General features: G+C 37.2%; 3 protein-coding genes and 1 long non-coding RNA gene across 5 annotated transcripts in view; 3 read left to right on the top strand and 1 right to left on the bottom strand.

The window, feature by feature from the left end:
• Window positions 1-9751: 9751 nt before the first annotated feature.
• LOC118763515 lies at window positions 9752-16189 on the top strand. The gene is made up of 3 exons (XR_004999275.1): window positions 9752-9762; window positions 14619-14624; window positions 15890-16189. It is a non-coding gene; the product is annotated as an uncharacterized LOC118763515 (long non-coding RNA).
• Window positions 16190-25453: 9264 nt separating this feature from the next.
• On the top strand, window positions 25454-49742 carry LOC115211789 (eEF1A lysine and N-terminal methyltransferase). 2 transcript variants are annotated; one of them, XM_036502761.1, is made up of 15 exons: window positions 25490-25574; window positions 26360-26580; window positions 27610-27747; window positions 28552-28780; window positions 33517-33725; window positions 34804-34927; window positions 36227-36345; window positions 38291-38425; window positions 39415-39601; window positions 40670-40856; window positions 42519-42647; window positions 43767-43843; window positions 46892-47027; window positions 48621-48755; window positions 49419-49742. In XM_036502761.1, the coding sequence occupies exons 3-15, from the start codon at window positions 27656-27658 to the stop codon at window positions 49688-49690; spliced, it is 2031 nt and encodes a 676-aa protein (XP_036358654.1). In that variant the 5' UTR covers window positions 25490-25574; window positions 26360-26580; window positions 27610-27655; the 3' UTR covers window positions 49691-49742. The 2 variants fall into 2 exon arrangements, with proteins under 2 accessions (XP_029636338.1, XP_036358654.1); XM_029780478.2 differs by lacking the exon at window positions 26360-26580 and having other exon boundaries at window positions 25454-25574.
• Window positions 49743-52186: 2444 nt separating this feature from the next.
• Window positions 52187-58467, bottom strand: LOC115211673 (DNA-directed RNA polymerase I subunit RPA43). Its single transcript, XM_029780313.2, has 3 exons — window positions 58253-58467; window positions 53494-53985; window positions 52187-52429 (listed from the first exon to the last, which is right to left on the bottom strand). The coding sequence occupies exons 1-3, from the start codon at window positions 58429-58431 to the stop codon at window positions 52375-52377; spliced, it is 726 nt and encodes a 241-aa protein (XP_029636173.1). The 5' UTR covers window positions 58432-58467; the 3' UTR covers window positions 52187-52374.
• A 627-nt stretch (window positions 58468-59094) lies between these two features.
• Window positions 59095-70178, top strand: part of LOC115211672 (GDH/6PGL endoplasmic bifunctional protein-like) — a 13394-nt gene continuing 2310 nt past the window's right edge. Inside the window, exons 1-2 of the mRNA XM_029780312.2 lie at window positions 59095-60636; window positions 65211-65302. Of these exons, the coding sequence (XP_029636172.1) occupies window positions 59969-60636; window positions 65211-65302 (760 nt within the window). The 5' untranslated portion in view covers window positions 59095-59968. The remainder of the gene's footprint in view (window positions 60637-65210; window positions 65303-70178) is intronic.

The following is a 70178-nucleotide window of genomic DNA, read 5'->3' as shown; positions in this document are numbered from 1 at the left end:
TGGGTGTGGTTTGTGGAGTTTGTGGAGTTGTTAGTTAATTCCTCCTACGTCGTTTTATCGATTTTAATGAAACTTGACATGTGAGTAGAACTCCTATCTAGAAACCTCATGGCATACTCTGATTGTTGATAATAGGGTCCTTGGAAGGGATCCTTATAAATAGCCTAGGGGAAAAACCCATTCATTTTCCTAAATTGTTTGGTGAAAATGAAATTGAGCATGCTTATTTCTTAGTATTTGAACTGTTACACATATTTTCACAATTTATCCAGTACAACCCTTAAACAAGTAAATAGTATTTTCCTAAACAATAGAGCCACTTATTTCGGTTAGCGACTTATTCGCGAATATTCCAGCACTAGCGCCTCTGAGGGTAATATTCTCTGGGAACGCACAAAACCCATTTTCAGAGTTTGTTTCCCAATCACATGGTTCCAGGTTCAGTCCCACTGTATGGCACCTTGGGCAAAACCCTTCTACTATCGCCTTGGGTCGAAAGAAGCCTACTGTATACATACATACATACATACATACATACATACATGCATACATACATACATACATACATACATACTTACATACATACATAATACATGCAAATATATATGCATACATATATACATACATGCGCGTGTGCATGTATGTGTATATACATACCTATTACGTAACTTGCTTCACTTATTAGTATTTCTCCTATGTTCTATATACTCTGGGAACGCATTAAAGCCCTTTTCAGGGCTACTTTATTTGAATTCTTACTATTGGGTAACTAATTTCCTGTTATTACGTAACTGACTTCACAATTTGGGTTTTCATAACTTATTGGGAATTCCTAGAAACAAGATTCCGTGTAAGACAGTTCCGTATTTTCTGTAAATGCACAAAAACCGTTTTAAGGGCTACATAATTTGTATTGTTGTTATTGGATTAGTGAAACAATTATGAGAACGGAACCAAGGGAAAGCCCGCTTTTCCGAGAATTACCGGGTACATCAGCTAATATGTATACATATATATATATATATATATATATATATATATATATATATATATATATATATATATATACATAAATATATATGTATGTATATATATACATATATATGTATGTATGCATATATGTATATATGTATGTATATATGTATATACATATATATGTATATATGTATGTATATATGTATGTATATACATATATATATGTAAGTATATATATATACATATATACATATGTATGTATGCATATATATGTATGTATGTATATATATGTGTGTATGCATATATATATGTACGTATGTATATATACGTATGTATGTATACATATATATATATATATGTATATATGTATATACATATATATATATATATATATATATAATATATATATATATATTATATATAACGGGAAGCTTTATGAAAATAGACAAAAGACGAAGGCAGGTGGAAAACAAACAAACAATTGTATTAGTATGGTGCTCAGGAAATATAAATAAAACAAGTCTTTAACGTTTCGAGCCTACGCTCTTCAACAGAAAGATACACAGAGAGAAAAAAACAGAGAAAGAAGGAGAGAAAAAAAATGCGTGCAGTAACTTAACGAATCAACATGGCGATCTGATTTCGGCCAGAGGTCAAAGATCAAACATGAGACGCGAGAGCGAAATAAGGGGAGATAATAGGGTTGATAATAGGGTTGAATGACCCTAGGATAGGTCTGGACAGGCATATGTATGGGGTTGGTGTATGTGTTAGTATGTATTAGTATGTATTAGTATGTATTAGTACGTATTAGTATGTATAAGTGTGTGTGTGTGTGTGTGTATGAGAGAGTATAAGTGCGTATGAGGGGTCTGGACGTGTGTATGTATAGGGTTGGTGTATGTATTAGTATGTATTAGTATGTATTAGTATGGCACATCATATATGATGTGATGTGTAAAGTCATGTGGTGTAGTGAGGAGAAGAGGGGGAGGGGAGAAGAGGGGGAAGGGGGGAGGAGAGGGGGAGATGTGGGAAGAGGAGAGGAGGGGGAGAAGGAAGGGGAGGATGAGGGGGGGAAAGAGGGGAGGGGGAGAGAGAAGGGGAGTGAGGGAGCAGAGGGAAGGAGGGAGGGAGAAAGAGGGAAGAAGGGAAGGGGAGTAGGGGTGAAAGGATGAAGGACTGAAGAAGTAGGGGTCGAGGGGGAAGGATAGGTGAGGAGGGGGGAGAGGGTGGTTAGATGAGGAGGGGGGAGAGTTGAGACCAAATGGCGTATAAGAGCGAAGAGAGATGGTTTAGATCATCAGTGAACTAACATATTTGTATATATACATACATGCATACATACATACATATATATATATATATATATTATATATATATATATATATATATATATGTATATATGTATGTATGCATGTATGTATATATATACAAATATGTTTAGTTCACTGATGATCTAAACCAATAGGCACGCAGCATAAGTCCTATAACTTGTCATCCGTTAGGTTCCATGCTCGCATATGAGGCTGGAGCTAGGGATCCGTAGTAGGTTTCCGAGTCAGCAGGTATATAGTAAAAGAAAGGGAAAACAAAACCAAGGAAGGACAAGCATCTAAGGTCCTTTAGAATATTTGATTAGAGTAAGGTGAATCAAAAAATGAAAAGTAGAAGTAATTAATGTCTTGCAGCTGTTTCTGGGGTATCCCAGGTAATGGGTCAACGACCCCAAACACTGAGTATTCTGTTATCAAAGACAAGGTGTGTATGCAAGAAAGTTCTAGACTGAGAATTCACAGTATATTGAAGAATAAAACAGTAGAAAGAAGAATAAGACAGAAGATAAAATCCACGGTTCATCTTGTTCCGAAGGATATGGAGGCCTATCCATATTTCCGTGAAGGTATAGCCCCTTAAGTATCATCCCAGATAAATTCAGGCAGTATTTTGAGTGAAGGAATAGAATGAAGGAATAGATCAAGTAGTTAGCGTGTAAGAAAAATTATTTGCATGAGTGTATAATATGAGAGAGACAGTTGGATAGACCAAGGCGTCGTGTATTGTTCTATCTACTGTTTCATTCTTCTATATAATGTGAATTCTTTGGAACTTTCCTGCATACGCACCTTGTCTCTGATAACGGAATACCCAAAGTATGGGATAGGTGTTGACCCATTCCCTAGGATACCCTAGAAACAGCTGTAAGACATCAATTACTTTTACTTCTTTTTTTATTCAACTTACTCTAATTAAATATTCTAAATGACCTGAGATACTCGTCTTGCCTTGGTTTTGTTTTCTTTTCCCTATAATATGTGTGTGTTTTCCTCGCCTCTTGACAACCGCTGTTGATGTATTTAGGTCTCCGTAACTTAGCGATTCGGTGAAAGAGACCGAAAGAGTAAGTACTAGGCTTTAAAAATAAGTCCTGGGATCGATTTATTCGACTAAAAACACTTCGAGGTGTATTCCAGCATGGCTGCAGTCAAATAAATGAAACAAGTAAAAGAGTAAAAGAGTACATTCCATCCGAGAAGTTCCCGCACATTTTTCGTTGAGTCAATTTCACTTACATGACATAGGTCGACGCGAGTCTGTAAGAAACGACGCTTACCAAAAAGCCTCACTGTCGAACAGAAACCGAGATTATGTGGCTGCGAGGCGAATTTCTTGTCAACGGAGCCATACCCGCGCCTATAAATCCTAGGCTGTCATTGTTTCTGCCGTATCTCAAAGAATTCGTTTACCAGCTGGCAGAATTTGAACTTGGAACGTACAGAGCCGTAACAAATACCGCAAGGCATCTTCTTCAATGCTATAACATACATCAAATCCTTCACCTTTGGCTGTTGCTTTAATTATAGACCCTAAAGGAAGTTTAGTGTGTCACTTGAGTTGTTAAATAATTATTGATGAATATTTCACAGACTGTCTGTTACATTAGTAATGACCACACTAATATTAATTTCAAATTTTGGCGCAAGGCTAGTAACTTTGGAGCAGGAAGTAAGTTGATTACAGCGACCTCAGTGTTCAACTGGTACCTATTTTATCGACCCCTAAAGGATAATAAAAGTCAAAGTTAACGTCGGCGGAAATGGAACTCAAAACGTAAAGACGAGTGAAATACCCACAAGGGGTTAAACACAGAGAGGACAAACGGATTCAGTCGATTATATCGACCCCAGTGCGTAACTGGTACTTATTAAAACGACCCCCAAAGGATGAAAGGCAAAGTCGACCTCGGCGGAATTTGAACTCAGAACGTAAAGACAGGCGAAATACCGCTAAGCATTTTGCCCGGCGTGCTAAAGATTTTGCTCATTAATCCTAATATTGGTGTTAGTTCACATACATTTTTATTTACCTGCTATTAACATTTACCTTTACATATATACAACTATTGAATAAATAAAACAGCATTCAAATATGTCAAATGGAGTAAATACAAATTTTCACTGTATAATATGTTAAATAGTAATACGAATTGATAAGAAATTAAGTAGAACGAATGAGAATGCTTTATCACGAAGTTGACTCAGGTCGTTCAGTAAGGAAACATAGGTGTTGAGATGAGAGATCATATCACGTAGCAGAGCGACAAAAGATCCTTGTGAACTTCTGATTGGCTCTGCCTAGGCTTCAATTCACTGAATTTTTAAAACCCCACAACGGAATTTCTAGAATGTTCGACAAGGATATTTAGTGGGAGGATTCACCGACATCCTTCGCAGTTTACCACTTCAATTGTCATAAGTCAGCCAATGTCAACCATGTTCACGTAGGCATTTATTCCTTATTTAGAAATACACTTATGCTGAGATTCTAAGCTAGAATTTGAATCTCGATAGAAGCCTCATTACGGACAAAAGCAAAGTTGTCCAAGGTGGAATTTGAACTCAGAGCGCAAAGAAACTGAACCGTGGCTGTGCGGTAAAAAGCTTACTTCTTAACCCCACGGTTCAGGGTTCAGTCCCACTGCGTCACACTTTGGGCAAGTGTCTGCTACTGTTGCCTCAGGTCGACCAAACCTTGTAAGTGGATTTAGTAAATGGAAACTGTATTTGTATCTATGTGTGTGTGTCGGTATTTGTTCACCATCACCGCCTGACAACTGGTATTGGTGTGTTTACATTCCCGTAACTTAGCGGTTCAACGAAAGAAACTGATAGAATAAGTACCAGGCTTAACAAAAAATTAAGTCCTGGGATCGAATCATTCGACTAAAAATTATTCAAGGCGGTGCTCCAGTATGGTCGCAGGCTAATGACTGAAACAAAGAAAAGATAAAAAGATAAATACTGCGAGGCGTTTAATCCGATGTTCTATCGTCTCTGCCAATTCATGTAGTTTACTCAGAAATATTTTTCTAATTCAGCTCCGTAATCCAACAAAACATTTGTTAGGTACACGCTGCTCTTGTTTATCTGAAAGCAATAAGCAATACAACTTCTTGGTGCATATATTTACATCAAACTAACTTACACCAGTGAGACTAAATGTTATTGACATAACTGGCACTCCGTCGGTTACAACGACGTGGGTTCCAGTTGATCCGATCAACGGAACTGCCTGCTCGTAAAATTAACGTACAAGTGGCTGAGCACTCCACAGACAAGCGTAGTTTAACGTAGTTCTCAGAGAGATTCAGCGTGACACATACTGTGATAAGGCTGACCCTTTGAAATACAGGTATAACTCATTTTTTCCAGCTAAGTGGACTGGAGCAACGTGAAATAAAGTGTTTTGCTCAAGGACACAACGCGCAGCCGGGAATCGAATTCACGACCTTACGATCGTTAGCCAAATACCCCTAACCACTAAGCCGCGCACCTTCACCTCGTTGACATAAACACGATGGAATCTCGTAGCAGATATGAAAGTTCCCTGTGAGGGTGAAAACGTCGATCGAACGAGCCATTACATTAACAAACAACCATCCATAAGATCCATGGTTCGTACACATCATTGACCAACATACATATATTATCAATGGTCAAGTTAATGTACCACAAGGAAGATAAGCCACAGTTGGAGTAGCACAATAGAAATAAGTGTTTCTTTAATATTCACAACTGAATTCCATGAATGGGATATGTGATATGTAATAGTGTCCCTAGTGACGAAGACTAAAGATACGTGGTTAGCTTCGGTTGCATGCGTTTCTCTTCAGTTACATCCATCCCTAAAACTCTTGTGAAAGACGTAATTGTCACATTTACCATTCCACAGCTTGCTAAATATAGAGATTTTATCTAAAATAAAATATAAAATGAAATCTATCTGTTTAGCAAGTTACTTATTCTTGAAGGAAATCCATCATAGAACAGCCAATTAACAACACAACACACACATACAAAGGTAGCAAGCTGGTAAAATCATGAGCATGTCGATCAAAAGGTTTTGCGACGTTTATTCCGGATCTTTACGTTCTGAGCTCAAATTCCGCCGAGGTCGACCACGCCTTTCATCTCTTTCAGGATCAATAAAATAAGTACCAGTTGAGCACTGAAGACGATGTAATCGGCTAACCCCTCTCAAATTTGAAGATCATTTAATATCACACAAGCTGTTAAATGAATTTTAGATTAAAATGTATTTCATAAGATGTCAAACTTTTTCATTGCATAACAGCCACATAGTCATTGAGACAGTTCCCTCTCCATAAGAGTTGTAGTGGAAACAGTTGCAGTGAGACTATGTCAGTGAGCAGGTCACAGTTATGCGACAAAAATTTTGACACCTCATGAAACATATTTTAATTTAAAGTGAATTTAACAGCTTTCACATGTTATTAAATGGCTAGAATGGCTCTTCTATGAAGTACATACAAATATGAACCTATGAAGTTTAGTATATACAAGATGTATGATTATGGGCATTAAACAACCACAGATCCATATGCCAGCATATTAACTCTGTAACTGGTGTTTCAATTTTGTTTTGAGTGGTGCAACATTTAACTTTATATCCTCCATTTCTGCATACTGTCGGGAACAAAAACCAGATCTTGAATCTTTATATTATGTCAGTATGCCCTTTACTATTTATTTTCCACGCAGCAGGCACTCTAAGATATATTCTCATCAGCTGCTCTTTTAAGTTATCATATTCAGTAGTTGTTCAGTATTATTCCATTTATCTTTCAAACTATCTTAAACCTGGCAGTAACTGCTCGGTTATATTTCACTAAAAAGGTTTAATAAACTGATATATGTCCAAAATTATACCCATAAACCAATCATCACTCATTCTCTACTGCACTCTATTTTTACTTCACTTTACTTCATATAAATTCATATAAACTCTGTGGTTTTCTTCCGTCTTTTGATTAGTTTGGTGCGGCAGACACTCTTTCTTTAGTTACTATATATAGGTGTGTGTGTGTGTTTTATTTTTCTATATTTCTCCTCGTGGGAAGATCACATTATATTGCCTCTGGGGAGAATCAGTCAAGAGTTCAAACTAGTCGGGTAGATCTGCATTTTCTTCCTCAGAGACAGAAAAAGACGTTTGGCTGCAATGAGCGACGACTGCAGTGTATTGCGAGAAAAGATTTATCTCATATCACACAACAGAGCAGAACAAAAATGGAGTTTAGTAAACATTTATATCCATACGCACATAATTACATACAGACACACACACACACACACACACACAGGTATAATACGTACACATATTAACGTGTGTACATATATGTGCGTCTCTACATATGCGTTTATTAGAATCGTTAATACGCTGGGCAAAATGCTTGTCGGCATTTCGTCCCTCTACGTTCTGAGTTCAAATTCCGCTGATGTCGACTTTGACTTTCATTCTTTCGAGGTCGATTAAATTTGTCTCACAACCCAAATTTCAGGTCTTGTGCCTGTAGTAGAAAAGTTTATTGCTGATGATTTGATTCGGGTTCGTTCTTAGCCCTGGTAGAATTTACATGGGTAGCGGGTTACTACCTGTAATCTTAGTTATCCACAAGCTTTCAATAGTCTTTCAAATGCTTAAGACCCTTCTGATAATCTTTCCTCTCCCTAAGAGGCAAACTTTCTGTAGGAGCTCTACAAAACATTGTATTTCAATCTCCTTCAACTATTTGTCTATAACTTTACTTAGAGATCCCAATGCTCCAATTATTACAAGCACAACCTTTACAGTTTTCATACTTCAAATACTTGCAATTTCAAAATTTAAGGGATTGTATTTTTGTTTGTTTTTTCATCCTCTCGCTTTATAATACTGGAATCAAACGGACATGATAGATCAATTTGTAAGCAACTTCGCTTTTCCTTGTCTATTATTATTTTGTCTGGTTTATTATTTTCTAGCTTCTTATCCGTTTGAATAGGAGAATCCCATAAAATTTTACATTTCTCCGACTCCAGCATTCTTTTGACCCGTACCATGTAGCTCCAGCTTCAAATCCCCATTTCTGACAAAGCATCCAGTGTAAAACTTTTACAACTTGGTCATGCCTCTATTTCTTATATTCTTCCTGTGCCATCTAAGGACATTTTGCAACAGTGTGTACCACTGTCTCATTCCAAATACCACACACTCTACATTTTATGATACCTTCTCCCCATACAAATATTTTTTCAAGTTGTTTGTTTTTATCGCTTGATCTTGAGCTGCTGTAAGTGGGCTCTTTGTTTCTCTTTTTTTAAATGCCTCTTTTTTAACCAAGCCCAGGAGTTTGATCCACAAACATCTTCGGGACTTTCCAAAACTGACCATACAAAATTTTCTCTTCAATCTGTTTAACATGCACTCTGAATTTCAGTCTTATCCTTCTCTCCTATTCTACACTTGATCACCTGATAATTTTTCACTAGTAATTTCTCCGTGCTGTTCAGTAAATATTGTAGTAGGCTTTTTCTTTCCATATGTCCACACTCTTCCACAGCAATTGAGTCGCTTCCACCCTGTTCTGTCTTCATGTACCACCGGTTCATATCAGCTTTATCATTATTATTATTATTATTATTATTATTATTATTATTATTTTATTATTATTATTATTATTATATTATTATTATTATTATTATTATTATTATTATTATTATTCAGTAGTTTTATTTTTATAGCGTGCTTTCACTTCACTACCGAGCGCAGCTCTGTGTGCCTTAGGTATGTGCTGTGATTTGTTGTGATGCTCTGATGGTTATTGTATGGAAAGTGTTCTGCGTAGGATGTGTGCAGTGCCTAGTAGTGCAATTTTCTGTATGTTATATGTGTTTGTAAGTCCTGGTGTTTTTGTTATGTATTTGTCTGAATATTTTTTTATCATGCCTAATGCACCTACTATAATAGGAATTGTTTCTGTTTTTAGATTCCACATTCTGGTTACCTCTATTTCCAGGTCTTTGTATTTTGAGAGTTTCTCCATTTCTTTTAGAGACACGTTGTCATATGCCGGTATTGATACATCAATTAGAAAACATTTTTTTCTTCATGATCTCTGACAACTATATCTGGTCTGTTGGCCTTAATTTCTCTATCTGTGTGTCTCGGCATATCCCAGAGTATGGTTGCTTTCTCGTTTTCTGTGACCTTTTCTGTGACCTTTTCTGGTGTGTGCCTATACCATCTTTTTCTGTTGTCATTCCATAATGTTGGCATAGCTTCCAGTGTATGTAGGTTCCAACTCTGTCATGTCTGTGAATATATTCCTTCTTAGCCAGGACTGGGCAGCCAGAGATAATATGATTTATTGTTTCTTGTCCATCTCCACATATTCTGCAGTTACTTGTTATATTTCTTTTCATTACATGCTTTTGGTAATTTCTGGTGGGGAGGCTTTGGTCTTGTGCTGCAATTAAAAATCCCTCTGTCTCTGCTCTGAGTCCTGAGCTTCTCAACCATTGCGGGGATTTTTCGTTGTCTATTTCTTTTGCATTTAGTTTAGTCCAGTATTTACCATGAAGGGGCTTTTCTTGCCATCGTTTTATCATGGTTCTTTGCTGTTCTAGTTTTAGTTTGGATTTCATTTGTTTTATAGCTTTTGTTGTTTCTTCATCTTCTTCTTCATATTTATTAGGTGGTATGATTTCTTGTTTGTATTTGTCAGCTTCCTTAAATACTGAGAACAGTTTTTTGTTTTGCTCGTGTTTTGACGCTATTTGTATCAGTTTTCCTTCCTTCTGAAGTAGATATTTTTGCAGTCCTATGGTGGTTATTTCATAGTAGTTTTCCAGCTGTATATTATTATTATTATTATTACTTTTTTTTTTCTTCTTTCAAATTTGCTTCCATTTCTTGCCGAGTGTCTTCCCGACTCCTAGGGCAAAGAAACTCATAGTATACATTGGTAGGCCATTAAACCAAACTCAGTAGATCGTTCATTTTTTTTTTTTTTTTTTAAGTTAAATTAAAATACATGAGCAGCAACAGTTCTCACATCGACAATGCTCTTCTCAATACGTGTGATGTACCAGTTAAGACAATCTTTTGCACTTCTTGCAGGGATGGTAAGCCAGGGATCATTCTCATATAATTTTCGGTTCCCTTCTTGATCATTCCTAGTGCTCCTACGTTCACTGGTATTGTAACCGCCTTGAGATGCCACATTTTCTCAATTTCAATGAGTAGGTCTTTATATTTTCTGAGCTTGTCAAACTCTTTCGCTGAGATATTATGATCACAGGGGATGCTCATGTCGATCAATAAGCAAACTTTATTGTTTTGGTCTTTCACAACAATATCTGGTTTATTGGCCTTGATGGTTCGGTCTGTATGTACTGGAACTTGATGGTTCGGTCTGTATGTACTGGAATTACAACTTGGACTGAGCTTTGGTAATTAGACAACGAAAAGTGTACTTGTGTGTGTGTGTGTGTGTGTGTGTGTGTGTGTGTGTGTGTGTGGTGTGTGTGTGTGTGTATACTTCTAATAAAAGGATAACATTTTTCAGAAAGAATTTTATCGGTGGCCAGCATACTAAAATACCTTTCAAGGTAAAAATATAAGCAATATAAGGGCAAAAGAAATAAAATTGTTCTATGCCAATTATTATTATTATTATTATTATTATTATTATTATTATTATTATTATTATTATTATCATTATTATTATTATTATTATTATTATCCTCATCATCATCATCATCATCATCATCATCATTATTAAGGCGGCGAGCTGGCAGAAACGTTAGCACGCCGGGTGAAATGCTTAGCGGTATTTCGTCTGCCGTTACGTTCTGAGTTCAAATTCCGTCTTTCAAGAGAAAGTAAATAAGACAGACAGACAGACAGACAGACAGACAGACAGACAGACAGACAGATAGATAGATAGATAGATAGATAGATAGATAGATAGATAGATAGATAGATAGATAGATAGATAGACAGACAGACAGACAGATAGATAGATAGATAGATAGATAGATAGATAGATAGATAGATAGATAGATAGATAGATAGATAGATAGATAGATAGATAGATAAATAGATAGATAGATAGATAGATAGATAGATAGATAGATAGACAGACAGAGACGTAGGTGAGTCTACAAATATATCAATCGATACGCAGACAGAGAGATATATTAATAGATATACAAATAGATAAATATATAAATGAAAGGAAATGAAAATAACCGCACTTGCTGAACAACTTGGACTGAGCTTTGGTAATTAGACAACGAAAAGTGTACTTGTGTGTGTGTGTGTGTGTGTGTGTGTGTGTGGTGTGTGTGTGTGTATACTTCTAATAAAAGGATAAAATTTTTCAGAAAGAATTTTATCGGTGGCCAGCATACTAAAATACCTTTCAAGGTAAAAATATAAGCAATATAAGGGCAAAAGAAATAAAATTGTTCTATGCCAATATGCTAAAAAACGGACCTTAGATCGTGTAACCGCATACAATATTTTTCACTATAAATACACAGCGTGTGTATTTATAGTGAAAAATATTGTATGTGGTTAGACGATCTAAGGTCTGTTTTTCAGTATATTGGCAGAGAAATTATTTTCTTTTGCTCTTATTTATAATTGTTTATATAAATATATTTATGTGTATGTATGTATGTATATATATTTATATATAAGTAGGTATGTATGTATGTATACATATATATATATACATATATATATATATATATATATATATATATATGTGTGTGTGTGTGTGTGTGTGTGTGTGTGTGTGTGTGTGAGTGTGTGTGTGTGTGTATGTATGTACATACATACATACATATACATACCTACATATATATATATATATGTGTATATATGTGTGTGTGTGTGTGTGTATGCAGATAGATAGATAGATAGATAGATAGATAGATAGATAGATAGATAGATAGATAGATAGATAGATGGATAGATAGATAGATAGATAGATAGACAGACAGACACACAGTCAGACAGACGGGCAGATATTGGCAGACATCCATTTACATACAAATACATACACACATGCATACAAAGTTAAAAACATCTTACACACAAGTCACAAGATATAGGAAAAAATAATAAAAAAAGGAAGTAAGAAAATACACAATGCCTTCGTATTGTAATTAGTAAAATTATATCAAAAATACGTAATTATAGTTTCGTGGAATAATATATTTTGAAATAATTTCATTAATTACCGTTCAAAAAGAATTGTAAATTTTCATTGTCACCATATATGTGAGTGCGCATGCACGTGTGTGTGTGTGCGCGCGCGCACGCGCACGTTTGTGTTTGTGTGTGTATTGATAGATGTAGGGAATGGAGAATGTAATCCGTACAACATATGTTTCCAAGAAAAGCTGAGTGTGCGTTACGTAACTTAAGTTACACAAAACATATTCAGTTTTTCTTAGAAGCGTATGTAGTACTGATTTGCATTTTCAATTTCCAACAGCCTTTAATTTATAATTGCATAATAAGTGTAGTGTGATGGAGGAAAAAGACAACAGAAAAAGAAGCAAACGGGAGAAAGAAATACAAAAGGCCTTTACGTGTTGACCTCGGTGGAATGAGCGATCACTCTCAAGAAATAAACACGTCTTTGCTCGCTGCCGTCTCTGCTCGAACTGACCACACGTACTTCCTGCCCACGTATGCCGCGTGGCTGTGCCACAGGTCCCTGCAGTCTTCACTTCCGTCTACCTCATCTGCAATCCCCTCCACCAACACCACAAAGCTTATCACAGCCCATAACACCACTAACACCACACACACCCCTGATCTACAGATCACTCAACCGGCTTTCCTACTCTCTCCTCGCTCCCGAACTCACACCTTAACTGGTTTCATAATCAGCCAATCAGGGAGGAGGGTGCCGCTCCCTCTGTGGTCACCGTGCGACCCCGGGACTGGCCTGAGTTCCTGACATGCTGCTGCTGGCTTCATCATTTTGTCTACTGATGCTGTCTTCATCTTCTTGCCTACTGTTGCTGTCTTCATCTTCTTGCCCACTGCTGCTGGTTCCATCCTCTGAGGCATGGACAATCTTCCGTACATCCAAAACGTGACGTGACATACCATCGACAGAGACGTTGTTCTTCGAATTGATGGAGGTTATTGTTCCCTTTCCCCATCGTGATGTACACCGTGCGTTTGGGGGTTTTACCCAAACTTCTTCCCCAACCTACACGAAGGCGTGCTCTTCCTCTGCCCCGGATCGCATTGATGCAGTACACGGATACCTCCACTCGTACCTGAATATTGCCCTGTGTTGCACCGACTCCTCAGCCTGTCCTGACCAGGGCGACATATTGTATCCCCAATCGATGCTTTGCCAGCATCTCTGCGGCCCCTTTGGTTTGCACCCACCGCTCATTGGTGATGACTGCTGTCACCCAACCAAGTACAATGGCCGAATCAGTCCTGATTTCTATGGTGTGCAGCCCCCACTTCAAGGCTAGGTTCACTCCCTTCAACACGGCATCCAACTCCGCCACATTGATATGATTACAGTCATCTGTCTTCCTGAGCCAGGCTGCATCTTCCACCACGACGCCTCCCACTTCCAAGACAACCCCTATTACGATACTACTGGCGTCACACCATACAATCCCACTCTTTGATTTTTGGAACATACCAACTGCCCCTCACTGAATCCTCTGCTCTCACTCTGACCAAGAGTTCCTGTATCATGTCGGTCGTCTTCTCCCCCACTCTATCGTTCCACTTCACTCCTTCGGCTCGTCTCTTGATGAAGCTACATGCTGTCCGGAGCCATCCTGCAATCGAGTAGTGTCCCACCAGCTTCTCGCACACCGAGAACAGTTCCCGTCTACTCATGCTGGTGCCCAGTTCGGGGATCTCCTTCCCTCGCCGGAACACCAACGCGCCGGCCTTGTCTCTCCATATCTTGAGGTCCAGTGCAGCTCCTACCTCCATTGCCTCTAGTGGCTTGGCGATCAGTCCAAAACTCTTCAGGTGGCCTATGACCTCCGTTGCTGGTATTACGGTTTCATCCACCAGAATGTCATCAATGTACGAATTGGTGGCCCTTTTTACACTGTGTACCTTTCCCAGGATGGCCTTGAGAATTGTTGCCATAATCTTTGGCGCTGAATTCATTCAGCTCGAACCCCAACCTTGTCAGACAGTACGTCCGGCCCTTATACCTGACAAGCTGATACTTCCACAGTTTCTCAGCCAAATGCATCTGTAGGTATGCCGACTTCAAATCGACGATCATGGAGGCCTCTGTCATCTGCCTCCACTTTCGCAAAGTGTCTCCGCAGACATCTGTGACCTCGCTGCCTATATGACATGATACGTGGCCGTTCATCTCTCAGAAGTCAAGCACTGGCCTGACCTTATGCTTTGTGGGCTGTAACACCGCCATCAGTGGCAGGACTCTGCTCTCTACTTCTTCCCAAGGGATCAATATGCCATCCACCACTCCACCTCCCCCTCGAACTCACTTCTGGCATTTCCTTTTAGAGTATGCTGATAGCAACCCACTTTATTTTTTAACGTCGGGGGCTCTCCCTTCCAGTGCCACTCCACTGTCCACCTCTGGCCACCGAAGACAGCCCGAAAGTCCTGGTCTTCAGTGGCGTGTACAGCATACTTTTCTTCACGGTTCTCACCAATGCACGGTCTCGCTATACACGGTTTCCTCGCAAACCCGAACGTTACACCGGCTTCGTTAACAGTGACACCTCCTAAACGGGTGATTGCATCATGTCAATCTCGTCCACCAAGTGGCCAACTACAATTGCTCACAGCGTCAGCTTTGTTCCCTGCACCACAATCTGCGCATCTGTAATGCCTTCACAGTGTACCTCTCTTCCGTCGACTGCTCTTACACTGCTTTCTCCACTCCACGTCTCTATCACTTCAGGAGTCATCAGGGTCGTCGTACAGCCCGTGTCCACAAGGGCTGGCGACATCTTCCCCTCCATCAGAATGTCGACTACAGGTAATGATGATAAACGTGCCTCTATTGATTCAAAGGGACAACAATCGACGCAGTAGTCTCCCTTAGATCATTTCCCCGCAGACATTCGCTGGTTATATGTCCCGTTTCTCGTCACCGGTAGCAAATGACCTCAGGCTAGGGTGACTCGCAGTCTCGTACTATATGCAGGCCCTGACACCGAAACACTGTCCTTTGAATGGTCGCACACGTTCTTTCTTTGACCCCTCTCCGCTGCTCCTTGCTCGGTCACTTTTCGTTGTTGCAGTCGTGCTACCGACGTCGTCCTGCAGCACGAAACTAGCACACGAGCCCGAGATGCAATGTCTGCCATCGCCATCGAGTTAATGTTCGGCAGCTTCTGCAACTCGACCGACATGTGGTAAGGAAAGACAGTCACAAACGCTAATTTAACCGTTCGGTCCAGTGATTCTCTCTCATATCCCGCCAGTTTAGCCAATCTTCTGAGTTCGTTCGCAAATACGTCAACCTGTTCCCCAGTCCACTTTGCTTTCCCCAGGTGAGCGTATGCTTCGAACATTCCCTCAGGAAAGGCCTCCATCAAACGGATTTCTATTTTCTCCGCGCTAAGTTGGTCCCTCTCTTCCATTTCTAGGTACAGCGCCAACACCGAACCATCTAAGTACAGCAGTATAAAACTCGCTAAGTCGTTTATACCGTGGAGCTTCGCCACCAACTTCATCTTCTTCAACCAAGCGACTACATCCGTGTCACCGCAAAATGGTTTGATCATATCGTTCGAAATACGGACAACTCTCATCATTCGTATCTTTCTTTTTATTTATTTATTTTTTTGTTATGGACCGAAATAGCTTGTAGTGTGATGGAGGAAAAGGACAACAAAAAAAGAAGCAAACGAGAGAAAGAAATACAAAAGGCCTTACCTTTTGACCTCGGCGGAATGAGCGATCACTCTCAAGAAATAAACGTCTTTGCTCGCTGCCGTCTTTGCTCGCTACCGTCTCTGCTCGAACTGACCACACGTGTTTCCTGCCCACGTATGCCCCGTGGCTGTGCCACAGGTCCCTGCAGTCTTCACTTCCGTCCACCTCATCTGTAATCCCCTCCACCAACACCACATAGCTCATCACAGCCCATAACACTACTAACACCACAGCAAGCAATCTTTGTTGCTAAGCCGTGTGTTATATAGTGGCGGTAAACTTATCAAAATCACCATCTAATTCGATATCGGATGCAGTGTATAACATACGTTGATAAATAAGCTTTCCTGAACGAATATAATCTGCTTTATGTCCTCTATACGCGCTGTGTATATGCTTGATACTAACTGCTTGTACCAAGATATTTTCGGATATTTTCTTCTTTCTACACACACACACACACATGCACGCACGCACGCACATACACACAGACGCATATATATATATATAAATATATATATATATATATATATAATATATATATATATATATTATATATATATATGTGTGTGTGTGTATGTGTGTGTGCTAGGCCACTTGGTGTTAAAATGATGGTATTATTAAATTAATATCTAATTTTTCACCCTCATTTATGAATGTATATATATATATATAGGAAATTAAAATATTATCACAAACAAAATATGAATACTCGATATCATGCGGTTGTATTAAATATGGATGTCTTCATGCACACACACACACACACATACACACACACACACACCACACACACACACACACACACACACACACACACACACACACACATTCTTTACTTTATTAATTCTTACTGATACAGACGATCTACAGTTTTCTTATTTTGTTATATTCGAAACAAACAGAATCAATTCTGAACTAAATGCAGAGTTTAGAATGTTCGTGGCGGTGACTTTTACGTTTCTACTCTCCTTTCAGACATTTGCTCAGCATTGTTCCATTTGTGACCATCACGTTTAGAACTTGAAGCACACAGTACCGTTGTAGAAAATGGGTGTATATTTAAATATGTCATTTTTCCACGGCGGTTCTATGGGATTTATGGAAAATGGGAAACTTTGACTACTATTTTTGGCTGACCTAGCGACCGTCTACAAGCTCACTAGTTTTAGTATGCACAACGTAACTTGATAGCTGAAATACTTCCTTATTTAGAATTGTTCTTTCAATAATGACTAATTTGAATAATAATTATAATAATCTCGGTGGGAAATTCTCGTCAATTAGCCTACTAAGATAAATGCCATATAGAGCTATTGACTACCGAGTTGGTTCACCTTCCAAGAATAGCAACCAAATCTACCCTACTGCCTTAAATTAGTAATATGAGGGAGGGGAAATGCAACGTAGGAGCGTCCTACATACCATATAGAAATAAGGTCTCTGTCGTTGTTGGAGACGTGTGACCTAGTGATTAGGGTGTTGTAAAGCCGCAAGGTCGTGGTTTCGATTCTCGGATCAAGTGGTGTATTGTGTTCTTGAGACAAACACTTCATTTCACGTTGTTCCAGCTGACTCGGCTGAAAATGAGTAACCTTACAATGGACTGGCGCCCCACACAGGAGCCATACTCTGATCTTGGTTACTTATACGCCATAGAAACTGAGTAACTGGGTCTTTGAGTCCTAGCCTCCAGACAGTACCTATCTATTTTACTCAATCTATTCTACGACTATTTTTGCCCGATGTTCTACCAATTCTCTATCTACCAATTTCCTCCATTTATCCAGAATTCGCTTTTAGTAGGAATTTGGTGTAATTCTGCGAAATTTATCCCAGTATTTGACTGATAACTTTATTATCAAACTGGAAGGCAACACTGAAACGCTTTATACTTTGTTCAATAGTCAGAAAGACGCGTGGCTTAGCGGCTAGGGTATTCAGCTCACGATCGGAGAGTCGTGAGTTCGATTCCTGGCGGCACGGTGTGTTCTTGAGCAAGATACTTTATTTCACTTTGCTCCATACCTGACAAAAATGAGCTGTACCAGTAATACAAAGGGCCAACCTTGTCACATTCGGTGTCACACTGAATCTCCCTGAAAACTATTTTAAAGGTACGCGTATCTGTGGAGTGCTCAGCTACGTGCACGTTAATTTCGCGATCAGGTAGTTCCGTTAATCGAATCGACTGGAACCTTCGTCGTCGTAACCGACGGAGTACCATTTTAGTCAGGAAAAGAAAAGTACCTATGATCTTGACGAGCTTGCCAAGTAGGTGAGATGATCCAGTGAGGGGATCACAGAGTAAGACGACCCACCTAAATACCACAAGGTAGTCTGCTTGATCTCCTACTGATTCTTCTATCTATATCTCGAACAATAATTCTTTTAAATTTTTGGCGCAAGACCAGTAATGTTCGGGGGATAGGATTACTTGATTACATCGACCCCAGTAATTAACTTGTACTTTATTTTATCGACTCCGAGAGAATTCAAGGCAAAGTTGGCCTAGGAGGGAACATCTCTGAACTTATTTCCTTTAACACCTCATATGTAAGATCTCTTCCTTGAAGACGGAGGCTCGTCTCATCCTATGCTAGAATCAATCAACAAACATTATTATGGACAACCGAGCTCCCAGAAACAGCTGCTTTGATCTCATCTTTGAACTTTATATATATATAGTGTGTGTGTGTACACCTATATATGTATGTGTATATATATATATATATATATATATATATATATATATATATATATATATATTATATATATATATATATATATATATATATATATATATATATATACATATATATATATACACTGACCGTCGATCTGTGGAAATCTGACGCCAGGTACTGAGAAACACATTGGTTGGAGGACACAGTCCTTACCTCAATATTTTTCATCTATGAAACTCTTTATCAGAGGTTGGCAAGCTTCTTTTATCATTAAATCTTTCGTGGAACCATTGATAACCCACCATCCCCACCCACCATCATGCAAATTTCTAATTTAGAATTAAAAGTATGATAAGAAAAATGTTCTTGATTTAAAAACAATATTCTCTTTATTCTTTTGTTTCTACTGCATTTGAAAAAGAAATATTTAAAGAAATTTTACTTAACAAATATTTAAGAAATTTTACTTAACAAAATTGATGAAGAACAATAAAAATTCAATGGTTTTATATTCGTTTCAAGTTTTATCACAAGACCAGCAATTTCGGGATATGAGTCATGTCGATTATAACGACCCCAGTGTTCAACTGGTACTTATTTTATCGATCCTGGAAGCCGCTAAGCATTTTGTACGGTGTGATAACGATTCTACCAGCGGGAATTCAGTGATATTATTCTTTTACTCTTTAACTCTTTTACTTGTTTCAGTCATTTGACTGCGGCCATGCTGGGCACCGCCTTTAGTCGAGAAAATCGCCCCCAGGACTTTTTTTTGCCGAACCGCTAAGTTACGGGGACGTAAACACACCAGTATCGGTTGTCAAGCGATGCTGGGGGACAAACACAGACACACAAACATATACACACACACACATATATATGTGTGTGTATATATATACATATATATATATATATATATATATATATATATATATATATATATATATATATATATATATACATATATACGACGGGCTTCTTTCAGTTTCCGTCTACCAAATCCACTCACAAGGCTTTGGTCGGACCGAGGCTAAAGTAGAAGACACTTGCTGAAAGTGCCACGCAGTGAGACTGAACTCAGAACCATGTGGTTGATAAGCAAGCTACTTACCACACAGCCACTCCTGCGCCTATTATATTGATATCGTCGGAATTTTTTTAATGAAATATGTTTGGTGAATACTAGTAATCTTATCAATATACGGATGGAAAGTAATGTGTTTTAGCTTTAAATTACTACGCTCTCCCCGATTCAGTTCGCTTATAATTCAGCACTCTTAATACTCCAAATCGTTTCAGTGATTATCGAGCGTTTGGATAACCACATACGAGGATGGACTGAAAAGTCCGCAAATTGGTTACGAAGGAGTGATGTCAGAGCTGTGAAATCTTGCATACATTAATTTCAATCCTTTTATTAATAACCGCATTGTTTCTTTCCGGGTAAACTGACTTCAAAAGCAACTAATAACGACTTCTCTTGAAAATGTACAAAATTTGGCACCCTGACGTTACCAAGTACCTGCAGAAAAATGGTTTAGCCCCCAAAGGACATTCATGCTGGCATGGTAGCTCGTAGAACACAAGGAGTCGATAGTGACCACTTTATCGATCCTGCTCTTTAACAAGAATTATCAGACATTATTGAAATTAATTTTCCACCAGAAACGAGGTTTTTTGAAAAGTCTATAGTGAAATTTGAACTCATATCACAGATCCTTAGTAGTATTACTTATGTGGGGCTCCAGGTGTCTATGGAACCAGGGTTAGGATCCGTTGTTCTATGTCACTACCAATACAAAAGCGGCAAGCTGGTAGGATCGTTAGCACGTCAGACAAAATGCTTTACGTTCTGAGTTCAAATTCCGCCGAATTCACCTTTACCTTTTATTCTTTCAAGTTCGATTAAATGAAATATCACTCAAGTACTGAGATCTGTGTTATGGATTAACTCTTTCTCCCTAAAATTACTGGCCTAGTGCCAAAGCTTATGACAAAATGTTACTGTCAACACAAAACACACATATCTTGTCTCTTACAAACACTCTCTCTCTCTCTCTCACACACACACACACATACGCACACACACACGCACACACACACACACGCACGCACACACACACACACGCACACACACGCACGCACACACACACACACACACTTTCTCTCTCTCTCTCACATACACACGCACACATATTCTCTCCTGCCCTCTCTCCCTTTCCCTCTATCGTTCCCCTCTAGCTCTCTCTCTCACTTCCTCTCTTTGTCACGCTCATCTCCTCTCGCTCCCCTCTCACACACACTCTCTCTCTCTTTCTCTCGCTTTTCCTACCTCTCTCTCTCTTACTCTATCTCACTCGCTTTCACTCTCATTGTCTTCTCTCTTCCTTCCTCTCTCTCTTCTCTCTCTCTTGCTCCCTCTTTCTCACACACACTCTCTCGCCCTCTTTTCCCTCCCTCACCTCACTCTCCCTCTTGCTCGCCTCTTTCTCGCTCTCGCTCCTCTTTGGCCCTCCTCTCTCTCTCTCTCTCTTGCTCTCTCTCTCCTTTGCTCTCGTTCTCTCTCGCTCTCTCTCACACTCTCTCCCACCTCTCTCATTCTATCTCGCTCAATTAACTCTGTCTCTCTCTCTCTCTCACTCACTTTCTCTCTCTCTCTCTCTCTCACTCACTTTCTCTCTCTTTCTTTGTTTCCCTTTTTCTCACTCACTCACCCTCTTACAGTGAAGCGCGTTAAAAGTATTAACTCTATCAAGAAAAAACAAGACAATAAGGTTCTGAAAAAGCTCAACCTTCTTCTCCATAAACCAGCTGGACAACTGTTCAAAGCAGTGGCGTGTCTCACGGTAAATTTCCAATTTATTTGATCTTTTGTATGATTGTTCCAGGCGTGTGATTAAATCTATAATATTTAGAACAAAAGATTTTTTAATATTCAACATTAATTAAAATCTAAGTAGCAATTAGAACATTTACATGCTTATCAAATTTTAATAACAAAAGAACATAAAACGAAATGATGATGATGATGATAATGATGATGATGATGATGATGATGATGATGATGATGATGATGATGATGATGATGGTGATGATGATGATAATGATGACGAAAGCACGATAACGTGGTTAAGTTTGTTCGCTGGAAATTGTGTAAGAAGTACAGTCTTGAAAGAATACGGATGTGGTACGAACATGAACCAAAAGACGCCACCGAGAACAATGATTATAAGATTTTATGAGATTTTACAATCCAGAATGACTCAGTGATTGACGCTCAGAGGCCAGACGTTGTAATAATGGATAAAAGAAATAAAGAAACAAAGATCATAGATATTCTTTTCTACTCTAGGCACAAGGCCCGAAATTTTGGGGGAAGGAGCCAGTCGATTAGATTGTAATTGGTACTCAATTTATCGCCCCCGAAAGGATAAAAGGTAAAGACGACATCGGCGGAATTTGAACTCAGAACGCAAAGACAGACGAAATACCTATTTCTTTACTACCCACAAGGGGCTAAACACAGAGAGGACAAACAAGGACAGGCAAACGGATTAAGTCGATTATATCGACCCCAGTGCGTAACTGGTACTTATTTAATCGACCCCGAAAGGATAAAAGGCAAAGTCGACTTCGGCGGAATTTGAACTCAAAACGATGCGACAGATGAAATACTGCTAAGCATTTCGCCCGGCGTACTAACGTTTCTGCCAGCTCGCCACCTTAAAAATCATAGATATTGCCATACCTTGAGACGCACGCATGGGTGATAAAGAGCTGGAAATTAATGAAAAATACAAGCTACTAAAAGACGAAATTCTGCGAATGTGGGCAATGAAGAGAGTAACTATCATCCCAGTAGTTGTAGGGGCATTGGGAGCACGAACAACCAGGCTTGAGAAATTGATATTGACGTGAGGGTAGAACATGTTCAGACAATTGCTCTTTTGGAGACAGCGTGAATTTTGAGATTAGCGCTTCGGTGTTAATTATCGTGGAAAGAGACCTTGTGAGATCTTTGGCAACATTTGGCAACAGGTTGCTGCCCGCTCTTACAGAATTAACCGCAACAAGTAAAATCGAGAAGTAAAATGCGGAGATGAAAGTTTAGGTTGGAATTTAAGAGCCAGAAAATTTAATGCAAAACATTTTGTCCGAAGCGTTAACGATTCTGCCAAATAACCGCCTTTGATAAAATTAGTATTTTCTTTCGACTAAAGGCAATGAACTGGCAGAATCGTTAGCGCGCCGAGCCAAATGCTTTGCGGCATTTCGTCCGTCCTTACGTTCTGAGTTCAAATTCAGCCAAGATCGACTTTGTCTTTCATCCTTTCAGGGTCAATAAATGCCAGTTGGGCATTGGGATCGATGTAATCGACTTAACCCTACCCCCGAACTTGATGGTCTTGTGCCAAAATTTGAAAATAATAATGATACAACCCTTCGTTCTTTCCTAACCATATTTAACCCTGTAACTTCCATACGCAAATTAGACATTATTCCTAAACTCGTACTGACATCATTGACAGCGACTTTGAAAGCATCTTCTAATGAGGATTTACTAGTATTGTCTCTTGAACAGCAAGCAAACACAGGCACTACTCATATCGAGTAAACATCATTACATCTCACTTCCCTTAAACATGAGCAGCACGCAACCAGAGCCCTTAAAGTCGCTCCAAATTTAGGACCTCAATATCATCAAGAATTTCTGGCGAAAGCACATCCTTAAATTGCTATGACCACATTTCAACTTCTATCCTTTCTCTTCACGGCCAGAAGGTGTTTCAGTCTCCAACTATTATTGAAACTCCGAAGCTGGGGTGATGCCCCCAATGGAGGGTTGATGCTTGTTATTGTAGTTGTTGCTTTTGGATATAAAGGAAGGAACAATTACCGTGAAGTTTGTAAGTACTTCGTGACCTGTTAGTTTCGATGCTATTAATATTCTGTTTAAACTATTGCGAGGCGACATCTACAGGAATGACATGAGTGGGGAGGATATTTTAGAGAGGTGATGTTCCAAGGAGAATGGACTCGGATAAGTGATCAGTGTGGTGCTTGGTGGGGTGAACGCAACAAGAGTAACGAGAGAAGACACAAGACCAGCCAACACCGAAGAACAGAGGCCTTCACAGACATCCTAAATCGCATCAAGAAAATACTACCAGACCGATTGGCATGAAGTCATTCAAGGATACATTCCAGCCTCCGGCCCAGACGTATGCTGCCTTCTCCCTCAAATGTTTCTACTGTTTCTTTAATGGTCGCTGCTCCTCAGAGTTGACTGGACTCAGGTCATCACTCAAATATTCCTGCCCTACTCGTCTCTCCTTCTCACTTGTTCAACCCCCACCGGGTCCCGCACTTATCCTTATACCTATCCCTTCTTTCCCAGAACACCGCCCCTCTGGAATTCCCAGAACTCGTGTCTTTCCCGCTGCTGTTGACTATAAGTGGTGTATTCGAACATTAATTGTGTTAATCTCCCCAGTCTCAGAGAACACTGTAATGGCTGTGAATACTACCCCTTCCTTCGTATTCAGCTACTACAAAGTAAAAGCGGAAATTTTTCGTCGTTCCACAGCGGCCTGTCTTTAATGTCTAAAATGGTTTTTCACGATGTAATTGTTATTTTATTTAACCTCTCCCAATCTTCGATTATTTTCAAAATTAATTGAAATCCACTGACATCGTATGTCTTTATGTGGCAACTAAAGAGAAGAGAGCAGCTTGGTACTAAAAAAAAAACCCTAATAACCGAAAGATTAAAATATTTCTGCTGTAGTCCCTAGAGAGCCTTTGCACAGACACCCCTTTTGCTAGAAATAATAGTTACACACTCCCTCGTATCACACACTGCTCGAATCAACGAGAGATCCTTTATATCCTCACTCGAACAGTTAGAAATATCGCAAAAATCTCCCTGAAATCATACTCTAAAAGCTTTGAAAAGATAAGTAAAGATATATTAAACGCAGCCTATGATGGTCATGGGTGGATTGTCTTTTACAAAACGTCAATATTATGACTGATCTGGAACTAAATAACAAGAACAACACTGATAAACAAGTCATTTTAATAGAAACGTATTTCGTTTTGGAATTTACTTTTTAAGATTATTGATTTAAAACCGCGTATTGAAACCGATGAGCAGTTTTGCAAATCAAATATACACGTACAGAGTTAGTGTCTGAAAAATACGCGTTTGCTGTGCTATTAATGGCTTTTTACGTTAGAGATTCAAATCTTTTCATCCCTTCGGGGTTGACGGGCTCGATAGCATCGATTGATTAACTAATTTCCTCATAATTGTTGCCCTTGTACCTAAATTTGTAACAGCTATTATTTGTCATTTAGCTAACCAATTAATTATTCGAACACTTGATTAATCGTTCAATCACCTGGTTTGCCTGGATCCTTCCGTCGGTATTCGTATACTGTGCAACGATGTAACGTAACTTTGATTGCTAGTCTGAAGCTAGCAATCAAAGGGGAAATCACCAGCAAGTTACTAGTTGTAAATTGTTGTTTATCTCCCTTGGTTGTCAACACGCACGTGTAGCTCTTCTCTAAATTAAAATTAAAGAACAAACGTTACTGGAAATGCTGACCCATGGTGGGACATGTCAACCCTTTAAGGTTAAATATACATACATATACAGCTGTATATATATATATATATATTCATTTGCATTCTATTGAATCTTGATCTAATCCAATATTATTTACCGTAGACCGCCTTTACGAACATGTATGTAGCAAGCTAAACCCGAAATTCGGAGATAGCGATCGCTTATAAAATTAATTTCCTGAACTTAAATTATTTGTGAATTAACTGCTGAAATTAATTTTGTCTATTATCATTATAATTATTATTTTTATTTATTCTTAGTAGGGCTTTTATTTTTCTGTTGCCTAAAATAAGCTTAAATAATTTAGCAAAACATTTGTTACATTGATACTAACTTAAATTGACTAATATATGGCAGAGTCGTTGAGGAAATTTTATTTTTCTGTCGGAAATAATCAAGTCTTCAATATTATATCCATAGTAATATAGTTTGTAATAAAAGAAGAAATGCCAAATTCATTTTATATACCATTTGCTATAAGTAGTTTGTCGAGTCATGATGTGCGATGAACGCTAATCTAAGTTTCGCAGCTCCTGCAATAAATTCGCTTTCGGCAAAATATTTCTTCTTTTTACACTTTCGCTTAAGCTTGACATAACTTTCAGTTCTTTTACATTTTATTGGAAGATTTGGCTGCTATTTATAGCTGATCAAGTAACTATTTCTTGTCAACTTTAATGAACCGATATCAATCATTAGGAAATATGTGTCATCTAAATTATTTTCTATAACTTACCTTATAAATGTTTAAAAGCTATTTCAATAATTTATTTGTATACATCTTTCTTGTAGCTGTTTAAAAACAAGGATGGATATTGGCCTAAATCATTCGTTAAGGGCGAGTTGGTTGCTATTTCTAGCAGGTCTGAAAGCCATATAGATGATTAGTCATTTGTAGGTGGACATTTTGCGAAAGTAAAGAAAAGGTGTTAATACAAAACAGGAAAGGCAAAATTATTAGGCGTCCAACACGAAGAGAGTCGGTTTAGTGTGGTGTGATACTAGACTATAATGTAAGATAAGCTATATTACTGCAGTAATCCTGCTATACAATACACTTAATTTAAACCTTTTCAACACTAACCATGTGTTTACTTAACTTTTATACTTTCACTATTGCGCATACTTTGCTAAGAGGAGACAATCCACATACTTTTCTGGTCATTGATATTGTACTTCACTGTGTACACTGGATATCTGTGGAACAGTATCAGTGACCAGGTCATAAATATACATGATAAGATAGATATAGATATAAACTAAAATCAACTGACTATAACTGTGTATGATAGGAATGGCCATCATGACTATCAAATGTTGCAGAGACCTGATTAATCATGGTCAAACATGAAACAGAAGGTATCACTTGGTCAAACATAATTATACTCTACACCATGTATTGAAAGTACTCTTTCTATTGTTATAATCAACATGTATGTATGATATAAGTTTGATAATGCCAATGCATAAAACTCTCAGCCCTTGAGTCACTCTGTTGTTTCTGCTTAATATTAATAAAAATATACATATACTCATATTTTGAGTTCTATTTTTCCTGTTTGCATCACCATATCCATTTATAAGATCAGCAGTTAAAGCAGAGTTTTTGTAAATCAAGGGTTATGATTTCATGCCTCACTAGAGTGCTTCTTTATAATCAATGGTTTTGCTCCAGTATGGCATCAGTCAATAATGAAATCCATTGAATATTTCATTTTTGCATGTGTGTATGCCCCTTTTCAACTTATCAGCCTTGAAAATACAAACATAGAAGTTGATATATTTAAGTTTTACTTTCTTTAACACTTTGCTAATATGTCTCCCCCCCCTCTCTCTCTCTCTCCATATTGATGCACGCATTTGATCTTGGCCAACATGGCCTGATGACCAAAACAATCTAAAGCCAGTATATCTAATTTATGAAGGATAATAAATCTATCTCTGTGTAGTTTTTATAAAGATATAGACTGCTGTGATTATATTCTAAAAAAATTTGATATCTACTTTGTTGGTCTTCTACTATATTTTCTCTCTTCTTTCAGTAATTTTAGTTAAGTCCTTCACCTGAAATCAATTTAATTTATTATAATGGACTTGCTTCCTCATCATACTCGAGACTTCCGCTCCAATGCCTACTGGGACCGATTTTTCAAAACTCGTGGTCTGAAACCTTTTGAATGGTAAGAAAACTAATCTTGATATTTGTTTAACCTTTTCAGTCTGTCTGAAACTATACCTGGTTCTATGATAAAAACTTCCTGTTTTGAAGTGATCAAATTTAAAAGCTTCCGTCATAGTTTCATATTAATTTAACCCTTTCGTATTTAAACTAGCCATATCCAACCCAAATATCTTATCTGTTTTATGTTCAAACCAACCATATCTCATCTCTCAAACCTACCCTACAATGTCATTCTAAAACTGCAACAATCACATTAGTAAACTCTTAAAGCTACGAGATAAAGCCTAATTAACTCAAAACAATGTGAATAAATAAGCTTTATGTTTGACAGAAAAATCTGAATACTAAAGGGTTAAGTTTCAAACATGAGCTTAATAATGACATGGTTTTCACCAAGGTGGCCCTGGTTCAATTCCTGACATCAGAACATGAATGACTAAGTAATTATACTAGATTCTTTATTGTTTCTTTAATTGGAACAAAGGCATGCTTTAAAAAATTAGTACTGTGGTTAATTCAACTAAAAAATTCTTCATGGATGTGCCCCAGTATGGCCACAGTCTAATGACTGAGAGAAGTAAGAGATATGAGATTAACACCACGTACAGACACTAGAGCAAGCAGTTAGTTGATTCTAATAATACTGTGAAAAACTTCCAGATTAATATGCCATAATTGTTAGGAGATGGTTGTTCTTTTCTATAAGACATAAATTCACTCTAAAATGGGATTGTATTATGTTCCTTTTGATATTCTTAAGAATTTCCTTGCATCTAATTTTGCTTTCTTGTCTTTCCAAAAGGTATGGTGAATTCACTGACCTCTGCTCAGTATTGTGCAAATATGTGAAAACCACAGATAAAGTGTTAATGGTAGGTTGTGGTAACTCACAGCTAAGTGCAGACATGTTTGATGCAGGTTTTAAACAAATAATAAACATTGATACCAGCTCTGTTGTTATCAAACAAATGCTCGACAAAAATCAAACACACCGTCCTGAGATGAAATTTCTTAAAATGGATGTTACTGAGGTAAGATTTCATCCTACTTTTTCTTGTCCAACCAAATCTTCAACCTATTCATCATCATCATCATCATCATTTATTGTTTTAATATTCAATATTCCATGCTTGCATGGATCAGGTAGAATTTATTGAGGCAGGTCTTCTACAGCTGGATGCTTTTCTTGTCACCTACCATCATCCATTTCCAAGTAAGTTTATGTTACCCCATGTAAATTGGAACCAAACAACACAGCTTGTTTGAATGTGATACCCATTTACAACTATCATCTCATATCAAAACAAGGAACTAGTAGCATGCACACACACACCTCTCCATGCTCATGCTTATACACATATATATATATATATGTATGTTTGTATTTATGTGTATATGTGTGTGTATGAATCATCATCATCCTTTTATTGTCTGTTTTCCATGCTGGCATGAACTGGACAGTTTGACCAGAGCTGGCCAGCTACACTAGGTTCGTGTCTGATTTGGCTGGATGCTCTTCCTAAAGCCAACCGATTTAGAGAACATGCTGGATGCTTTTTACATGGTACCAGCACAGGGGCATTTTACACACACACACATAGTTTCCATCTACCAAATCCACTCTCAAGGTTTTGGTTAGCCTGGAGTTACAGTAGAAGAAACTTGCCCAAAGTGTCACAGTGTCTTGTACATTTTTAGACCTGACAAAGATCATCATTATCCATTCTGACTACAACCAATAATTTCTGGAAAGAGAGAGGAAGACAGAGAAAGAATGGGAAGAAATAGCACCAGTGCATGACTGGTACTTTGTTTATTGTCTCTCCACCACAGCCAAAGGAGGAAAGGTGAGGTCAACCTCAAAATATTTAAACTCAGAGTGAAGAAGGAATACTATTAGACAATCTATCCAACATCCTTACATCTCTACCAAATCACCACTGATATAACACCTCAGTTTTTTATTGGGGTTTTGAGGTAGGAATGCTTAATGGAAGAAAGGGAGTGAGTGCGGCCCTATGATCACTTTTCAGAGCCTCTGAGACTGGTAGGAGGAAATGAATTATTTATACTCAGATGGATACTCAAGGGTTAGGTGAGTTAGATCAGTGAGGCTATTTTCCATACTGGCAAGAATTAGGTTAAACAAGAACTGGTAAGTTAGAGGACCTCGCCAAGCATCAATTTCTGCATTGCCATGGTTTCTACTGCTATATGCCCTTCTTAGCACCAACTGCTTTACAGTGTACTGGATACTTTTTTTGTGATATTGCTAAAATGGCAACAGATTAAATCTATCAACCAAGAACAAAAAAGGAAAGAATATGGCCCTTTCACGGGCTTCCATGCAGTTACCTTCTAAAATCAACACAAGGTTTTTAGCTAATCTGCGGCCGTATTAGAAAAACATTTGACCAAAGTGTCTCACAGTAAAATGAAAATAGTTACAAAGAGAAAATGTTTTCCTTATAGCTATATTTGTCCCCTTTCCTTTTACATATCTTGAATGTAGCACATCATCATCTTCGTTATGATGATCATCATCAAATTATCTTTTAATTCTTTCAGACATGTTTCTGTTGTTGGTGAGTGTTAATTAGTGATGGCAGTGGCCTTGTGTGAACTAAGTCAGAATGCACATAACATATTCAGGCCATTAATAAGGTGTATCAACATGATTTCTTTTTAATTATTTTGCTATAAATAGCAACCAAATCTCCCTTATATTAACATTCTACAGTGACATCAAGTGACTTTGATTTGCATCTGTCTTGTCTAGATGAAACAATCATTGTATATGAAGAGGTGCTGAAAAGTTCCTGGTTTTAAGGATATTGTGAAAGGCCTGGTTGGAGGCCCAACCTTCCAAGCCCTTTTACAGGGCTTAAAAAAAGTGAATCTGAGAGGGGAATATGTTGAATAAAATTATAGTTAACTGATCCTCCTATATTTTTTCTTAATCAAAGCCAGGAACTTTTCAGCACACACACACACACTTTTTAGTTATATTGAAGGTACATGGCCGAAAGATTAAGGTGTTGCACACACAGTTGTAAGATCATAGTTTCAGTTCCTGGGCCAGATGACGTATTGTATTCTTGAGCAAAACTCTTCATTTCACGTTACTGCACTCTACTCAGCTGTAAATAGATTTCAGCAATAACTGGGAAGTTAACTTTGCAATAGGCTGGCTCCCACTTCAAGGAAAGCCACTTTTTCTTACCAATAGTAGTATTAACCCTTTAACAATCAAATTATTCTGTCAAATGTAATGCTTATTTATTCACATTATTTTTCACCTATTTCATTTAGACAAGTCATCATTTAACATCTGCCTTCCATGCTAGCATGGGTTGGTACAGTTTGATAGGAGCTGGCCAGGCTGTTTTGGTGGGTATTTTACAGCTGGATGCCCTTCCTAACACCAACCACCCACCAAAGTGGACTGGCTGCATTTTAAGCAGCACAAGCTCAGGTGAAGTCAGTTTTGGCATAGTTTTTACAGCTGGATGCCCTTCCAAATGCCAACCACTTCACAGTGTTGACTGGATGCTTTTTAAGTGACACTGACACTAGCAGGGTTACCAAGTAACTTGCAAGACAAAGATCCTTTCAAAAGGAAGGGAGCATTGGAGGAGGCGATCTTGTGTCAGATGATGAAAAGTTATAGTGAGACAGCGACAGAAGCAAGTGTCTTGCTGTAAGGGAGGTACAGGGTTACCCAGCCAGAGAGAGAGAGAATAAAGACAAAAACAGGTGTGCTGCAGTAAAGAAGATACATAGTTACCCAGCCTGATGGAAGAGCAGGAGGAGAGATACAAATCAAGGTCACTTGATTCAACTGAGGAATGTTAATATAAGGGAGATTTGGCTGCTATTTATAGCAAGGTAAATAAAAAAAATGTTGATATCCCTTATGGCCTGTCTGTCATCTGCATTCTGACTTGATGAATGGAAAGTTGGCTCTGATTAGATTTTGAACTCCAGATCTAAAGCAACATTAAAAAAATGCTACTATATATTTTATATCTGGTGCTTTACTGATTATACCATTCACTGTCCTAATCACTTTACTGATATTTTATTTTATCAACCTCTGTCAAATGAAAAGTTAAGTTGATTCCAGTTGTATTTGAACTCAGAACATAAAGGATCTAAACTAAATCCCACAAAATATTTTGATTGATCCAGTACTCTATAATTTGACTAATAATAATAATTGTTGTTGTTTTTACCACTGGTTCAGGGCTTGAAATTTTGTGAGAAGTTAGTCGATTACATCAACCCTATTGCTCAACTGATACTTATATTTGCAACCCCAAAAGGATCCAAAGCAAAGCCAACTTCAACAGCATTTGAACTAAAATATAAAAACGCCAGAAGAAATGCTGTTAAGCATTTTGTCAGTGCAGTAATGATTTTGCCTGCTCACCACCTTAATAATAATAATAATAATAATAATAATAATAATAATCCTTTCTACTATAGGCACAAGCACTACTTATTTCATCGACCCTGAAAGGATGAAAGGCAAAGTCAACTATGGCAGAATTTGAACTCAGAATGTAAAGATAGACAAAATTCTTAGCGGCATTTTGCCCATCTTTACATTTGATTCTGCCAGCTTGCCACCTTGCAAAAGATATTGATTTCAAATTTTAATACAAGGCCAGCAATTTTGGTTATGAGAGAAGTCGATTACATCAGCCCAAGAATTCAGCTGGTACTTATTTTATTGACTCTGCAAGGATGAAAGGCAAGTCAGGTATAATGATAATAATCTGCTCAATGCCACAGATTTGTTTGTCAGTTGCTTGACCATAACCAGTTGAGCATGTCCCTTAGTGGTTGATGATTTGTGCATCTCTGGGGGAGCATCTTTGTGGTGTGAATAATTCTCCTCTGGAAACAGGTGTTTCTTTCTTCATCCTTAAACAAAATTTTATTCAGGGACCTTCTGAGCATGATGGGCTACTTGACCGTAAGAAAATTCTAACTGAGTTCCACCTGCAAAGTCAAGTGCTGTTTAACTTGATATAAGACCACCATGTCGTGCACATATGGTTGTGATGCATGTGCCTGGTGTACCCTTATCAGACAGGTAGTCATGATGGGTATTTATATACCCCAGTCTCATTTTGATGGCATATACTGCACTCTCACTCAATAATAATAATAATGGTTTTAAATTTTGGCACAAAGCCATTAATTTTAGGGGAGGGATAAGTCAATTATATTGAATTCACTGTCCAACTGGTATGTATTTTATTGGCCCCAAAAGGATGAAAGGCAAAAGTAACTTTAGCAGAATTAGAACATAGCATGTAAAGAGCTAAGCATTCTGTCTGGTGCACTAATGATTCTGCTGGCCTGCTTCCATAAAATGACTGCACTACATAGACCACCCTTTCTTTTATCAGTCATTGAGGGATGAAATGCTACAGAATTTAAAACCAGAATGAAATGAACTGGAAGAGCTACTACATACCTAGTTATTTCAGCCAACACACCGATGATTCTCCTGATCCAAACTTATAATGATAATAACAGTAATATATTGATTCTTTTTTTAGAATAGTAAATCTCAAAGCAGATAAAGTTATAAAAATTAGCATAAACATTATTATTTATAAATTTATCTTCTTCAAAATTCACTGTTCCAAAAAAAAAGTTATTTCACAGTTTTTGTGTTTCTAAATATTTATGACATCAACAGTATTGATTCTTATTTTCTCTCACTTTCCTTGCAATTTTTTTTTTATTTTAGATGAATTTTACTGATGGAGAGTTCAGTGTTGTCATTGATAAAGGGACACTGGATGCTCTGTTGGTCAACGAAAGTGAAGAAGTTATAGAAAATGTTGATAAAGCACTTTCACAGATCTCTCGTACAATGCGTCTTGGTGCTCGCTACCTGATAATAACTCTGTTGCAAGAACACATCCTTCGGAAATTATTGAAGTTCAGTTCAGAGATGTAAGTATTACAGCTTTTGTGTATGTTAAATCAAATCATAATGACTCATCAAGCTAACACACCACCCCACTTTACCACCACTACCACCAGACACCTTGGGGACCTTTAGTATAGTTCACTCTCTTGGAAGTTCCTGATCAATATTTTTCCTGCAGATGTTTAGGCTGGACACTGGCTACATCAATCTTACCAGTTTAGAAGGAATTGCAAAGACAATGTGCCCTGTCCCACCTCCCATGAATTATTTATTAAAATCAGTACTGGTATATATTTCATATAGCTTATACTTATATAAGGGCATTGTTGTACTTATACATATAAAATGAGGATGTTACCATCATTGAATGTACTACTCCTCCCCATCAGTCAATAATTACCACTGCTTATAACTGTCAATAATTCCAGTCAGCAGTTACCACTACTATACAAGCCTGTTCAGTAATCCGTCAACAATGACCACTGCTGTAAAAGTAGAATAATTGAATGTGGTCTACTACAGCTATGCCCTGGATATTTTTTCACTCTGATAGAGAATTATAAAGGAGATTTCTTCTGCTTGTAACAAAAGGAATCATCTCTCTCTGAGTAAAGAACAGATTGAATGTTTGTGTATGACATTTGTTGTTGTCTGGTCATTATGTCTGGTCTATTATGTGTGAAGGCATGACAGAAAATAGATAAGTATCCTCCACTGGATGTGTAATGTTAGTGTGTGTGATTGACAGAGCAGACATAAGCTGAATATAAAGAGGAATCAAATGTAGTGTGAATGGAGAAATGAAGAGAGATGATTGCACTGACATCATTGTGTATAGAGGTTTACAACTGAGTAAAGAGGCACCAAGCACTGCAAGAGGAGGAACAAGAGAGACATGACGAAGACTGCTTTTAAGGAGATGAATCTAAGGAAAGATACGACAGAAGGCAACAAGTAATGAGGTAATTGGCTAGAGAAGACCTTAACCTGTGCAAACATGGAAAAGTAGCTGTGAAATAATAATGATGAGGATAATTATAATCATGGTGGTTGTGGTAGCAGCAGCTTGAGTAATTTCCTTTGTTTATTTTTTTTTTGTAGGGGATTCCCAATCCGATTCCATCGTATTGAAATTGAAGATCAACCACTACATAAAAATACGTTCTGTATGCCCGTGTTTGCTGTTGTGATAACAAAATTCAAGAAAATTCCTGGCTTGAAACAGGTAATAATAATAATAATAATAGTAATAATAATGACCTCAAATTTTTGCACAAGGCCAGCAATTTCAGGGTAGCTGGGTAAGTCAATTACATTCACTCCAATATTCAACTGGTACCCAAAAGGGTGAAATACAAAGTTGACCTCAGCAGAATTTAAACTCAGAATGTGAAAATGGACAAATTGCTGCTAAGCATGTTACTTGACGAGCTAACAATTCTGCTAGCTCACCACCTTATAATAATAATAATAATTGTTTCAATTTCTGGTACAAAGCCAGCAATTTTAAGAGAAACAGGTTAATCAGTTACTTGACCCTTAAAAGGATGACAGGTAAAATTGAACACAGCAGATTTCAGAATATTAAAGAACCAGAAGAAATACTGTTAAGCATTTTATCCTACATGCTAATAATTTTACCAGTTCTCTGCTTTAATAAAGATGCTTTCTCCTCATGGTACAAGATCAGCAGTTTTGAAGAGAGGAGTTTGTGCCATCAACACCAAAAATATAAAAAGCAAAGTTGATCTTGGTAGGATTTGTAAAGGGAACTGGTTGCTTCTTTACACTTTTGGGGTGCAACTTGGGTGCAAGTGACGTCATATTTCAGTGTGCGCACACGCAACGTCATTCTTCAGTGTGCGTGTGCGGAACGTCACCTTTGTAGTGACGTTATGTTCCAGTGTGCGCACACGCAACGTCATATTTCAGTGTGCATGTGCGGAACGTCTTTCTTCAGTGTGCGTGTGTGGGGTTGAAACCTTCTGGAAAGGCATAAGGAAGTTCCCTCATGCACATGCGCTAGAGACTGAAGAATAAATTCCATAGCATTCCTTAATAGCATCGGGGACTTGAGACATGGCGATAGAAAAGAAAGGAAATTGTGTTGCACCCAAGTTGCACTCCAAAAGTGTAAAGAAGCAACCAGTTCCCTTTACAGATTTGAACTTTGAGCATAAATAATAATAATAATAATAATAATCTTTTCAACTAAAGGCACAAGGCTTGAAATTTGTGAGGAGGGGACTAGTTGATTACATCGGTCTCGTGTTTCACTGTTACTTGATTTATCGACCCCGAAAGGATGAAAGGCAAAGTTGACCTTGGTGGAGTTTGAACAAAGAGCATGAAGACAGACAAAATACTGCTAATAATTGTTATATTTGCTTTTGCTTTTGAGCTCAAATCCTTCTGGAAGAGCTGAGAAATTATCCTTATTTCTTCTCTCATTTTCTGTATTTTGTCACACACATCATTTCTCTTCTACCTTTTACCCATTGCTTCTCCAACTGTTTCTTTACAGATTTTTGAAATTGTCCGCCAAGTTGACTCAGTGCAGCGTGTCGACACTGCAGAAGAGGTGATAGCTGTAATTAATGAGATGCAAAAGTTTGCAATGATGAAGCAACACTTGAATAAATAGTAAGTTCTTTTATGTTCCTATTTTCTTTCCCAAAGCAGTGCTGTGTGGTTAAAAAGCTTGCTTCCCAACCATACAGTATCAGGCTCAGCACCTTGGGTAGCTGTCATCTGTTATAGACCCTGGCCAACCAAATCCTTATGAATGGATTTGGTACATCTAAACTGAAAGAAGCCTGTCATGTATCTATACACAGAGAGGGCCCATAAACTTATGCACCAAGATTAAAATTAATTTATTATATATATATAGAAAAACTGTTTGAGCGCTTGACTTTCAGTCCACCTTGTATATTAAATTTATGTGTGTTTTGGGTGTCTGCATACCTCCTTGTTGTGACATCACATGATAGTTGTAAATGAGAATTACCATCATACAAGGAGAGTCAATTGTTTCCATTCTTTTATGAAAAACATGGCTAGCCATGGGAAAGTATTACTTCGCTTAGAAACAGGTGAGTTTTGGCAACAGGGTGGTCATCCAGCTATAGAAAATCTACTTCAACAAATTTTGTTTGTCTCTGGAAGCATGAAGAAGTCATTTTCGTCATCATTTAACACTCACTTTTCCATACTTGCATGGGTCAGAGTTTTATTGAAGTATATTTTATACTGCCTGATGCCCTTCCTATCACCAACCCTTATTTATTAAAACTGAGAAAAATCTTCATAAACTATTTGTCAGATTTTCATGTATCTATGTGTGTGTGTGTGTGTAATATATATATACATATAAGTTAGAGGTGTTCAAAACCTCTAAGGGATGGTTAAATCCAAAGGCGCTCCTGGTGATTAGTTCCATAGGTACAGTCCTTGATAAAGGTATACGGTTGCAGGTAATTCAACGGGTAAACAGTAGTTTAAATTATATGCAAGAAGTAAATGGAGGAAAAATAACAGGAAGAAGTTACCTCCATTTACTTCTTGCATATATATATATATATATATATATATATATACGTATATATATATATATATATATATCATCTTCATTATGAACTCTCCCATCGCTAGACGACAATATGAGGGTCCTGCAATTTCTTGCTGAACAATTGCACTAATGATTTGTTAATAGTGATCAAACGTTTGTGTCCACATAAGCTCATTCGCTCCATCAAACTAACATTACCTGTACACATGTACAACATGCCATATGACAAAATGATCAAAGAGCAAAGTGAAATGAAATGTTTTTCTCAAAAACACAATGCAGCACCCAGTCTTTGTATCAAAACCACAATCTTACAATCGTGAGTGCAACATCTTAACCATTAAGTCATGTACTCTTCATTCAGTTTCTGTGCTGCAAATTCACTCACATGACTCTGATTGGCCTGGGTCTGTAGTAGAAGACACTTGCCCGAGTTGCCATGCTGTGAAACTGAACCCAGAGTTATGTGGTTGGGAAGCAATTTTAAAGATATATTACTTTTTATATTTGTCCCTTATAGAATACCACTGCTTTTACATGTACAGACACACTAATGTACATACATTTACTCACATCTACAGATATACAAATATATATATATATGTACAGACTCACAAACTTACAAATGCTTATACATACATGTACATAAACACAGATGTACTTATATGCATGCACATATTACATATAGGCACAAATGTATACATTCTCACACATTTACTTTTACACACAGTCACACATACATGTATAGCCACATGCTCACACACACCCATATACATGTACAAATGCAAAAACATACATGCACTCACATGTACAGACACAATAAACATATATCCAACCACAAAATACAAAATATATACATATCCACATACTCATTCACACGCACAGTCACTAACTTGTACATACAAATATTCATGTTTACATATACATACACACGAACTTAAACTTACATAAACTCACAAATACTCTCTCACACACACACCTCCAACTGACATTTTTTTTCTTTATCCTCTATTCCAGTACTTTAGCAGATGAACAAGTTGTTCTAGAATTATATTCTGAGAATATAGAATCTTCTCGATACATCCTCTATGTTCTCGATTCTCTGAAATCTTATCAGACAAAATATGCTGTGTTTATTGTCCCACTAAAAAGGTAAGTAAACCTCTTTGCTTTATCTGATGACCTGGTTTCATCTGAATCCAGTAAAATCAAAACAACTAAGCTTTTGTGATCATTAAGTTCAGTTTCATTGCACAGCACCTTGGGCAAGTGACTTCTGCTATAACCTCAGGCCAACCAGAGCCTTGTGAATAGATTTGTCGGACAGGAGCTGAAAGAAGCCTGTTGTGCAGGTATCAGTCTAGTTGTCGATACATACACATGCACAGACAGACAGATTGCCTTGGTTGAGTGTTTTCTTCTATAGTCCTGTATCAAGAGAACTTATCTTTGAAAAATAGGTAAGGGTTAGCAACAGGAAGGACATCTAGCTATAAAGCAGTGCTTCGATAATGTATTCACCTCATCCATGCTAGCATGAAAAACAAACATAAAAGAAACAGACAATGATATCTCTTATATGTAAGTATATATATATATATATATTTATATGAGGGGTGTATGAAAAGTCTTGAGCCTCAAAAACAAAACATAGTACATGACTTCTGATGAAAGTACAAGTCTTGAAGGCTCAAAACTTTTGATACACCCCTCATATATATATATATATATATATATACATTTTATATATGTACTTTAAACATATGAGTTTTATCGTTTGTAAGGTTTATCACCATCATCATCATCTTCCAAATTATTAAACCCATCTTTAAAGTGCATATTTACTCTGCGGCAATGAATTAGCAGAATTATTCAAATTTCAGGTAAAACGCCTTACAGTATTTGTTCTGGCTCTTTATGTTCTAAGTTCAAATCCCATTGAGGTCAGTTTTACTTTTCATCTTTGCAGGACTGCTAAAATATAGGGCCTGTCAAATACTTTCATTGATGTAATCAACTAACATCTCCCCTTCTCAGATTTTTGGCCATGTACCTATATTACAGTAAATTGTTTGTGTTAACTCTGATATTCAGCTCTTACTCTTTACTCTGCTGTTACCTATTCTTTTTTAACTCTCCAGGGAAACGGAATGGTTGTTTGCCACGAATGCTGGACGTCGACAACTGCAGAAAGATGCTAATGTTCAACGTTTGATAATTGTAACACTGCAGAGAGAACATGAATATGGAGATATTGAAGCTATCCAAGAAGAACTCAGCCCTTATATGTTACAGCTGACTCCACCAAAGTTTATGTTTGGCACCAAGGTATGTATTTATGTATTTGTTTAGCCTCAGGTCAGATCTGATCAAGCTGACTTAGGATCAGAGCTGTTCCACCTTTGACATTATCATCATCAATTGTCTTTATTTTTACATAAGTTGGATGAGATTTCTTGTAGTGGTGTTCTACAATTGGATGCCCTTCCTGCTGCCAACCCTTACATATTTTCAAGTAAGATTATTTATTCCAGTCATCTTCACACATGAAACAACTGAGCAGAGTATTTTGTTAATATGGGGCATAAACAAACCTCACCACTGACACAGATGTGTCAATGCAAAAATGCATAAGGACAAACACACATGCGTGTATGTGTATGGGTGTGTGTGTGTATATACATACACCGACATGGCTATATGGTAAAGCTTACTTTCAAACAACATTGAAATGGATTCAGTCCTTCTGAGTGACACATAGTGCAAGTGTCTTCTCAGCTGATTAAAGTCATGTGAATGGATTTGGCTAACAGAAGCAAAAAGAAGTTCATCATGTGTGTGTTAAGGTCACATCCTCTGGTGAAGAGGGTTGACCTGCAAGACACCTGTGCCAGGACCATGTAAAAAGCACTCATGCTGACGCCACATAACAGTGTTCAAGTCAGTGCCATTTTGAAAGCACCCAGCATACATTGTAAAGTGGTTGGTGTGAGGAAGAGCATCCAACCGTAGAAACCAAGCCAAATCAAACTGGAACCTGGTGCAGCTCTCTGGTTTGCCAGCATAGAAAACGGACATTAAAAGATGCTGATAATGATAATGTTGTGTATGACTGTGTGTATATTTGTGTTTTTTTGTCTTGACAACATGGGATAGCTGTAAATGAGTATCACTATCATTTCATTTCTTCTGTGACAGCATGCCAGGTCATGGAAAATTATTATCTTACTTGGAAACAGGTGTGTGTTAGTGACTGGAAGGGCATCTGGCCATAGAAAGTCTACCTCAACAAATTTCATTTGACCTTTGCAAGCATGGAAAAGTGGATGTTAAAATAATGATGCTGATGATGATAATTGATGTTGCTTATATGCATCAATCAATGTTTCATTTTAGATTCCTTACCTGTCTGTTGATGATAGCATCAGCAAGGATGTGGAAGTGGTCGATAAAGGAAGAAGTGAATGGAATGGCACTTTCAGAATTGAAAATTTCTTAGCAGAAGATGAAAAGTATTACAGACGACTGTTTTTCCTTGGTAAACAGAATCTCATCCAGTCAGAATGCCGTCTTATACAGTCAGGTATGTACAGCAGTTTTGATGAAGCAGAAAGTGTTCGTCTTGGTTATTGTTAGTTATTTTAGAGTGAACATTGGTTATTTCATAAGACATTTATTAACAATAGTTTTATAGTAATGATTTTCTAGAAGGCCCAGAGAAGCAGCAGAAATTCACTAAATTATATTTTATGACTGGTAGTGCATATGTCAAAGGTTTCATCAACCAAGTACTCTTACCCCTAACTGTGTATTTTTTTGTGGTATAATTCACTATTGTTACCGTTGGCAGTACCACAGTGAATGAAGTAGATTGGCAGGATCATTAGTGGGTTGGATAATGCTTTGCACAGGTTGTGTGGTTAAGAGGTTTGCTTCTTAACCATATGGTTTCTGGTTCAGTCCCACTTCATGCAACCTTGGGCAAGTGTCATCAACTATAAACCTAGACCAATGAAAGCCTTGTGGGTGGATCTGGAAGATGTAAACTGAAAGAATCTTGTCTTATATATATACATACGGATGGACGGACGAATGCATGCATGCTTTTCCCTCTCTCTTTATGCATATTTGTCTTCTTTTTTGTGTTCATTGACTAATATGCACACTCACACATAAATGCTTGCTTTTATGTTCAGTTATAATAAAAACAATTTTACATTAATCTAAAGGGTTATTCCATACTTTCATATTGTACAAGTGTATTATTCTTTAACAAGAATTATATTGACAGTGACTTCAAAGTTTCATAAACCATGTGAGCCAGTGCATTATCATCCCAAAGATTCGCTTACATCAGAGAATAATGTCTATACCGTAGAGTGGTCATAATCAGCCAAAATACTCAGATAATCCTTGGTGTTAACTCTACCATGTTGAACAGCTAAAGAGCTAAGAGAATTCTATGATACGACTATTCAAATCATCATAGAGCCACCTTCATGCTTCACTGTAGAGGTTGAGGGCTTCTTTGGACTGTTTCCAGATATTTGCTCACCCAAAGTGGGGAAATAGGGAGAATGGTGACACATCAGAGATAACATGGTTGATTGAGACTTTGATTACTTCTGATTACTTTTTTCTACTTATCAGTATTAATGAGAGACAAGGGAGGTTTAGCAATTACATCCCTTCCATGGTATCCAACTGTATGGGGTTCACAGTGAATGGTTTTGTTTGATAGAGTTGGCAAGGTGGTGGTTTAGCTCTACCCTCACTTTAGCTGCCATAATTTAATTGTTTTTAGACTCAGTATATTTCACTAGTTTGTGGTCCCTCTCTCTGTGCTTTGCCTTCCATCTAGAATGATACTTGCCAGAGCTGGTTTTATTTTGGTTTTGGAATATGCCAACAGGAATTTAGAGGCTGTACCTTTTGAAACATTAAGCTCCAGCCATCTGCACTATGACAATTTGTCCTCAGTGGGAATCAGACAGCTTGTGTATTTTAACTTTGCAGCTAAAATATCTGGAATAAAAGAAAAACAGCAGACTATATCATGAAGTAAAAGGTATATACGTAATGCATATGAACAGATATAGAGACTAGAACAGTTTTGAATTTGTCATATTGCCTGTAGAAAAACTAGTTAAGTAAAAAGTGATGTTTCTGTTAATTTTTCCAGCCCCTGCATATACTTGTATATGCTCACACACATGTATACTTATAATCATTCTTTCTATTTCAGATACAAAAAAGAAGAAAGTTAAGAAGGGAAAATACCATTTTGTTATTGACAAAGATTATCTTGCTTCTAAACACCATATTAGTACTGTGGCTGGGTTTGTTCTCCTGCCAGACTTCAATGAATTGATTTGTAAGTGTAATTGTTGATTTGGTAAATTCAAGCAGTAAATGTTAGCATTGTATTAAAATTCCTTGTGCATTTGACCACTATAAATTAAGTTTTGTGTGTTGTGTGGAGAGGCAAAATCAGACATCACTTGTTAGGGTTCTTGTTATATAAAGTAAGAAATACATTAAATTCAGAATTATATATATATATTAAGGGAGCAAGGGTAAAAAAAAAAAAAAAAACGACCTATCTTCAACATGCTTGAATGCCTCTGCATTCAAGCATATTGGAGACAGGTCATTTTTTTTTTTTTGGCCCTTGCTCCCTTGATATAATTATAAATTTTTATTGCATGCTGACTACCTGGTAAAAATCGTTAACGTGATTTTATCCTTATATTCTAGTATTAGTTAATAAATAAAGTAAGAAATAGTAAATTGCTTGTTGGGGTTGAGCCCTTTGATGAAATATATGTTGGAGTACAGGACTATTTTTTCAACGAAAGAATAATTTTTTTGTAGGACAAAAGTTGAAGATCCCTTTTTATTCTTTTACTCTTTTACTTGTTTCGGTCATTTGACTGCAGCCATACTGGAGCCCCAGCCTAAATTATTTTTTTCTTTTGAAGTGTTCTTGAATTATCATTTTATCTTACCTTTTATCACACACACTTATTTTATTTTACAAATTTTAGTTACTGTTTATAAAACGCGTACAGACATGTGTTTTCTTCATAACTTATATATGATAGAAACTGAAAGAAGCCTGTCATATATATTTTTATATATATATATAATATATCTGTTGGGAGTGTCTTTGTTTATACTCCTCCACTGCTTGACAACCAGTATTTGTGTGTTTACATCCCTGTAACTTATCAGTTTGGCAAAAGAGGTTGATAGCATACCTGGTTAAAAAATTATAAGCACTGGGGTCAACTCATTTGGCTAAAAATTCTTCAGGGCAGTACTCCAGCATGGCCACAGTCTAATGACTGAAGCAAGTAAAAGATATATATATATATATATATATATACATACATGCTTACATACATGCCCACACACACACATTTAGTTTCGAATTAATATGCAAATAAAACCAAACAGCTCTTAAGTTTCATTGAATTTATTTCTTGAACAGATTCTGGATTTCGGGTATTGATGATTGGACTTGGAGGCGGAGTGTTGGCCAGTTATATCCATCACGTTTTTGAAAAGGTATCTACCGTTTCATAGTTACATATATATTTACCCTTTTGTTACCAACCTGGCTGAAACCAGTTCTGGCTCTGAGTACGAATGTCTCATTTTCATAAGTTTGGAATTAAAATCTTCCACCAAATTTATGTTCCTAACACTAGCCGAATGATAACTAAGTTATTTTACAAAATTCTTTATTATATTTAAAGTAATTGAAAGAAACACAGAACATCTCAAAATAAATACAGTAACGAAAGGGTTAATGCACAAAGCCTTTGGAGTATTGAGCTCACAATCATAAGATCATGGGCTTGATTCATCGACTGAGCAGCACACTGTAATCTTCATGTCATGTTACTCTTGTTTACCATCATCATCACCATCACCATTTAACATCCGTCTTCCATGCTGGCATGGGTTGGACAGTTTGACAGAAGCCAGACAGGTAGAAAACTACACCAGGCTACTGTGTCTGTTTTGGCATCGTTTTTACAGCTGGATGCCCTTCCAAATGCTAACCACTTCACATTGTGGACTGGATGCTTTTTATGTGGCACCATCACCGGCAGGTTCGCCAAGTAACTTGCAAGATAAGGAATTCTGAGAGGGGAGGGGGCATTAGTGAAGGTGAATTTGTGTCAGATGATGACACTCAGCTGAAAATGAGTTCCACCTGACTGCTAATGCAGCCCTCTCTCTCCCTCTAGCTATCACAGATCTCATTATTCCAATGGGCCATGGGTGGGAGAGCCTAGAGTGGTGAGGGGTACCTGTATCTGCTCACAACTGAATAGATACCTAAAGCAATTAGTGAAAGCATGGAACATGCTAATAGTCATACTTGCTTACAAGTGATAGATATGGTTTGTTTATCATCATCTCATTTTGATATTCACTTTTCCATGCTTACATGATCAGGAGAAATTTGTTGAGACAAATTTTCCACAGCAGGATGCTCTTCCTATTTCCAACCTTTATCTGTTTCCAAGTAAGGTAATATTTCCTCATAACCAGATATGTTTTCATAGAAGATTGGAAATGATACGCAGTATCAAAGCAAGCCAGTCCACACTGTAAAGTGGTTGGCATTTGGAAGGGCATCCAGCTGCAAAAACCATGCCAAAACTGACCTCACTTGTGCTGGTACCACATAAAAAGCACTCAGCCCACTCTGCAGAGTGGTTGATGCTAGAAAGGTCATCCAGCCATAAAAAAAACATGCCAAAACAGGCACAGAAGTGTGGTGCAGGCCTCTGCCTGGCCAGCTCCTGTCAAACCATCCAACCCATGCCAGCATAAAAGGAGGATATTAAACGATGATGATATACTGTAAGCTTCTTTCAGTTTCTATCTACCAAGTCCACTCAATGCTTTGGTCAGCCCAAGCTATAGTAGAAAATACTTGCTCATGGTGATAAACAGTGCAACTGAACCCACAGACGTGTTTGGGAAGCAAATTTCTTACCTCACTGCCATGCCTGTATCTATGTGTATGTATAAATACATGGAGAGGGGCATTTTGCTTTTAATTCTATCATGATCAAGATGCTTTCCTTAAAAATGAATGTTCATTCAAATAAATAAAGTTGGGGTAGACTTAGTTGTCAGACAGGAAAAAAAAATGAACTTAGCAGAGTTGTGTGCCTTGCTCTCGGGGATAGACTTCAATGGCTTTCTGAAAGATTGAATTTATGACTATAAACAAACCCTTTAGGATCACATATTGGACTTAGCTGAAGAGAGAACTGCCTATTGTTGATGGCTGATATTTTTTATATAGTTTTATGGTGTTCAGTTGCTTACTTACAAACTTATAACATGTTCCATCCAAAATTCCACCATTTTGAAGATGACTAAATATTTAGCTAAAAGCTATGATTAATGTCATTCATATTTTCAAAAGATTGAGTGTGATTTGATAAAGATTTGGCTGCTATTTCGAGGTCAAGCATCTACATAGAAATTTTTCAATGACAGATGGCATCATCATCATCATTTAACATCCATTTTCCATGCTGGCATGGGTTGGACGGTTTGACAGGAGTTAGCAGGGCCAGCAGCCACATCAGGTTTCACTGCTTTGGCATGGTTTCTACAGCTGGATGCCCTTTCTAACATCAACCACTTTCCAGGGTGTGCTGGGTGCTTTTTAAGTAGCATTAGTACCAGTGGTTTTTATATGGCACCAGCCCAAGTGCTTTTTACATGGTACCAGCACCAGTGCTTTTTGCATCACCATCACCAACTGGATCACCAAGTACCTTGCAAGACAAAAACCCCTGAACTGAGGTGGGGTGGCTTTATGCCATTTAAGAGATTAAAGGTACAGAGGAACAGAGACAGGTGTCAAAGAATGTATGTGTGTGATGTCAACAATATACATGTATAAAATTCAGGTAATATCACATCTGATGACATAAATTTATAGATATAAACAGTCAAACGACTAATACCAAGTCAGACTGACATTTATATATTTAAACATTGACAAAATTTGAGGATAGAAATGAATGTTGCAAGATCACAAGAAGTCAATAAAAGATCTGCTGAGAAATGTTCATAATGGTTGTGATTTATGCTGTTATTCTCCTGGAATAGTTATAAGGTAAGTCCATATTGTTGATATTAGATAGTAGGTAAAGCTGGTCGTTGTAGGTAGAATCTAAAGCTGGATGAGAAGGAGGTAGATGTGCAGATAGCCCCTTACAGCTGTTTCTGGAATACATCTACAGTTAATGCAATTTCCTGCAAGCAGGCAGCATTTTAGTAGCATTCTATTCCATACAATGACCAGCTTTACCTACTATCTGATATCAATATGGGCTTATAACTATTTTGGGAGAATATCGGCATTTATCAGCCATTATGAACGTTCTTCAGCTGATCTTTTAGTGACCTCTTGTAACTTTCATTTTTGCCTTCAAGTTGTGTCAATGTTTTAAGATATATCATAATTTGACCTGATATCAGTTGTTTGTCTGTCTACACCTTTATTCTATTATATGCATGTGTGTGTTATACATACATATATTAATTCATTCATTTATTTTTTTATATTGTTTTAAGGCTACTATTGATGTTGTTGAAATTGACCCAGAAATGGTTAAAGTAGCAACTAAATGGTTTGATTTCAAAGAAGATTCCCGTATGAAGGCTTATGTGGCAGATGGACTGGACTTCATGAAGCAAAGGGCTGAACAAGGTCAGTTTTTTACTTTGTTATATTTTTGTTTGTTTGTGTTGCATCTGAAAGTTGCCATTGGATATTTGATGGCCAGTTAGTATTTGTTTTCATCAGTGGATCCAGTCTATGTCTTGCCAATTGGAGAACTCTCATGATATTTAACATTATTCTCTCTCTCTCTCTGCCTGCTTGTTATCTTTATCTCAGTCAACCATTTTGATACCAATCTGCCTTAGACCATCCCCTGTTCAGTGATACAAACTTCCTCTTTTAAAGTGATCTGAATTTAATTAATTAATCTACCATCAAAATTTCATGTTATGCTCCAAATACCAGTTTGATAATAACAAAGTTACTTTATTAAATTCTTCATTATTTACGAACCGTCCAACCCATGCTAGCATGGAGAACGGACGTTAAACGATGATGATGATGATGATGATTATCATCATTATTATTATTATCATCATCATCACTATTATTATTATTATTATATATATATTGACACAAAAGCAGTTTCTTTCTGTAGGAGTATGGTAACAAAAGGATGAAGCATACTTGTACCTCTGTTTCCTGTTTGTGTGTGTATGCTTGTGTCTGCATGTGTACCTCTCTGTACTTGTATGAATGTTTGTGATCATATATTGTTTCATCGTTATACTTGACATGTTTTCTAGGTAAAACATATTGTTGCCTTTCGTTTTAAATATTCCAAATCTTTCCTTCTTATAACAGTTCCTCTTCCTTATCTTCTTATTTGAGAGATATAGTGATGAAATTTGTAACAGAAGTAGAGCTGATTTCTGAAATATAAGTGTAGTGAACATATTCATAACGAAAGTCCTAATTCACAAGAGCATCATTGAAGTCTGACACCAATGCATTAGATATTTACTCATCACACCCAGTCCTTTCTCCTTGGATCTTCCACTCTCTGGAATTCTCTTCTCACCTACATTTTTTCTTGAAAATGTGTGTCAAAGATGTTCTAACTGAACAGCTGCATTAATTTTCATCAGTCTCAGAAGATGTTTTACTCTCTTCTGCTACTCCTTAATAAAAGCCTTCAAAAACTCCAATGGTTTTCATAATCCATTCCTTACTGGTTGATGTGAGCATCACCTGCTAGTTTTGTTTCTGAAATACTTTAGTCTCAAGTCAATATAAACTAATTATGTTTGCCTATTTAATTCTGATCTCCTTGAAATTTAGAGCAGTACTCCATCACTGTCTTCATCTTCTAACACCTCTCTTCCATGCTGATAGTTTGACAGGGTGCCTGAGAATTGTGTCTACTTTAGCACGGTTTATATGGCTTCTTAATGCCAGCTACTTTACAAAGTGCATTGGGTGCTTTTTTTTTTTTGTGGCACTATTGGGGTTATTATACATCCTGTCCAAGATTCCTTTTTATTGTATTTGGCTACAGTAGAGAGAAGGGCAGCTTTATGCTGGGTGGTGAAAGATTGCAGTATGAAGAAAAGAGCTTCTCAGAAATTGAGGTCCGTACACCCTAAAAATTAATTCAGTACTGCCTGAAATTTAGTTCACTACTTTGTGAAATTGTATTTTGAATTTAGTGTTTATCAAATTAACCACTTCGTTTTACAGATGAAATTATTCCATATAATATGATTGTTTTGGACGTGAATCCCAATGAGGATTCACCTACTCAGATGTGTCCTCCAAGACCATTCCTTGAAAGTGACAACTTGAAACACATGAAACGGCTTCTTTCACCAAAAGGTAACCCGAAGACAGCCTTTGTAACTTTGCTATCAACCTTCTATTCAATTTCATTTTCACAGCTTTTCTTCTTCATACATACACACACACAATTATATATAGATATACATACACATAATATGTGTATCTATATATATATCATTACCATTTTAACATTCACTTTTTCCATGTCTGCAAGGGTTCAAACGTAATTCATTGAGGCAAATTTTCAATGGCCAGATGCTCTTCCTGTTTTCAAGCACAGTTATATTTCCCATGACCAGACTAGTTTTTCAGAGAAAACTGTAAACCAACATCAATTGTGTGATGTTGATGCTCATTTACAACCATCCCATGATGCCAAAACAAGGTTACACAGAAACATGCACTCAAACACACACTAAGCTGCTTTCAGTTTTCCATTCACAAAGTTTTGGTTAGGCCAATGCCACAGTAGAAGACTTTTGCACAAGGTGTTGTGCAGTGGGACTTAACCGAAAACTACATGGTTGGGAAGCAGGCTTCTTAAGCACATTACAGTATTACTACACTTATTACAGTATTAAAAGTCAATCTTATAATAATTGAAACACAGTATAACCTAACTTTAATTACTCTCTTCTTTTGTTGTAACTGTTAATATAAGCAAAATAGAATTATATTTCTAGATATGTTCTCTTTCAGGTGTCCTAGTCATAAATACACTATTGTTCAATGAGCTGATACGTAAAGAAGCTTTAAATCAAATCAAGACCGAGTTTCAGAGTATATACCAGACCAATATTGAAGTTGAAGTCAATGTAATTCTCTATGTCTTTCCTGAAACTACAAATATACAGACCACGGACTCCCGCATTCCTGCTGAATTAGTCAAGAGACTTCGACTTGTTGATAAATGTACCAGTTTAAATAGTACTGATTTAACAGAATCACTCAAACATTTATCTATCTCCTAGTATTGGCTTTTTTAGGGGATTAAATAAATAATTTTATCAATTCTTAAAATCACTTTTGTTTTTATTTGATGCCTGTTTTTCACTATTCATGATGTCTTCCTAACACCAACCACTTTACAATCTGTACTGGGTACTGTTTTCTTACCACTAGAACTAGTGAGGTTACCATGCAACTTGCAAGAATATTAACCTCAGGAGAGATGACTTTATGCTAGGAGGGAAGGGGCTAGAGAAGAATAGGCTTCTTGCTGTGAAAGGGTTATATGGCTACTCACAATGTAGAAGATAGGGTGGGTAGCCATGTATCCCCTTACATTTGTATATTCTTTCAATTTCAACATCTATTTCTCTGACTTAGATAGGGAATTGATTTTGGGGCAAGATTTTACTGCAAGATGCCTTTCCTGTCACTCACCTGTTTTTTTTTTTTCAGGTATGGGATTTTTGTTCTTTTATTTTTAATATTCCACAGGTATTCAAAAGCACAGAACTGGTTTTATTAACACGGAATATCTATGTTGGCACCATTATGCTTACATTGTGACAGAATATTAAAAATTTTGCGCACACACACACCTACTCTCTTTTACTTGTTTCAGTCATTTGACTGTAGCCATGCTGGAGCACCACTTTTAGTCGAGCAAATCGACCCCAGGACTTATTCTTTGGAAGCCTAGTACTTATTCTATCGGTCTCTTTTGCTGAACCACTAAGTTACAGGGACGAAAGCACCCCACCATCGGTTGTCGAGCGATGTTGGGGTGACAAACACAGACACACAAACATATATATATATATACATATATACGACAGGCTTCTTTCAGTTTCTGTCTACTAAATCCACTCACAAGGCTTTGGTCGGCCCAAAGCTATAGTAGAAGACACTTGCCCAAGGTGCCACACAGTAGGAATGTACCCAGAACCATGTGGTTGGTAAGCAAGCTATTTACCACACAGCCACTCCTACGCCTATTTATGTATACATACATATATTTTTATCATCATCACCATCATTTATTCACCTTTCTATTTATACGCAGTTTACACAAACCTTGCTGGAGATCTTTCTACATCCACAAGCCTTTTCTATTGTCAAGCAAGGTAATATTTCCCCATACCTAGACATGTTTTCACAAATACTTGTATGATGGTGATGTTCATTTTTCAGTCATCAAATGATGTCAATACAAGGGTACACACACAAGAAAAAATGTTTCCAAAAGTCATGGTGCCAAGTTGCTTTTTTGATTTTATAAGCTGGCTGGTTAGTGTTGTGCTAAGCCTGGGCAAAGTTCAGAGGGCTCTTACCTCTGCTGGTGACAAAGGGCCTCTCACTCAAAAAGGTAGACTGTATGACGCATGTGTACGAACAGCTATGCTAAACCGCGGTGAAACATGGGTCGTGACTGCTGAGGACATGCGTAAGCTTGCTAGGAATGAAGCCAGTATTCTCTGCTGGATGTGTAATGTCAGAATGCATACTCGACAGAGTGTAAGTACCCTGAGAGAAAAGTTGGACCTAAGAAGCATCAGATGTGGTGTGCAAGAGAGACGACTGCACTGGTATGGTCATGTGGCGAGAATGGATGAGGATAGCTGTGTGAAAAAGTGCCACACCCTAGCGGTTGAGGGAACCTGTGAAAGAGGTAGACCCAGAAAGACCTGGGATGAGGTGGTGAAGCATGACCTTCAAACATTAGGCCTCACCAAGGCAATGACTAGTGACCGAGACCTTTGGAAATATGCAGTGTGTGAGAAGACCCGACAAGCCAAGTGAGACCATAAGCCGTGGACTATGCTAGGGGTGTAACCAGCCCACTTATGTGCACCTTTCCTTCAGTGGACACTAAACTCTGCTAGCGAAGAACTGTTGAGGCAAGTGAAATCGAAATCAAATTCGATGACTGGCACCCATGCCAGTGGAGTGCTAAGAGTACCATCCGAGCGTGATCACTGACTGGCTTCTGTGTCGGTGGTACGTAAAAAGTATCATTCAAACGTGATCGTTACCAGTGTTGCCTTACTGGCACATGAAAAACATGCGAGCGAAGTCGTTGCCAGTGCCGCTGGACTGGCTCCTGTGCAGGTGGCACTTAAAAAACACCACTTGAGTGTGACAACACTCCTCAACTGATGTGGCAGTAATATTGAGTTGAAGGAGTTGGCTTTAGCCAAGTGATGAGAGGTTAGAGTATCTTACAGGAATAGAAATAGGTGTCTTGCAGTAGAGGAAATATAGGACTACCCTAGTTGGAAAAGGAGAAGAGAAAATACAAGGGGGTGCTGAAAAGTTCTTGGCTTTAAGGGTATTGTAAAATGCCAGAGTGGAGGCCCAACCTTCCCAGTTCTTTTACAGGGCTTAGAAAAACTGAATAACCACTGCAATAAGTGTGTGAATCTGAGAGAGGAATATATTGAATAAAATCATTATTAATTGATCCTCCTGTATTTTCCTTTACCCAATTCTTATTTCTTAATGACTACAATGACTAAATATTTAGAAAATATAAAATTTATTTCCATTCCTAAAGATGAAGAGATATCAGTTCTGTAATGTGATGTGGATCTGTAGTATCTGTGCGGATGTTGAAAGTGTGTTTGACGTATTCACCACACAATAAACAATTTGTTTGGTGTTGAAGTCGTTTTCGAGTCAATGCTGAACAAATCAATGAAAGATCAAATCAGTTATCTTCATCCGCCTTTTTCTTTTTCTTCTTTTTTTTCTTTGCAGGAGGACTGAAAAATAAAATAAAAATAAATGAAAACATCTAAAATTAGCTGCTGAAAATTTAAAGAGATCTAAATTATAGCTTTCAATAATATTTGATAATTCTGTTTTATAAGAACTACAGAAATAAGATATTTGTCAAATAATCCTGTGATATACATATCAGGAATTAAAGTTTATCTTTTTACTTCATTTGTGATCATGGAAATTCTGACTGTATGACTAAGTGATATAATGGCTGTCATCTTATATGACAAACACATTATTATAATGTCAGCCTACTCGAGAGGTGTACAAGTGAGCTAAGAGAGGGGCTACAAATTAATAGCATCATTTAATGTATGCAGGAAGAAATGACTGCCTTAGTATGCAGATGTAACATGAATGAACAAGGAGTGGTACATGTGGTTTGTCGATCTATCTGAAGAAGACATGAAGAAGTGAAGTCAGATCTCTGGATATTGGACTTCACAGTTAGATGATACATGACTGAAGACAAGCAGTAACATGCTGTGTAGTAACTCCACTAACCAATGCCATATTAGAAAATGATGACAATAGAGTGGTAAGAAACTCAGAAGAGTAGGTCTTCAGAGAAGAAATACCCAACTCATATACAAGTGTTTCGGTCCTTAACTTCTTACATTCTAATGCCAGGTCACATCCTGGTCATGACACTTTCTAGCCACTTGGATATCAGACTTGTGCATTTAAACCACCTGGAGATTTCATCAAGTTCTAACTCCACTCCTGCCTGAGACTACACTTGGTCCTAAGATACAAACTTCCAATTTGAAAATGAATCAAATTAAAACCTTCCATATGCTCCAAACACCAGCTTAATTCTTTTGAATGTGGATACTAGGCCAGAAATGCCACTAAGCATTTTGTCTGATGTACTAATGATTCTGCCAGCCCACCATGACAAAGTTACTTTACTGAATTTTTCATTGCTTTCAAAATTAACTGAAACAAAGGTAGCACATTTCAATAAAATTTGAAAACAAAAGGATTAAACACACAGTGACATTCATATGACAAAATTCATAAACAAATAAAATTACTATCTTACCTGCAGTCATTGATAACATCATGTGTGTGGCCATTCATTTCATGGTTTTCGATTTTTAACTTCTCACTGTCAGGACATACATCTTCAGATTCTACATCCCTATGTCTTTTCTTTGCCTTTTTATCTTGTTTTACAAGAGAGTCTGTCTCAATCATTTTAATTAGTTTACCTTTCATGGAGAATAATTTAGGAGTTGAGTTTAATTCCGTAACTGTGAACTCTATCAAAAAACTAACTCTAAATGCATTAATGTCCCACATAGCGTCATCACTAGATTTAATCACAGTAGCATTGAAAAGTTCATGCACAACACACACCACATGGCTGGCATAAATCTCTTTGATGACACCTGTTAAAGTACTTCCAATTTTTGGCTGGAACACAATGTAACTAATCTTCATATTAAAATAAATAAAAGGTCGATCTCCTTGTATTTTCCCTTCAGAACTAAGCAACTTGAGGTCTTTATAAGCCAAAATTACTCCATTCAAACTGAAAAATGAAAAATCAAATATTAAAACTAAATAGAGATATTAGTATAATTATTATAATAATAATGATGATGATAAGAAAGTCAATATGAGAGATACAGCAAAGTACCAGGACCTTGCCATTGAGTTACAGAGATTATGGAAAGTGCAGGTAAAATATATTCCCGTAGTTATAGGTGCATTAGGAACAATCCCTTAAAGATGGAGACGAAATAGGCATAAAACCTTTAGGGCAGCTCTAGAAAACAGTGTTATTAGGGACAGCTAGGATACTTAGGAAGGTTCTAAGCATCTAAAGTTACATGTAGCATTATGTTAGGAAGTTTTTTTGTTTATTTTACAACAGTTTAACCCTTTCGTTACCAAACCGCCCAAAGCCGCCCGAAAAAAATTTTGGTTAATGTGACCAAACGCGCCCGAATTTACCTATTCATATTTAAATGAGAATATCAGAGCAAATCTCTTTAGTACATTTGTGCAAACACGTATTATACTTCGTAAACAGTTCAACTACAGTTTTGTACAAAGATCGACGTGTAATTTTAATTCCCTGAATTTTGGGAGATTTTTTCGGCATCGATTTTTCTTCAACTTTGAAAATAGATAGGAGTTTCATGTTATCAAGCATTGATTCCGAATTGGAAAATTTGTGAAACAAATACTGGGTACTGTTGTGGATTTAGTTTTTATACAGGGAAACTAATGTTAGTCAGCATGGCTTAGGGTATGATGTGGTCTGGAAGTTATTGTTTGAAGCGATCAATGCGGAAACAAACTTACGCAGAACGTAAACAAACACAAAATGGGGGTTCAAATTTCGGAAAATTTGTGAAGCAAATACTGGGTACTGTGTGGATTTAGTTTTTATACAGGGAAAATAATGTTAGTCAGCATGGCCTAAGGAACGATGTGGTCTGGAATTTATCACTTCCATACCATAACCAGGGCCGTATATTATTTTTTGACCGATTTCTTTAGTTCGGTCAAACTTACGGTGGATTCCAATATTTCAGTTTATTCCACACCTGTTGTGCATTAAATTCAACTGATGATATAGTGATGTGCACATTTCTTCTTTATCAAAATTTTGTTGCATACCCATTTGAATATTAGTTTATGATTCATTTTCTATGGTGATGTTTAAACAAAATTTTAATACTTTTACCTTTTGCTCATTTTAAAATTTTAATATTTTTACCTTTTGCTCAATTTACCTGGATTTACCTGTAATTAAAGTCACTTTGAGACAAAAGTTATGCAATAGAATTGATTAAGAACCCTTTCTTTAATTATGTTCCAAATATCACATTAATATGTTGATAAGTAAAAAGGTTACAGTTATTTAATGAAACAAGCCTAGATTCATGATTACTTTAGAATTTAATTGAAACTCATGAGGGGTGTATTTTGGTCAGAAATATAGTAACGAAAGGGTTAAACTCTTCTTGAATTGTTTCGAGGAACATAATGAGACTGAGGACCGTTTTCTGGTTCACTGATACCTTTACACTGGATTCATCACCAGACCTATCACTAACACTTACCTTACTAACCGCACCTCTGTGAGATTTCATAAGCCATTTAACTACTGCGGGCTTCCATAGTAACCATCAGATCATAGAGCAGGATACCCTATTAAAGTTCTTCTCTTGATAAACAAGAGCCAGATATTGGGGCTTATTCTTCTTCAGTTATCTCACTAGGAAAATGGTACTGGTGGCACTTCTTTCTATTACAAAACCAAATTCCATCACATCTAGATTAATTTTCTTCCTTATCAAATGTGCTACACCTCATTCTGTAACCTTCATAACCTGATCTAACAGTTTCATACCTCTGTAGTATCCCATCTTTACTGCATTGCCTTTCAGTTCAATGAATTAAGAAACTTATGTATTATATTGATATTTTGAATTATCTTGATTTTGAGAGTTTTGATTATTACATTGTATAATATATTTAGTAATTACATGTATGTTGAAAGGTCATACATGTTATTACATATCTTTTATCTAACATGTTTCAGACATTTGACTGCGGCCATAGTAGGGCACCACCTTGAAGAATTGTAGTTGAACTAATCAATCCCAGTACTTATCTTCTTTTTAAGCCTGGTACTTATGCTATCATTCTCTTTTGCTGAGCTGCTAAGTTACAAGGATGTAAACACACCAACACCAGTTGTCAAGCAGTGGTGGGGGACAATGACACACACATACGACAGGCTTCTTTCAGTTTCTGTCAACCAAATCCACTCACAAGGCTTTGGTCAGCCTGAGGCTATGGTAGAAGGCATTTGCCCAAGGTGCCACGCAATGGGAGTGAGCCCAGAACGATGTGGTTGGGAGGCAAACTGCTTATTACACAGCCATGCATGCACCTACTTGGAAATTTCAACAAAAACTGATTTGAAAATGAAAAAGAAATATCTAATATTAGTGTTATTATTATTATTATTATTATTGCTGACTTGTAAAGTAATATCAAACAACTGTAGTGTTGTGTAGGATGGATCTGACTGTTAGTCAAGCCCATCATGTAGATTGTCTCACCACCTTCAGCGAGGCAAGCAGTGTTCCTCTGTCTGGTGGCTATGGTGAAAGTGGTTATGTGGTAGCAGACACTTTCCTCTTCAGCGAAGCCCTCATCAACTTAAATTCCACTTCATAAAAAAATAAGGATGGAGAGCAAAATGCATTAGCCTCAGTGAATTTGCTGAAAGATGAGTGACACGAAAATGGTTTGGGTGAATTGAATTATTCTAAGCATGTGACTGTAGATTGAGGGAGAGATTGTGTACTTAGCGTGAGTGATCTTAGATCTGTGGGGTTCTTTGATTGGTTCTACTTAGGACTGCATCATCCAGGTATTCATATATTTTGTATATAATATATCATTTTTATCTCATTTCCCCTACAGTATTTTTATGTAAACCTCTCAACAAACTGTAAACTGTTCTTCATTGCATACTTCCATGGCAATGGTAGAATTGGTTGAGTGTTGGAGAGTTGTGATATTTGTTCTAGCTCTGTATGTTCTGAGTTCAAATCCTACCTCGGTCAAATTTACCTTTCATCCTTTTGGTGTCAATAAAATAAGATTGGTAGCACTGGGCTTGATGTAATCAACCAGCTCCATGCCTCCAAATTTCAGGCCTTGTGCTTATAGTAAAAAGAATTAATATTCTCTTAAGACCAGTTATTCACAGAAATTTCCATATGCTAACAATCTAGATATACAGGGTTGGCCAAAAGTCACCTGACAGTAAATCAAAACCATTTAATTCTAAGATTTATTTATGTTTAACAAATGAATGAATTTAATAAAAGCATCTAAATATGAAATATGATGAAATTTATTCAAACTGAAGTCCTTGAGCGACACGGGAGGCCTCGAAGCAAATTTAGCAAAAGCCAAAGTTTCAGTAAATACAAGAGAAGACAGTACCCTGCTACTATCAGGGAAATGACTATGTTCGATATGAAGAAAATAAGTATAATTTCCTTATAGTGTATCCAGTGTAAACACAAGAATTTTACTGATTACAGGCAGATTAACGGAAAATGTAGACTACACGTGTACGTGGCAAGTGTCACAGAAACCAAGCATTAAGAGCACGAGAAATAGATAACTGCTGTGCTGATGATGCAAACTAATGCAGAAACGTTTATAATACTGTCCTCTCATTCCAAATACACTACATTTTAAAGACAAGACAAGATGATCAAGACTTGAGTATCTTTGATCACAGGCTTATGGGAACAGTGCTAACCTAGGGTTAAACATCAATAACAATACTAGATCTTGTAGTCATTGATGTGATGGTCACGGTTAGAACAACTTTGATTATAGATTTGCTCTATCAAGTTGGATAATGTAACCTTTGATTCACTGTTTGGCCAAATGCGACAGTCACGATTGGAACACCTTAACTCATTGGTCTACCCTATCAAGACTGACCTGGAGAAAAAGAAATAAACGTTAGAATGTAGAACTCGGCATAGTATGTTTCAATAAAAGATGTCAGTCACGGAAGGAACGTCTTTGTTTACAAATTTACTTCATCACGATTCGCCTAGTGTTAAAACCTCATCAGGTCTCTATGATGGAAAAAAAACTAATAATCAGAAATAAGTCATAAAACAAGGTACTTATAATCTGGAACAGCTTCGTGTTAAAAATGATGTGCAGTACATAAGACTTAAAACTGCTTCAACAGAATAGGAAGAAGTTAACAAAATACATGTGCTCGTTTTCTGAATACATACCGAGGAGAAAATGTGTTGATTTCAGAATCCAAACGAAATCTAATACCTTCGTTCAACTTGCCAATAAAAGCAGGCGGAATAGCTATTTCTTCTTCGCTGTCTTTTTGTATACATAATGATGCGGGATCATCTAAAAGTAATTTAGCTTTTTCAATCCCTAACGCTAAATTATTAAACATGCTGGATCACAAAACGGAAATAACAGTTTGAAATTATAGGAGAGCAGTAAATATGGATGGCGACAAGGCTCAATAGTTAAAGATGTTATACTTGGAATATTTTACTTTTACATTGTTGAAAATATTCAAGAAATAAATCATAAAATCAGAAAGAATAACACTACTTATTAATTTGATGCTAGCCATAATGTTTTAATAAAGGTGAAAATTCCTTTTTTGTCCCTTTGAAAAGTGATAGGGTTAAGTTACACATTTTAAGTAAAAATAGACTATAGTTTTAGATTATGGTTCTAAAAATCACTGGCATGTATAGATTTATGTTATGTGTGTGAGTAAGGAACCTTACACGTGTAAAATTCACGTGTAGAATTTTTTTAATGAAAAATGGACTGAGCTTTATTTTTTTGTTGAAATAGATAACAAGTAAAAAAATAATTTTTTGCCTTCACAGTGTTTATCATTTTACAAAATCAAACTAGAAAACTGGACAAAACAGAGAACACGTGTAGAATTACATATCAGTTTGAAAATGTATGAAGTTATATTATATTATATTATATTATATTATATTATATTATATTATATATAATTCATATATTACATATATATTTTATACATTGTGTGTGTGATAAAAGTACGAGGAAGTATATTTGCTGCTGAATACTTCTATGGAGCAGACAGTATGTAACGACAGCTGACGTATATATATTTTCTTTATACGTCTATAGAAAGTGGGGACATTAGATAAGTTGCTGCTCTTTTATTTTTGCAATATCCAATTCATTTATTTTTGGCTATACAATTACTGCATATCACAATATATAAACAAAGGAAAGAATAAAATTTTACAGTGGAGGGCAGGATATTGAAGACCCCTTCTTGTTTTTATTATAACTGAAACACGAAAACTAACGGCAAAATGATTATTATAAAAATTATTCAAAACCCAAGCCCTAATTAAAAGAGAGAAACAAATTGGAAAATCACTGCTTTACACCGGACAGAGGAGTTTTAATGTATTTGAGAACGCCGAATTCACTGAACTAGTAGGGACTATTTTTTACCGAGATTTAAATATAGTTTACTATACACAAAGTTAATTTTTATTTTATTTCAATTTCATGTTTTTCCCCTAAGGTTATATATTGTTGTATATGCATAACATGTGTAGAGCATACGCCACCGAAGGAAACACCGGTGTATGTTATTGTTGACATTGTAAATTTCACAGTAAAGACTTTTTGCAGTCTGCTAGATGGACGACGTCTATCAAGTAGTTCGTTATAAAACTTATCCGCTGTGTATTAAAGTAATTTACATACATACATACTTGTAAATATAAATGGAACAAACAAATGTGATGTTGAAAAGACGAAGGCATTAATTGTATGATAGACTGTATCCTTGAAAAACAATATTATATCTTTAAAGTGGTGTGTTCGCTGTATTAATTTCATAAACCAATTCTTCAACGAAGTGGTTTGTTTTTAATATTGATGTTGTTTTGTACAAAGGATATCATTTAGGTCTTCCAGAAATGTTATTTAATATGAATTCTTGCCAGAACTTTCTGGCTGTAATATTCTTTTTATGCATCATTCAAGCCGTGTCTACCAATCAGTTTATCAGTGTTGTTTTGGTTGGTGCTACCGGAGACCTAGCTAAGAAATACCTATGGCATAGCATGTTTGAAACCTATAAAAATGGAATCGAAAATAAAGGTCCCTATTTTCTGTTCTTTGGAGGTGCAAGGGCAAATAAAACTTTTGGCGAAGACACTCTCATGAAAATAATTGACCGTTCTGTTACTTGTTACAATATGCAATGTGAAAGTCATAAGAGACGATTTATAACAGTTGTTAGATATGTCCAGCTGAAAGTCGAAGAAGACTATGAAAATTTAGCCCATCAAATGGCTCTTGACGAAGAAGGTCATTCCCCAGATAATCCCATTGCTGGTCGTATTTTTTATTTATCAACTCCTCCAGCCACATATGTGAAAACAGCTCAGCTTTTACACAAACACTGTCGATCACATGTGGCTAACAGTTGGATACGATTAGTTCTGGAGAAACCCTTTGGCAACGACCGTAAAACTTCAGAAGCCTTAGCCTCGTCTCTTGAGCAGTGGTACGCAGAGGAAGAAATCTACAGGGTTGACCATTACTTGCAGAAACCTGTTGTTAAACAAATTCTACCATTCAGGTAAGTGGTGATGTTTTTAGTAAAATAATACCGAGCTAAACTGATAGAAATAATAGTGTGCTGATTTAAACATTTGTGCATCTATGTTTATTTATCTCGCCAACTTCACTCTGATTACTATAAACTCACACTTGTACAAAGTGAGTAACTATGTAGGTCTTCTACAACAAGATACCTGTTCTGGCTCATTCCTTTAACAACCTTTTATTTTCTAGCATAAAGTTGCTTCCTTCTCTATTGTAGCCCTACTGAGTAGAAAGGGATCTTAGTCATGCAAGCTACAGAATAATCTTACTAGTGCTAATGCCACGAAAAAGCACTTGGTACATAAAATGTTGGCATTAGGAAGGGCATCTAACCATAGAAACCATGCCAAAACAGACACTGGAACATAACACAGTCCTCCAACCCATTGGATGCTGTCAAAATATTCCAGAATGGAAGACAGATGTTAAATGATGATAATGTCCTAGGTTTAAATCCATTCTTGGTGCCATGTAGTGGGACAACCCAAAACCATGTGAGTGGAAATCAAACTTCTCAACTACATTTCATATAAGAAAAAAAAACAATCAAAAGACACTCAACAGCAAAATCCAATACATACTGTTACACACACACACACACACACATCAATAGTCCACATTCTTCAGATAGTCAAGACTGTATCACTTACTTTCCATTTCCTTTCAGGATCAAGAAGTAGATTGACATTGAACTGTTGTTCTTTTATCTCTTTACAAAATGTTTGCCTAATGCTATCCTGCAAAGTGCTTTTTAAATGTCTAGGATTGGTCACAAGCACATACATTCCAGGCTATGGTAAAGAATAATGGAAACTGGCTATCTGCTAAACAAGTTCCATATTAAACACTATACAGTGATCCCTCGCCATATTGCAGTTCACCTATTGCAGCTTATTACTTAAGCTTACATTGATTCCTCCATGGTGTTGTTTAGCATTTATAATAAAATGAATATATACAAATTATAAAAATAATTTTTAAAAAAATAGTACAGCACTGTTTCTAGTTCTCAGATATTCACCTATCATGGGGAGTTTGGGAACATAATACCCGTGATAGTCAAGGGATTACTGTATACAATGTTCTTTCACAGAAATTTATTCTTCCACTACTTTCTTCTTGCCCACATTTTCCCCTCCAATTACTTTCAATCTTCAATTATTTCTACTGAATCACTAGCTACACAGAACCTACACAGTTGTCTCTATCTTCCAGTTTTGGAAAATTCACAAATTTCACTGCTATTGAACCACTTATTCCCCACACTAACATGATATGCCATAACAACATATTACATGAAATACCAGTGACAATAGTATTTTCCTTACCACTCTTCCACTGCCAGCTCTATAATGTCTTTGTACTAATAAAACTGTTTCAACATCCCTAAACGTCTGCTTTCCATGCTGGCATGAGTTAGACATTTTGACCAGAGCTGGCAAGCCAGAGAGCTGCATCAGGTTTTAGTCTGATTTAGTTTGATTTTTACAGTTGGATGCCCTTCCTAATGCCAACTAATTCACAGTGTGCCAGGTGTTTTTAATGTAGCCTCAGCAAGAGCTATATTACACGGTGCTGTCACAAGTGCTTTTTACATGGTGCAAGACTATTGCAGGCCACTCCCCTTCACCCAGGGAAGTGACCTCAACAGGACAGGTTTTCTGGAGTACATCTAGGTCCTTTGTCATCTCCAAAAGGTTCAGTGTCCTGAGGTCATCTTTTGGTACTTTATACTATGTCTTCCTTTCATAAAGTAAGGTGAGTTTGTGTGTGAATGAAGTTGAGGAACTTCATTCACAGCATTTTAATACACACCTTATATTTCTTCAAAAAAGTCAGAACTCAGAGCTCCCCATGCTCAAGCATACAAATTAGTCTTATTTTATCAGTTGTTTTTTTTTATAAATTTTATAAAAGTTTATCAACCGTTTTAAAAATTCCATTGACTATTAATCTTCTTTATTTTTTTGACAACACAGACTATCACAAGTTTTTATAAATTTCTTGCTTTATTTTCATCCCTTTTGCATTTTATAATTTCAGTGGATTTAAAGTTTTACTCCCTTTCTTTCTCTATACATACACATATCTTTTATCTTCTACCTGTTTTAGTCATTTGACTGCAGCTGTGCTGGGGTACTACCTTAAAAGGTTTTAGTCAAACAAATGAACCTCAGGACTTTTTTATTTTTTTGAGGCTTGGTATTTATTCTATTGGTGACTTTTGTCTAGCAGCTAAGTTACGGGATTGTAAACATATCAATACCAGTTGTCAAGGAGTGGTAGGGGAAAAACACACATACACAAATATATATATATATATATATATATATATGACAGGTTTCCTTAAGTTTCCATCTGCCAAATCCTCTCACAAGGCTTTGGTCAGCCTGAGGTTATAGTAGAAGACACTTGCTTAAGGTGTCACACAATGAAACTGAACCAGGAACCATGTGGTTGAGAAGCAAGCTACTTACGACACAGCCACACCTGTATATATTCAAACCTACACAATAGACAGAAGTATGGCAAGTTTAACTATTTCTTGGTTGATTGAGAAAATGATGAACAACCTTAATCAATTTTCGACCTTTATGAGGTATCTATATCATTTGACCAGTCCTATTTCTTTATTACCCACTAGGGGCCACGAAGAGGGAACATTACAAAACATGGGGGACATAAAACAATGCGATTAAAATTATGATTAAATGAATGTTAAAATGAAAAAATGATAACATGAAAGCGATGCTAACGGCCCCCTCCGCCAGCATCACTTACCTTTCCGTTTCCTATCACAATTCCAAAGTTTTTCACCTCACCTTTCATTTCTCTCTCATATCTCTCTATCATATCATCCTTCATAAATGCTGATATACAATTTATACGTAGTTCATTGCACTTGCTCATCAAAGAGCCCATGAGTTCAAAATCGAATACCGCATAACTTCCGTCCTCATACTCCTGCCATACATCGTCTTCAAAAAGCCTTCTTGCGTTCTCAGTATCCCCCTTCCCCACAACACATAAAAAGTAGGACTGGGGCTTTTGTATGTTCTGTGTGTCTGTTTTCGTTTTTCTTGTAGGCGGGGAGTGGGTGGGATTGCTGTTTGCGGGGGCAGGATGGGTCTCCAAGGGTGTGGGTGGTATTGGGGTGGGTTGGGGCTTCGCACAGTTTTTCCTTTTCTTTCCTTTTCTCTTCTTTCTGCCCTCCTCACACTCTTTTTGCATCTCCTCCTCCTCTGTCATTTCCCTTTCCGTCTGCTTCTCTTTAATTTCTTCTTCTTTTGGGGCCTCCTCTTTTGTAGTTTCCTCAACGATTTCCTTTTCTCTTGGTGGGGGAGGGCAGAAGGCTCTTATGTGGCCCCTCAGGCCACACTTGTAACAACATGGAGCTCTGCCCTCCACCCACACTCTCATAATCACGTCTCCCAATTTAATGCTCTCCGCCAGGTCCACCAGTACCTCGCTCTCCGCCTGCACGTTCAGCTCCACTATTACGCCTCTCCAGCCCTCGGTCTTGACCGAGGCATGAAGAATATCTACTTTCTCCTCGTGGCCGCTGATCACAGCCGCCACAATCCACTCAGCCTCCACGTTTGGTGGCACTCCCTCCACCCTTACTCGTGTGATCCTTCTATTCAAGTACATAGGTAAAAGTGTTACCCTTTCTGACTTCACCGCCTTCACCGCCATCCTCCTCGCTGCAGTCTCACTTTTAAAATGCACCACTACAGTACCGTACTTCGATCCTCGAGTCAGAAAAATGATTTCCTCCTCCGATCTTCTCAGGGCCTCCTCTATCCATTCCATGTTTACGATCTCTATTTTCTTTCTATCGTTCACGAACACCCTGTAAATTATGGTCCTCTTATTGTACCATTCCTTTCTCTTTGGTGGTGGTTCCAGTTCCACCTCGCCACTGTCCTTCCTCATATACCTCTGGAAACCTGGCAATTTTTCTAGGTTTATTTCTTTTTCCTGTTCCGTCTTCTTTTTTGCAACTCCTGCGTACGTTTTCCTGTTTTTGTCTCCACATTATTTACATCACCGATTTGCTCGTCTTCAGAGTTCGATGTCTCCGACAAGCTCTCAAATATCCATTCTTCCTCCGACTCCTCCACTAGGTAGTGGTCATCCATTTCCTCCTGTTTGACAGGCCGAAAACGGCCGTCAAGACAGAAAAAGTGTAACGCGCAGAACCAGCGGAACGCGAAACCGTTTCAACGCCGTTCAAAACTTCCAAAACAACAACAATTCTTTTTGATCTTTTTTTACCGAATTTTACGAGCGTAAAAAACACGACCGAACTCAAACTGACGAACAGACATTTGACCAGTCCTTGAGAAACAAGCAGCCAATCCATTTATATACACTACCATTTCTGTAGCTTCAGGGCACTGGGCTACTAATTTGCATACTATAAGACTTCAACACTTATCTAATGTCAGTGCCCTATCACCTGGGATCCCAGTCCACACAGTATCAAGGTATAGATGTATATACGTATGTATGCATGTATGTAATATATGTATGTATGTATTGTAGGATTAAAAACCAAAATTGGTTGGAACCTCTATTGAACAGACATCATGTAGAAAGGGTGGAAATTGTCAGCAAAGAATACGTTGGTGTCAAAGGTAAGTCTTGGCAGATTACTATTTTATCTTGTGAGCTCTCCCCTATTGTGTTCTTCTAATTCTCTTCAACTTCCTTAAGGACTCAAGCATAGCTGTGTGGTTAAGAAATTGACTTTATAACCCATAGTTCCATGTTTGATTCATATTGCACTGTATTTATATTATAGCCACCAACTGACCAATATTTTGTGATCTGAATTTCATAAATAAGAATGGTATGAAAGCTCATCATCTATGTAATGTGTGTCTGTTTACATATATATAAGGTAAATTTTGCCACTCTATGATAGCAAAAGATGTAGACATAAGTAAGACAATTGGAAAAGCAATGTTCTTTCAATGAAGTTCTTTGTGATGTTTGTTCAACACCGAGTTACAGATACTCCTTTATCATTCTCACCATCATACAGTGATGCAGTTATTGGTTTATTGGAAACCTATAACTAAGGATGCTGTTGATCACCAAATAGGATATGAAGTAAAACAAATAAATAATACTTATTTAAAGAAGGCTATTACTTAAGTTATTCAGTTTTCTAAAAGAGACAGAATATATGGTATGGTTTCTTTTTGTTGTTGTTTTTTTATCATTGAGGGTGAATACTTCTATGCTGAGGGTGCTGTTGTACTTTGTGTCTGAATACTGGAGTTGATGTCTCATCAAATGGTGAAGAAGCTCTTTAGGTATTTCAGCCCCTTCCTATTCAACACTGAAGTTACCCAGGGCCACCCACCAATGTTGCCAACAAAACTCCCTCATAAAACCACAAGCTTTGTTGCAATTCTGGGCCAGATGTTTGTATCATCCTAAACACTTAATCTTGCTGCATCACTCATCTTCTCTCAGCCAGATGTAATGGCTTGCTTTCTCAACAGCTTCAGACAATTTTCTGGCATCTTTTCTCTCCTTTGCAGTTACTCTGTGACTCCTGAGCATTAGTAGACATCATCAGCATAGCAGTTATACATTTCTTGTGCTCTTATTGTTTATTGTTTCTGTGCACCTGTCACATTTGGTTCCAATGATGCATGTAATTAGATGCCTGAATGCATGTAACAATTGAAATATATGAGTAAGTAGGCATAGGAGTGGCTGTGTGGTATGTAGCTTGCTTACCAAACACATGGTTCTGGGTTCAGTCCCACTGCATGGCACCTTGGGCAACTGTCTTCTACTATAGCCTCAGGTCGACCAAAGCCTTGTGAGTGGATTTGATAGACGGAAACTGAAAGAAGCCCATCATATATATGTATATATATATGTTTGTGTGTCTGTGTTTGTCCCCCCAACATTGCTTGACAACCGATGCTGGTGTGTTTACATTCCCGTAACTTAGTGGTTCGGCAAAAGAGACCGATAGAATAAGTACTAGGCTTACAAAGAATAAGTCCTGGGGTTAAGTTGCTCGACTAAAAGGCAGTGCTCCAGCATGGCCACAGTCAAATGACTGAAACAAGTAAAAGAGAGTAAGTAAAGTTAGTCAGCTCTGAAATGAGGAGAAATAGTAGGGTCTAATTAAACCATATATGAAGTGTTGACCGGAAATAGTTGAGCTAAAGTCAGTTTGAAAAGAAAGTTGCTGGAAATAAAAGATATTAATGTTTACTGATGATGTTAATTGATGCTTACAGATGATACTAATTTAATAAGCCAAGAATCTCATGAAAATAGGTTCTTTTCTCTGTAACTCTATAATGTCACTCTTTCTATTGATCTCATTTCATTGCTATTCAGAGCAGTGCTTCTCATAGGGGTGGCTTCTGGGTGAGGTGAAAGGAGACGGAAGATTGCTATGTTTAATAAAATTAGGATAGATTTAAGCTCTTTAAATTTGTCCAACACCTAAGTGAATAAAGAAGAATTACATGAAGGCAATTTTGTTCTGTTTTCTCTTGAATAAAAATGTGGGGGTCAAATAATTTCACTGATATTTCTGGGTGGTGTATTTGTACTTGTCAATTTTGAAAACTTGATCTACACTCAAAGAACAAGTCTCTATTCTGTTGCATTACCTATTAGAAATAGCCACCAAATCACCCTTAAACCATCTTAAAATAGGTCAGACACAATATAATCCTAGATACACTACATCTGAGAAAAGACGATATGGGCAAGGCTGGCCTGTCCTTGTTCACTGAGATTTGTGATTGAGTGTATTCCAACTATAACTGTACTGGTCATGCTCTTACCTGACTCACCATGGTTGAACAGCTTGCTGTAAGAGAGTGTGAGTTGTTTCCCCTCCATTTTCTCAGTATTGAAGTTTTGATGCATGTATGTTCATAGACATGTGTACATGAGTTGTATTTAGTGGTGGTGGTGTAGTCACCATTATCATCATCATCATCATTATTGCTATTTTTGCAAATTAATAGAACTATTAGCACATCAGGCAAAATACTTTGCAGTATTTCATACAACTCTTTACATTTTGGGTTCAAATTCCACCAGGGCCAACTTTACCTTTCAAACTTTCAGGATCAATAAAATGAAGTACTAGTTAATTATTGTGGTCAATATAATCAACATATGTCCCCACGTCAAAACTGCTGCTATGTATCAGAATTAGAAAGAATTATTTTTACTATTGCTACCAAGGATGACTTTGCCTTTCATGCTTTTGGGGGTGATAAAATAAGTACCTGTTGAGCACTTGGATCAATGTAATTAACTTATCCCTCTCCCAAAACTGCTAGCCTTGAGCCAAAATTTAAAACCATTATTAAGGTGACCAGCTGGCAGAATCGTTGGAATACTGGACAAATGCTTAATGACATTTCTTTCAGTGTTATAGTCTGAGCAAATGTCACTGAGGTTGACTTTGCTTTTCATCCTTTCAGGGTCAATAAAATAAGTACCAGTTGAGCACTGGGTTCAATGTAATTGATTTACCCACTCTTCTGTAAAATTTCTGGCCTTGTGCCAAAATTTGAAATAATTATTATTGAGTGAGAGAGCAGTGCATTTCATCAAAGTGACACTGGAGTACAAATATATGAAGCCCAATATACCCATCATGACTACCTATCTGATAAAAGTACACCAGGCACATACATCACAACATCATATGTGAAATATGGTGATCTTATGTCAAGATAAGCAGTGCATGACTTTGCAGGTAGGGGCCCAATTAAAATTTTCTTCCAGTCGAGTAGCCCATCCCATTCAAAAGGTCCCTTTGTGTAAGGATGATGAGCAAAACAACCCATGTTTCCAGGGGTGAGTTATTCAAACTCCAAAGAATACCTCTCATCACATGGCTATGATGTTACTCCACTATACCTGTCTGTGATCAGAGATGCACAAATTGTCAACCATGAAGGGAGATGCTCAACTGGTTAAGGTCAAGCTAATGACAAGTAAATCTGTTGTACTGATTGGAATATTTGCTCTAGCCTATCTTTTACACCAAGACAAAGTATGTACATGATAACACTTCCAATCAGTTGAGATCAGAAGTCATAAGAGTCACTGCTTGGTACAACATCAGGGCATTTGTTATTATCATTATTATTATTATTATTATGGAGGCGCAATGGCCTAGTGGTTAGGGCAGCGGACTTGCGGTCGGAGGATCGCGGTTTCGATTCCCAGACCGGGCGTTGTGTGTGTTTATTGAGCGAAAACACCTAAAAGCTCCACGAGGCTCCGGCAGGAGGTGGTGATCCCTGCTGTACTCAAAAGGTGGTGCTCCAGCATGGCCGCAGTCAAATGACTGAAACAAGTACAAAAAAAAAAAAAAAAAAAAATTTCCAGATCAAATAGATATTCCAGATATCATATGCAATATTTTGTAAATCTTACTTAGGAGAAGGAGAGAGATTGGGGATTGGAAATGTACCAAAAAACTCTAATAAAGGTTAAGGGTGTTTGCTAATATTTTGTGTTAAGAGTGTATGACTTAACTTGAATTGAAAATTTTATATATTGAAATTATTGTATACAGTGCTTAGGTGCACTATAAATCATTAGAAAAAGTAACCAAAACTGCATGAACAGTATATAGAATCAGTAAAGATCAGAAGCTATGAGAGCTAGTGCCTGGTACTGCATCAGGACATCAGCAGCAGCAGCAGCAGGGCATTATTATAATTATAACCAGTTATAAAATTGGAACTTAAAGACTGATTATGTCATTCCAACATGTGGACACTGGTTGCTCTCATTCATACTTTAGATTTGAATTCCTATAATTTTCAATTTTTAGCACTTTTTATTTTGAACTTGACAAAAACAGGCTTGCTGTCAAAATATCGCTCAACCAATAAAATATCTGTTGCAATTGCATCACGCTCTTCATCTTGTCTGCTTACCTTTGTGAAGAGTTACATCATTCCTTTTAAAATATTATAATTATTGTTGCTGTTATTGTTATTATTGTTATCATTAGTTAATTAAACAATTCATTGACCTCTCTTCATGGTGGTTTTCACTGATAACTGTTCTAGTACACCTGTCACAACAAACTTTGAGTTGAGATATGCATCAATTTATATACATATATATATAGAGAGAGAGAGATTAGATTCACTCATTGTGGCCTTTCTGGGGCACCACCTTGAAAAATTTTAGTTGAATGAATCAACCCCAGTACTTTTTAGCCTGATACTTATTCTATCGGTCTCTTTTGCTGAACCACTAAGTTACAGGAATATAAGACACCAACACTGGTTGTCAAGTGGTGTTGGTGGGACTAACACACACACACACACACACACACACATATGACAAGTTACTTTCAGTTTCCATCTCTCAAGTCTGCTTATAAGGCTTTGCTTGACCTGAAGTTACAGCAGAAGGCACTTGCCCCAGGTGTTGCATTCTGGAGCAGAACCCAGAGCCATGTAGTTGCAAAGCAAGCTTTTTAACTACACA

This window comes from Octopus sinensis, linkage group LG5 (genome assembly GCF_006345805.1).
Source record: "Octopus sinensis linkage group LG5, ASM634580v1, whole genome shotgun sequence".
Lineage (NCBI taxonomy): Eukaryota > Metazoa > Mollusca > Cephalopoda > Octopoda > Octopodidae > Octopus > Octopus sinensis.
The sequence above is the reverse complement of the archived record's forward strand: the minus strand, read 5'-3'. Positions and strand labels throughout refer to the sequence as shown.

What these genes read in the sequence shown, in the direction of transcription:
- LOC115211789 (XM_029780478.2), top strand. Translation starts at nt 27,656, where the DNA reads ATGGACTTGCTTCCTCATCATACTCGAGACTTCCGCTCCAATGCCTAC. An exon ending in TTGAAGTTCAGTTCAGAGAT is followed by an intron (nt 33,726 to 34,803) that starts GTAAGTATTACA and finishes TTTTTTTTGTAG; the next exon opens with GGGATTCCCAATCCGATTCC. An exon ending in ATGCCGTCTTATACAGTCAG is followed by an intron (nt 40,857 to 42,518) that starts GTATGTACAGCA and finishes TTTCTATTTCAG; the next exon opens with ATACAAAAAAGAAGAAAGTT.
- LOC115211673 (XM_029780313.2), bottom strand. Translation starts at nt 58,431, where the DNA reads ATGTTTAATAATTTAGCGTTAGGGATTGAAAAAGCTAAATTACTTTTA. An exon ending in ATCAACACATTTTCTCCTCG is followed by an intron (nt 53,986 to 58,252) that starts GTATGTATTCAG and finishes TTCATTTTTCAG; the next exon opens with TTTGAATGGAGTAATTTTGG. An exon ending in GATGTTATCAATGACTGCAG is followed by an intron (nt 52,430 to 53,493) that starts GTAAGATAGTAA and finishes TTTATTTTTCAG; the next exon opens with TCCTCCTGCAAAGAAAAAAA.